General features: G+C 42.3%; 1 protein-coding gene across 1 annotated transcript; it reads right to left on the bottom strand.

The window, feature by feature from the left end:
- Positions 1–1,599: 1,599 nt before the first annotated feature.
- PDX1 (pancreatic and duodenal homeobox 1) lies at positions 1,600–44,339 on the bottom strand. The gene is made up of 2 exons (XM_083171311.1): positions 43,928–44,339; positions 1,600–2,494 (listed from the first exon to the last, which is right to left on the bottom strand). Exons 1-2 carry the CDS (start codon positions 44,337–44,339, stop codon positions 2,085–2,087), a joined length of 822 nt encoding a protein of 273 aa, XP_083027437.1. The 3' UTR covers positions 1,600–2,084.
- Positions 44,340–72,089: the final 27,750 nt, after the last annotated feature.

The raw sequence follows: 72,089 nt of genomic DNA on the forward strand, positions 1-72,089 counted from the left end.
ATTGGGACTGTTGTGTACCATTGCGTCCCACTTTGAGACAGCAGCAAGGCAAGAACTATATAGAAGTCTTGGAAACATGCCTGAATTGCCCCTTATTATATCTTAATCTATCACACATACAGTTCTGTATAGTAATCTTTATTTAAAATAAAATACCAACATATAGTTTAATGCATACACGGACAATGACTGACCTCAGGGGTTGCGCTCCCCAACCTATGAATCCACTTTTACCAGTTACCGAGAGTTGGATACAATTAAATGTCCTCATGTACTAATGTACTATTCTACAACTCCCAAAGTGGTACAGTATTTTAATATTCCAATGTATGATTACGAGGTACAGAAATACAGACATATAATTGCAATTATGTAGTTTGCTCAGCTTCATGTATGTTCAACAATTCATTTGTTTAAAAAGCCAACATAGAAGTAAGGGGCATCTGAGCGGCGTAGTCACAGAGGAATTGATGCAAGGCAGCCATAACTGTTCTCACAGGGGTTGGACAGAGGTGTGTGTATCTTGGTGAGCAGACCATAAGCTTGACTTAAAACCTGTGGGACTGGGTAAAAACAGGAACCGGACCAGTCCCAGACAGCCAGACCAGACAGACCCCATTCATCAAACTGCCATTCCGGAGTTTGTAGTGTCCTGTCCAGGGTGTGCGTGTCCATGGTGTGTTGTGCCCAGGGGATGCCTGTGACAGCTGTCAACAAGAGATGGGGAGGCAGAGATTACAGCCTCCCCATATGGTTCCGGACTGTTCCTGATAATACAGAGAGGCCTGGGACTATGTAAAAAGCGGCCCTGGACAAAACTCTGGACCGCCGGACCGGACATCAAAATCTGCAGTCCGGAGCTTGTAGTGTCCGGTCTGGGGGGGTGTCCCGTCCTGGGGGTGTCTTGTCCCGGGGGATGCCTGTAATAACTATCACCAGGGACATGGGGAAGATAAGATTACAGCCTCCCTGTGTGGTCCGGACCATTCCGGTTTTTGCTACATGCCCGGACCATACAGGGAGGCTTTATTTATTCTCTGCCTCCTCCATTCCCTGGTGACATCTGTCATGTGAAGCCCCCTGGGACAGGACACCCCCAGGATGAGACACCCCAAGGACCTCTGCAGACACTCCGGACTGCAGATTTTGATGTCCGTTACGGTGGTCCGTTGTCTTGTCTGAGTCTGGTTTTTCCCCATACCCAAGAGGACTTAGTCTCTCCATCCCCGTCTCTCTGGTGAAAGGTGTCACAGGCACCCTTACCAGACTGGAGATTCCCCAGGAAGGACATTTCAAGCTCCGGAATGGCAGAGTTTGATGAATTGGGCCTGTCCGGTCCAGCATTCCGGGTTAATGTCAGCTCCGGATTTTACCTATTTCCAAACCTGTCACCACTAACAGTGCACACTGTCCTAGGTCTTTCATTTGTGCATAAAAATACATCTAAAAGCAGGTGTATTTACCCCTCTGGCCAAAACTCTGTAGATAGGCTCTACAAACGTTGCCTATGTTAGATCACCCCATTACCACCCCTTTAGATGTAAGTGGAAACGTGTCTGAATTGCAGATGCCCTTGGATCTCCTGTACTTGCCTGAGAAGTCCAAAAACACACAAGTTGCACTCTGCAAACAGTCGCACATTCAACTGCGCGTCAGCAAGAGACCACTGCGTGGAAAGTCACCAGGCAGAATTGTGGTCCTCTCAGCTTTGGTGACATTAGCTGAGACTGCCCAAATGGGTAACACAATGCACCACTACAAACACAAACAAAATGTTACTAATAACAGGCAATCCTCACGTTACTGTATTCTCTGCCTTCACTGACAGTCACGCGTTTCGCTCTAGTAAGATAACTAAATGATGGGATACATGGGAGTCTCCTTATACGTAATGACAGTGGCAAAGTGCGGCAGGATTGTTGGTTGTTACATTTCGCTACTACATAAAGCTTAGTTCACATGTAGATTTAATAGACAGGTCCAGAGGGCTCATTCCATAACCTGCTTTGATTTATATGATTTAAGTCTTTTGAGTCCAATATACTCTAATACTTTAGTTACAACAAGAAGTAGTAATATTATCTCTATCGCTTTTCCAACTGTCTGAGAGATCCGGACGATGACATAGAGTTGACTTGACTTGAGGATGACGAAGTTGGCAGAGGAGGTGAAAGCACCAAGTCCCTATTGGGCTGAGTGTTCCCCATGCATTCCTCTTTTATGACATCTCCAGAAGATACCACAGAGTCTTGTTCCGGGTCGCTTCCTCTCCCTCTCTTCTTGTCTTCTTCCTTCTTCCACTTCATTCTGCGGTTCTGGAACCATATCTTTATGTGTCTTTCTGTCAGGTTCAGCATGACGGCCAGTTCCACTCTTCTGGGTCTCGAAATATATTTGTTAAAGAGGAATTCCTTCTCCAGCTCCAGGAGCTGAGCTCTTGTGTATGCTGTCCGTGTCCTCTTATTCTCTTCTTGTTCCATCATGTAGGAGCCACCTAGAACGACAACATGCAGAAGGTTTTAGATACATAGTTACATTTATGTTACATCTCTATTCATAATGCTATGGACAAGACTCTCCAACTTATCACAGTGCACTTGTGGCAAATGTGGTGCCTGAGCGGCGAAATGTGGTGCATTGGTGGGGAAATGTGGTGCACTGGCACCTAAACACAGTGCACTGCAGTGTATTGGAGTATGGGTCATTGGGTCCACATATATTAGGTCGACATACATTGGATCAACCATGGAAGGTCAACATGGCTTAGTTTAACACAAGAAATAGGTCAACATGCCTAGTTCGACAATGGCAAGGTCGACAGTCAAAAGGTCATCATGACGTTTTCACTTTTTTGCCCTGAATGTCTTCACAGTCCACTGTGAAGAATAGACCACAGTTCTGTCTACATGCACTTAACATGCCCTTACTAATCATACCGTACATGTGAGCAACATGTCAAGCCCTCATGTCATGAGACGTATCAAGCCCTCAAACTATTGGAGAAGTGGAAAATTGGTGACGTTTTCCATAGAAACCAATCAGCTTTCACCTATCATTTTAAAGAATGTACTCAATATAGGCTATGAAGAAGCTGATTGGGTGCTACGGATAATTAATACACTTGCCCAATGCACCACTATTTAGAAGGCTTGATACATCTCCCCCAGACTAGTATTCATATGACATATGAAGCTAAATATTACACATATTATTACTTCTGTATCAGTAGTAATGGTTGTGCATTATTCTCTCTATCCTTGACATTCCTTTTTTTTCTGCTCAGGTTTCTTTAAACACCAAACTATAACACCCACACTGTACATTTACAAGATTGCTAGTTCCTATCAGCAGCAGTGACATCACTGAATCATAAAACACGTGCCGTATTCCCTAGTGATGTCACTGTTTCCTAGTGGCTGTACTACTGAAGCTCATTCTTATGGAAATTGCTTCTAAGCAGTCAATAGTTGGACGTCATTGGAACTCTATAAAAGTGTCACAAGATCCTCTGGTGTAAAGGTTACTTTAGTCATTGTGCTTTGTGCACTACTCTATGTGATTAGAAAAAATAATAATAATAATAATAATAAAAGTAATAAAATAATAATAATAGTAGTAGTCCAGGTACTCTGGCTTCCTCCCACAATCCAAAAATATATTGGAAGGTTAATTGGCTCCCGAGAAAAATTAACCCTAGAATGTCTGTGTGTGCATGTACATGTGGTAGGGAATATAGTTTGTAAACTCCACTGGGGCAGGGACTGATGTGACTGTGTTCTCTGTAAAGCGCTGCAGAATATGTGTGCGCTATATAAGAAACTATGAATAAATAAATAAATAAAAGTAATTATCAGGTGTACCAATAATTCTGATCTGCAGTACTGCAAATGAGCTGTAGGTGGTGCAATATACCAATTCATAGGCAGTCAGCGCTGCATAACTAATGCACCATCTTTACATACATTTTGTTGTTGGTATTTAAAATTATATATAATTAGAAAATTAAGGGTTTGCTATATAACAGACAGTTACACTGCATAAAAATCTGGGTAGCTAAATACATTTTTATACTATAAAAAATGTTATGTTACAAAACTGCAAATCAGGATAAATTTGGCCAATTGAACTATATCCTCTTTTGTGATATCAATAAATTCCTGTCTTCTGTAATTACATATATACTGTGTATCTCTCTCTATACTGTTTGTTTATATATATATATATATATATATATATATATTATATATATATATATATATATATATATAGATATAGTATTTTATATAACTATTTTTAAATGAGTATACGAGTATTCGCAGCGCAAGCGCATACCATGAGAAAGATGGGCGAGGTGAGGCCAATCTAGGCATTTAGAACCCATACACTATAGGCCCCAATGTCTCCTATAAATACATAAAAGTACAAAGGGCCAGGTGCACTAAGCTTCAAAAGTGATAAAATAGAGAGTGATAAACAACCAACCAATCAGCTCCTGCCAGTCTGGTAACAGCCCTGAAAATTGGTCTTTTTATACACTGGATACTGTATGGAATACATAATTAATATTCAACATTACAGATGGGCTGTTTCAAACATTTAAATAAGATAAGTGGTTAGGAAAAGGCTAAACATATCATAATAAATACACAAACATAATAGAACCAGTACTGCACCAGCCCCCAAAAAACAGTACTGTTCTGCGAAAATCAGGATAGTTGGGAGGTATGAGTTGGCAACAATTTGCAGCTTGAAGATGCAATAAGGAAGTGTTGGGGGTAGGGGTGTCAGACCAGCTCAGTGATATATGTAGAGGGGTATCTTTAAAACAAAATGAATTACAAATACATTTTCTAAGCAATGTCCCCTATGGCACAATGGGGCAGATGTATTAAGCTTTAACAAGAGATAAATGCAAAAGTGATCAGGGGCCAGATTCTCTAAGCTTCAAAAGTGATACATTGGAGAGTGATAAACAGCCAGCCAATCAGCTCCTGCCTGGCATTTTTCAGGTAGGAGCTGATTGGCTGGCTGTTTAGCACTCTCCATTTTATCACTTTTGAAGATTAGAGAATCTGGCCCTAGGAGAGATAAACATCCAGCCAATCACCAGATAACTGCCATGTTACAGGCTGCATTTGAAAAAAGTCAGTAAGGAGCTGATTGGCTGGACGTTTATCTCTCTTTATCACCCTTGCATTTATCTCTTGTTAAGGCTTAATACATCTGCCCCATTATGCCCCATTATGCTAATGCACTGGATTTATATATTGGATTTGCAATGTCCTAACCTCATCATTATTCCTTGTCTATCTATGTTGCGTGTATAGAAGTAGATATGAATATGTTGTCTAACCTTTATGTTATCTGTGAACAAAGATATTGAGGTTTATATAATAAGCTGCAAGCTCATTATGTAAACCAGCCAATCAGCTCCTACCTGTCAGTTTTCAAACCCAGCCTGTAACATGACAGCTAGGAGCTGATTGGCTGGCTGTTTATCACTCTCCATTTTATCACTTTTTGAAGCTTGATACATCTGGCTCTAAGAGACCCCGTTACCCACTGGTACTGGTTTTCACTAGTGTGCTTCCCTGTGGTGACTGGCTTTCGGGGGCAAGCGCCCAGATTCAAACTTAGTATTAGCGACCCACTAGAACAGGCATGTACAAACTATGGCCCTCCAGCTGTTGTGAAACTACAAGTCCCATCATGACTTGCCAAAGTTTTGCTATTTGGGAATGCTAAAATTATGGCAAGGCATGCTGGGATGTGTAGTTTCACAACAACTGGAGGGCCATAGTTTGGACATGCCTGCCCTAAAATACAAGGTCACCTAGACGCTGGTTGATGGACCAATATTTCATGCCCAAAAAATATACTAAGAACCTTGATTATTGCTCAAAATGAGCTTGATATTGTGGATGGTGCAACAGCACTGTATTTCTTGTACAAGCATGATAGTTCCTCATGATACATGTGTGTAATTAGGGCAGAGTTGCCTACCCTCCTGCATTCTGCAGGAGACTCCCTGAAATAACAGCAATCTCCCTCTCTCCCTCATTAGTCTAGCAATCTCCCTCATTTTCCCTAGCCCACATTACACTGTTACATTTGTTGTGGAAAAATGGAATGAGAGACAGATACATTTACAATGAATCATCAGCGCCATTTCCCAGCACTTTACCAAGTGTAGACGCTCTTACAAACTGCTTTAGGTCTAATCTATATTTGTGTATAAGTCATTTTAAAAGATTCCTCTCAGATGCAGCAGTACACACCCACACTCAGGCCAGCCGAGAGGAATGCCGGGCCCCGGTAAAATTTTGGGGGCATGGCCTAAGTGTGGGAGGTGTGGGCACCTCCTGCACTTAGGCTACGCCCCCAAAATGTTTAGAGGAGGGTTAACGAAAACTCTAAAAACTGTAATCTAAGCAGCAGCAGCACACAACTACAGCATGTGCTGTGCTGACAGCAGGCTCAGCATGACCTCTTACGCTGTCAGTGAGACACTCATGCTGAGCCTGCTGTCAGCACGGCCCATGCTGTAGAAGTGTGTGCTACTGTTGCTCTTCTTGTTCCATCATGTAGGAGCCACCTAGAACGACAACATGCAGAAGGTTTTAGATACATAGTTACATTTATGTTACATCTCTATTCATAATGCTATGGACAAGACTCTCCAACTTATCACAGTGCACTTGTGGCAAATGTGGTGCCTGAGCGGCGAAATGTGGTGCATTGGTGGGGAAATGTGGTGCACTGGCACCTAAACACAGTGCACTGCAGTGTATTGGAGTATGGGTCATTGGGTCCACATATATTAGGTCGACATACATTGGATCAACCATGGAAGGTCAACATGGCTTAGTTTAACACAAGAAATAGGTCAACATGCCTAGTTCGACAATGGCAAGGTCGACAGTCAAAAGGTCATCATGACGTTTTCACTTTTTTGCCCTGAATGTCTTCACAGTCCACTGTGAAGAATAGACCACAGTTCTGTCTACATGCACTTAACATGCCCTTACTAATCATACCGTACATGTGAGCAACATGTCAAGCCCTCATGTCATGAGACGTATCAAGCCCTCAAACTATTGGAGAAGTGGAAAATTGGTGACGTTTTCCATAGAAACCAATCAGCTTTCACCTATCATTTTAAAGAATGTACTCAATATAGGCTATGAAGAAGCTGATTGGGTGCTACGGATAATTAATACACTTGCCCAATGCACCACTATTTAGAAGGCTTGATACATCTCCCCCAGACTAGTATTCATATGACATATGAAGCTAAATATTACACATATTATTACTTCTGTATCAGTAGTAATGGTTGTGCATTATTCTCTCTATCCTTGACATTCCTTTTTTTTCTGCTCAGGTTTCTTTAAACACCAAACTATAACACCCACACTGTACATTTACAAGATTGCTAGTTCCTATCAGCAGCAGTGACATCACTGAATCATAAAACACGTGCCGTATTCCCTAGTGATGTCACTGTTTCCTAGTGGCTGTACTACTGAAGCTCATTCTTATGGAAATTGCTTCTAAGCAGTCAATAGTTGGACGTCATTGGAACTCTATAAAAGTGTCACAAGATCCTCTGGTGTAAAGGTTACTTTAGTCATTGTGCTTTGTGCACTACTCTATGTGATTAGAAAAAATAATAATAATAATAATAATAAAAGTAATAAAATAATAATAATAGTAGTAGTCCAGGTACTCTGGCTTCCTCCCACAATCCAAAAATATATTGGAAGGTTAATTGGCTCCCGAGAAAAATTAACCCTAGAATGTCTGTGTGTGCATGTACATGTGGTAGGGAATATAGTTTGTAAACTCCACTGGGGCAGGGACTGATGTGACTGTGTTCTCTGTAAAGCGCTGCAGAATATGTGTGCGCTATATAAGAAACTATGAATAAATAAATAAATAAAAGTAATTATCAGGTGTACCAATAATTCTGATCTGCAGTACTGCAAATGAGCTGTAGGTGGTGCAATATACCAATTCATAGGCAGTCAGCGCTGCATAACTAATGCACCATCTTTACATACATTTTGTTGTTGGTATTTAAAATTATATATAATTAGAAAATTAAGGGTTTGCTATATAACAGACAGTTACACTGCATAAAAATCTGGGTAGCTAAATACATTTTTATACTATAAAAAATGTTATGTTACAAAACTGCAAATCAGGATAAATTTGGCCAATTGAACTATATCCTCTTTTGTGATATCAATAAATTCCTGTCTTCTGTAATTACATATATACTGTGTATCTCTCTCTATACTGTTTGTTTATATATATATATATATATATATATATATATATATATATATATATATATATATATATATAGATATAGTATTTTATATAACTATTTTTAAATGAGTATACGAGTATTCGCAGCGCAAGCGCATACCATGAGAAAGATGGGCGAGGTGAGGCCAATCTAGGCATTTAGAACCCATACACTATAGGCCCCAATGTCTCCTATAAATACATAAAAGTACAAAGGGCCAGGTGCACTAAGCTTCAAAAGTGATAAAATAGAGAGTGATAAACAACCAACCAATCAGCTCCTGCCAGTCTGGTAACAGCCCTGAAAATTGGTCTTTTTATACACTGGATACTGTATGGAATACATAATTAATATTCAACATTACAGATGGGCTGTTTCAAACATTTAAATAAGATAAGTGGTTAGGAAAAGGCTAAACATATCATAATAAATACACAAACATAATAGAACCAGTACTGCACTTTCTAAACTCACAATCTCCCACTTTATGGTAAGGCTCCTGTCTCTTCCTCCTGGCAGCTGCTCTCTGGTCTATTGAGGTCTCAGATCCACACATACAGTACATGTGGTAGAAGAAGCTGGTACACTAGATATGTGCAGCAGCTCTGCTCTGTCCCTTAAACTGCATGATGTGGTGGCAGCTCTACTGATCATTTTATATACCAGTGCTAGCTTTGTTATAATTGAAGGCATTTTTCAAGAGGAGGGTAGGCATTTGCCTATGGGGTATACTGTAGATCACTTGTATATTTTATTATCTTTTTTAGATATGTCTTTTATTCTTGATCATTTGCAAATCATTTTTGTTTATCGCCTCTAATCGTATTCAGTGGCATACCTAGGGTTGGTCTTTTCCATTGCGGACATGCATGTGAAAATGGACATTAAATCATCTATGCGATTCTCTCTGCCCTCTCCAAGGCATCCCCCTCTCCCCACTATATGAATATGGTGCTTCCTTGTGGGCACTGCCACTTTACCAGGAATATCACCCCCACCCAAGTCATTTTGCGCTGTATCCACCCTTGGGCCTCATTCATAGTTATTCTGCGTCATAGTTATTACACTATTCTGAAGTTTACGCAATTGAGCACTTAAAGTTCGTCCTCACATGCATCACTGCCGCTGCCGCAATGTGTACATGCGGCAATTACAGTCTCAGTGAGGATACATTCACAACTGATTAACAGGGAGTGGATGTTTTGTTGTAGATAATAAGGAGTGATGGCAAAAATGAGAGCTGGTTGGGACCGGTTTTGAAGGGTGTATCAGCCCCCGACTGAGATCTTAAACGCAGGAAAAACATCTCCGTCATCTCAGTTGTGGTGGCCATTCCGAGTGACCGTAGACTCACTCTGAGTTGATGCTGTGGATGTGTCCGTGGTGTCCACCATTATGTGATGATATTGGTGTGGAAATTGTACAACTTCAGAGGCCTTTTGGAGGCTTCCAAAATCAGTGCTGATGGCCTTCAGCCAACACCGATGGTTTGCTACAGATGGTTGATGTTCTGCCATCAATTGCAGATATCCAATGGTGTCACATAGATTATTTTTTCTCCTTAATCTATATCTATATTAGCCCTATTTTATGCCCATTAGCTCCACCTCCTTCTTGGTTGGCCTACTACTGTCACATGTCCCCGCTTGCGAAGCCCACCGATAGTTCAAACCATTGATGGAAAGTATCAAACACAAATGGAGACCATTGATGGTGAATCATTCATAGATCAATAACACCTCTAGTGACATCAGGGTGCAAGATTATGTATCTTGCCTCTACGATTCTGCTGTCAGTCACCATGCTTCTACAACACAGGTGACCATCCTGTAATTACTGAAAGCACCAAGTTCTCCTAGGAGGAAGCAAGTGAATTGATGTGTTAAATACTGATTCCATACTCAGTGGATGCCTTTACCTTGTCTACACATTTATATACTAGGAAAGGTTTAGTCTGTGGCACAAGAAGTTGCATCATAAATCTCATTTTTCCAATCAATAAGTCTTCTAGAACCTTGGACTTTTCCAATGAAATTGAAATTCATGAAAACTTGCATTATCTAATTCTCAGTTTTAATCAATAAATCCTGAAGGGTAATTACTGAACAACAAATATAATAAACACATTACTGTTGCAATAAATCTTTGCCTAGTTGATATATTTGATATACATACAAATTTAATTTAGAATTTTTTCAAAAAGATAAATAAATCTAAAGTTAGTAACTTGTTTGTATTGCCGGTCCGCCATACAGGAGCTTACACTTTACTGATGACTGTGTGACATGTTTCCAATTCCATAGTCTGAGAAATAATGAATCAATGCATACTTTATCTTATCTGCTGCCATGTGCTTCGCTCCCTCCAGATGGCATCATGGCGCCTCCGCTCGGCACTGTTGCTTGGCACCCTGATATAGAATTCTTTTGAAAGACAGACACACAGTCGCCAGAGGTTTTATTCCAGAGACACTTTGTTGCTCAGCCGCTGAATCACTGCAGGTAACATGCAAACACACTCTCAGCATAAATTTGGCGCTCTACAGTCCTCATCAGGGGGAAGAGAAATCTGTGACTATGTTGCAGCTAAATTGCAGGCCATGATGGAACCCTTCAGTGGCATGCCCGGAAATTTTATGGGCTGAGCTGCGCTGCTGGCATTGGCAAGCCTGGAAAATTTTTGTTGACTGATTCCTAGGTGTTTGCCAGTGGTGCTGAAGTGGTGCGCAATCTGGCAACACCAATTTTCACCGGACCATTCTATTTTCCTGGGACTATCCCGCTGTCCAACTTGCAGGCATAAGTGTCCCGTGATGGGGGTCAGTTGGGAATCCCCCTGTTACTCGCTGCTCTGCTTAGCACTGTGGGCATGCATATAGGGATGGCCATCGATGATTAGAAATAATCGATGGTTTATGGCCGATGTTGAATAGTTTTGCCATCGATGGGGGAGAACCAGATGGTTTCCCACCATTGATGTAAAGCTTAAACCAATTTTGGGGGCTGTCCCACCTGTAATTACTGAAAGCACCAAGTTCTCCTAGGAGGAAGCAAGTGAATTGATGTGTTAAATACTGATTCCATACTCAGTGGATGCCTTTACCTTGTCTACACATTTATATACTAGGAAAGGTTTAGTCTGTGGCACAAGAAGTTGCATCATAAATCTCATTTTTCCAATCAATAAGTCTTCTAGAACCTTGGACTTTTCCAATGAAATTGAAATTCATGAAAACTTGCATTATCTAATTCTCAGTTTTAATCAATAAATCCTGAAGGGTAATTACTGAACAACAAATATAATAAACACATTACTGTTGCAATAAATCTTTGCCTAGTTGATATATTTGATATACATACAAATTTAATTTAGAATTTTTTCAAAAAGATAAATAAATCTAAAGTTAGTAACTTGTTTGTATTGCCGGTCCGCCATACAGGAGCTTACACTTTACTGATGACTGTGTGACATGTTTCCAATTCCATAGTCTGAGAAATAATGAATCAATGCATACTTTATCTTATCTGCTGCCATGTGCTTCGCTCCCTCCAGATGGCATCATGGCGCCTCCGCTCGGCACTGTTGCTTGGCACCCTGATATAGAATTCTTTTGAAAGACAGACACACAGTCGCCAGAGGTTTTATTCCAGAGACACTTTGTTGCTCAGCCGCTGAATCACTGCAGGTAACATGCAAACACACTCTCAGCATAAATTTGGCGCTCTACAGTCCTCATCAGGGGGAAGAGAAATCTGTGACTATGTTGCAGCTAAATTGCAGGCCATGATGGAACCCTTCAGTGGCATGCCCGGAAATTTTATGGGCTGAGCTGCGCTGCTGGCATTGGCAAGCCTGGAAAATTTTTGTTGACTGATTCCTAGGTGTTTGCCAGTGGTGCTGAAGTGGTGCGCAATCTGGCAACACCAATTTTCACCGGACCATTCTATTTTCCTGGGACTATCCCGCTGTCCAACTTGCAGGCATAAGTGTCCCGTGATGGGGGTCAGTTGGGAATCCCCCTGTTACTCGCTGCTCTGCTTAGCACTGTGGGCATGCATATAGGGATGGCCATCGATGATTAGAAATAATCGATGGTTTATGGCCGATGTTGAATAGTTTTGCCATCGATGGGGGAGAACCAGATGGTTTCCCACCATTGATGTAAAGCTTAAACCAATAGTTTAGTTTTTGTTTTTTCCCTACAATGCCGGGACACGGAGCATAGCTCCGCCCCTGACACTCGTGAAGCCCCGCCCCCACATTTCTCAATCACTTTCTCAATTAGAGAAAGTGAATGACCATCGATATGCAAAAACATCAATGGTTATCCATAGAATGGTTATACACTATCGATGGGCTATTGCACTTTTGCCATCGATGGCAACCATCGATGGCAAAGGCAATGATGGCCATCCCTACATGCATATTCATGGGAGACGGAGGGGCTGGGGGCGTGCCAGCAGCTCATAGCGCACTGGCCATGGGCCCATAGTGACGATAATGGGAGGCGTGGCTCCCATGAGTGTAATTTCTGCCAGGACACACCCCCTTACTAACCCGGCTATGATGTTGTTTATATAAGTTATACAATGGTTTAGGACATTGGAGCTTGGCTAGGAAAAATATAACACAACCTCAGTTTCACTTGCTTTATTGGTTGCCCCAGTAAGAACTTTCAGGGCTGGTGCGAGGTGTCTAGAGCCCCAGGCAAAGCATCAATTACCGTCCATAATTCCCCAATATGGGTCATTCCATGAAATATAGGATATAATTGCATGAAAATTAAATTTCACATAACCATGATTCATATGTAACATGATTCACGCAACATGGGGAAATTGAGCCATGGAATTTTCTTGCCCAATCTATACATCTACACTGGTAAACAAGTCTACATTGATTAATTCACGTTGTGGGTCGTAGCGCTGTTAGGCAGCTAGCTTAAGCTGCAAAATGGAAGAGCTGGCACTACCAACTATAACAATGGGCTAATGTCAAATAGTTATATCTGTAACCCTTCAGTTAACTGACCTGTTTATTCCCAACAGATGATGATGTCAGAAGGTACATTACCAAAAGGGGATCTACCTGCTACCATTATGGAATGAGGATATGAAGGGCTGATTGAGGTAAACAAAGGCCTTCTAGACAGCCTGCCATCCAGTGGCGTAACTACTGTAAGGTATCCCCAGCGGCAGCAGGATCTGTGTGGGTGCCGGCACCCACTCGACACACTTACATGCTGCTGTCTGCTGGCTGAGCACTGGAGGAGAGTCAGCCATGACAGAAACGACAAATCCCCCCACTGATTCAATTGACTGAACACAGAGCCGGCTATTGGCTACTGTGTACAGGATGGGCGGCCTGGGATGCGTCGGAGCCAAGGGAAGCAGCAGTGTCTGCTGGTCTCTCTGCCTCTCTCCTGCTTCAGATTCTCCATTATGCGTGTGACCTCATCAAGTCATACACTGGGGAAACACGCTTGAGAGGAGCTTGGGGGGGGGGGGGGGGGTGCCACAAACTTTTTGGCAGGGGGAGCAAAATTTATAGTTACGCCACTGCTGCCAACAAGGGGGGTGGGGCCCAATTCAGTCATTACGTTGACTGTATATGGCCAACATGCATTACGGTGGCAGGGTCAAAAGGTTGACATTCAAAAAGGTAGACAGTGGGTAAGATCAACAGGTGCAGAAGGTTGAGATGGACAGTAGATCGATACAGCAATGGTCAACATAAAACATTTTGACCCAAGTGATTTTAGTTTTTTGGATGCCATTCTGTGTGTTCTATATATTCATATCTAAGCACAGTCAGTGGAGACGCGCACCCTCGCGGACTCGCTTCACTCACCACGCTTTGGGCATGGTGGCTGATTCTGCTACCGCTTTACTCACCACAGGTTTCTACTCCAACTCGTAGTACACATGTATAGTAAATCAGGCAACGGTTAGAGAAACCCAAAAAAAATGATTCCTATTACTGTATTATTATCTGTTATCTATAAAGCACCACAATGTGACTGTCTGCAGTGCTGTACAATGGATAAGCATTTAGACATATAGTAAGTAACCATAGCAAAAGTACATAGCAGTGGTTCTAATAACATCACTATATCATATAACATTACAAACCCCTAAATCACGCCTGAAAAGGGGGCATGGCCTATACATAAGGGGTGTGGCCTCACATAGGATGCTGTGGACGCAGGCCACTCCCCCATTTTCCATCACTTTGGGGGCATGGTCAGTGCTGTGTGAGCTGCTGGCCATGCCCTTAGCCGCTCTGTCTCAGTGAATAGATGCTGTGCGCATGTGCGTAGCATCTATTTCTTGCTACTCTGCTGAGCAGGGCAGCGGCAGGAAGGGGGGACACCCAACTGCCCCCACCGTGGGACACTGCCGGCCCCAGGTGGGACAGCCCCCAAAAAACAGTACTGTTCTGCGAAAATCAGGATAGTTGGGAGGTATGAGTTGGCAACAATTTGCAGCTTGAAGATGCAATAAGGAAGTGTTGGGGGTAGGGGTGTCAGACCAGCTCAGTGATATATGTAGAGGGGTATCTTTAAAACAAAATGAATTACAAATACATTTTCTAAGCAATGTCCCCTATGGCACAATGGGGCAGATGTATTAAGCTTTAACAAGAGATAAATGCAAAAGTGATCAGGGGCCAGATTCTCTAAGCTTCAAAAGTGATACATTGGAGAGTGATAAACAGCCAGCCAATCAGCTCCTGCCTGGCATTTTTCAGGTAGGAGCTGATTGGCTGGCTGTTTAGCACTCTCCATTTTATCACTTTTGAAGATTAGAGAATCTGGCCCTAGGAGAGATAAACATCCAGCCAATCACCAGATAACTGCCATGTTACAGGCTGCATTTGAAAAAAGTCAGTAAGGAGCTGATTGGCTGGACGTTTATCTCTCTTTATCACCCTTGCATTTATCTCTTGTTAAGGCTTAATACATCTGCCCCATTATGCCCCATTATGCTAATGCACTGGATTTATATATTGGATTTGCAATGTCCTAACCTCATCATTATTCCTTGTCTATCTATGTTGCGTGTATAGAAGTAGATATGAATATGTTGTCTAACCTTTATGTTATCTGTGAACAAAGATATTGAGGTTTATATAATAAGCTGCAAGCTCATTATGTAAACCAGCCAATCAGCTCCTACCTGTCAGTTTTCAAACCCAGCCTGTAACATGACAGCTAGGAGCTGATTGGCTGGCTGTTTATCACTCTCCATTTTATCACTTTTTGAAGCTTGATACATCTGGCTCTAAGAGACCCCGTTACCCACTGGTACTGGTTTTCACTAGTGTGCTTCCCTGTGGTGACTGGCTTTCGGGGGCAAGCGCCCAGATTCAAACTTAGTATTAGCGACCCACTAGAACAGGCATGTACAAACTATGGCCCTCCAGCTGTTGTGAAACTACAAGTCCCATCATGACTTGCCAAAGTTTTGCTATTTGGGAATGCTAAAATTATGGCAAGGCATGCTGGGATGTGTAGTTTCACAACAACTGGAGGGCCATAGTTTGGACATGCCTGCCCTAAAATACAAGGTCACCTAGACGCTGGTTGATGGACCAATATTTCATGCCCAAAAAATATACTAAGAACCTTGATTATTGCTCAAAATGAGCTTGATATTGTGGATGGTGCAACAGCACTGTATTTCTTGTACAAGCATGATAGTTCCTCATGATACATGTGTGTAATTAGGGCAGAGTTGCCTACCCTCCTGCATTCTGCAGGAGACTCCCTGAAATAACAGCAATCTCCCTCTCTCCCTCATTAGTCTAGCAATCTCCCTCATTTTCCCTAGCCCACATTACACTGTTACATTTGTTGTGGAAAAATGGAATGAGAGACAGATACATTTACAATGAATCATCAGCGCCATTTCCCAGCACTTTACCAAGTGTAGACGCTCTTACAAACTGCTTTAGGTCTAATCTATATTTGTGTATAAGTCATTTTAAAAGATTCCTCTCAGATGCAGCAGTACACACCCACACTCAGGCCAGCCGAGAGGAATGCCGGGCCCCGGTAAAATTTTGGGGGCATGGCCTAAGTGTGGGAGGTGTGGGCACCTCCTGCACTTAGGCTACGCCCCCAAAATGTTTAGAGGAGGGTTAACGAAAACTCTAAAAACTGTAATCTAAGCAGCAGCAGCACACAACTACAGCATGTGCTGTGCTGACAGCAGGCTCAGCATGACCTCTTACGCTGTCAGTGAGACACTCATGCTGAGCCTGCTGTCAGCACGGCCCATGCTGTAGAAGTGTGTGCTACTGTTGCTACCCGGGAGGGACGGAGGGGGAAGGGAGGGGCCCCTGCAGGCCCCTCCAGCATGCCTGGGCCCGGGTAATTAGTACTCGCCCCCCTCTCGGCTTCCCTGCCCACAACAAAGAAAATATTGAATTATCACCAAGCATAGTATTATATAAAAGATATTGGGCGAGATTTATTTTATTTATTTATTTACAGTTTCTTATATAGCGCAGCAGATTCCATTGCGCTTTACAATAGTAGACAGTGATAAGACAAACTGGGTAACAACAGACAGACTTGGAGGTAGCCGGGCCCTGCTGCAAGCTTACAATCTATAGGGATATAGGGGGGAAACACAAGGACAGGGAAAAAGTAATAGCATAGCAGTCCCACCAAGTTACAAGTCCAGAAGGGAAGCTATATAATACATAAGTGCCTCGGAGGGTTATGCATGTAGAACTTAAATATGATAGGTTTGCCTGAAGAGGTGAGTTTTCAGGGAACGCTTGAAAGTTTGGAGAGTGGCGGGGAGTCTTAGGGGAGTATTCAATGCAATGGCGAGCGCATGGCAGCGAATCCTGTTTTGACTTCGCAGTGCGCTCGCCATGATTTTTCGCTCCCCTTAAATTCGCCGCCAGCCCTGACTATTCAATGCGTCAGGGGCTCGCTGCCCCTGACGGCGAATAGTGTCATGAGTGACGAATCCCCCTGCGCAGATACTCCATGCCTGTCTGGAGTCTGCAGGGGGATGGGAGGGACTGGTGTCGCGGCGGGGGAGCGCGCTAATGCAGGCGGGAGCCTCCGCACAGCCTGGGGACAGGTCCAGCAGCAGCAGAGCCTCCGGCTCAAGCAGTCCCAGCGCTGACATCACCGTGCTGTGGCTGCCGGAGCCAGAGGTCTGCTACTGCTGGAGCCGTCCCTGTCAGCTTGTCCCCCGCATATCTCTCCCCCCTCCCGTCCCCTCACCTCCCTCCCTCCCTCCCCTCACCTCACCCCCAGCAGAAGGGCTTTCAGGGTGCTGCTGGGGTCGGAGCCGCTGCACTCACTGGTCCCGATCGTGCCTATGTAATGATCGGGATCAGTGTGCAGTGAATATATGAATGTTAATGAGCGGCTCCGGCTCCCGGCCCCCTGCTGGCGAATGTGTAAAAAAAATATATATATATTGTTTAAAAAATATATATATATATATATTAAAAATATATTCATGTGCTGCAAGTATATGAATAAAAATAGCATGCCCTTTCATAGGAAAAATATTCTGATTTTTTAACACCAAAAAAAAATATTAAAAACGCTTTAATTTAAAAGATCACATTACAGTTCACCTACAAAAGCTGCCGAATGCTAAACGGAGAATCATGGCGAAAATCAGTGGAGAAAGCAGTTCTCCATTTGAGCATTGAATACACTGTCGGCGAATTCCACTAAAAACCCCATTGAAAATCACAGGCGAATTGTGGAGAATCATTTACGGCGAATCAGCAGACATTTGCTGTTCATTTGTGGCGAATTGCCTCCATTGAATATGGCGAATTGTTTTTTCTAACAGAAAATTCGCCGTTAACCCAGCGAATTGCCAGATTCACTGAAAAAAACGGCGAATCTGAGGCATTGAATACTGGCCTTAATGTGCGTGGAAGGGTATTCCATAGGGTGGGGGCAGCCCGATAAAAGTCCTGTAATAATGAATGGGAGCTAGTGATCCGTGCAGAAGAGAGACGCAGATCTTGTGTAGAGCGTAGTGGTCGAGATGGGAGATATTTTGTGATAAGTGCAGAGATATATGCTGGTGCAGTATAGACATTGGGCGAGATGTAATAGGGTGCAATTTTTAGTCATGTTTTAATATCGCACTTAATCGCACATTTTTTGAAAAACTCGAAAATGTAATAGGGTGCAATTTTTTTAGACAGAGTCGAAATTCACATGCGAGTTAGTGGGAGTTTTAGTATGTATGAAAATAGTACAAGTTTTTTAGTAACGAAATGTGCGATTTTTTTAGACGTGTGCAATTTTTTTAGACATGAAAGTGTGCAGTATTCAGTACAAAAAAATGGTATGGGGTCCCCCCTCCTGAGCATATCCAGCACCAGGCTCATAGAGCTGAACCTGGTTCCAAAAAAATTCGGGGGACAAAAAAACTGGGGGTCCCCTGTATTTTTGAACCTGCACCGGGTTCCAACAGCCCTCGGTGTCATGCCACAGCCGGGGGACACTTTTTTCGTAAGGTCCCCTGGCCATACCATGTGCACCGTGGCTGGTCAACCCTGGCCGGGGTACCTAGGGGTGTGGGGACCCCCCTCAATAAAGGGCTCACGCAGGCTTCATCCATCCAGGGGTGAAGCCTGGGATGTCCTTGGCATCCATCGGAGGTGGACTCCAGGCTCATACATGTAAAATGGGGGCCCATGTCTAAGAAAATCGCATCCTATTAAATTTCGCCCTCTATGTCCTTTAGTTTTTGGTTCTTGACCAAATCATAAATACTCACTATTAGGGGGACATTTACAAAGCTTGGACATGATGGACAAGCACAGTGGTGTAACTACAGAGGGTGCAGGGGATGCAGCTGCTATGGGGCCGGGCAGTTTGGGGGGGCCGAGGACCTAGCAGGCTATCCCCTGCACCCTCTAAAAAATTTTGTACATTTTTTTTTAATTCTTCCTGCTATAGCGCCAATTTCTGCAGTGCAGGGAGGCGCTGCACTGGGGAGATGCTCTCCCTGCAATGTTAATACTGTGATCTAGAGCTTCCGCTGAGGCTGCTTGTGCCTGTTACACAATGACAGGCAGCGCCAGCCTTACCAAGTGCAGGCCCTGCAATCTAAAGGCCCGCGTCTGCATGCTGCTCCTCCAAGCTTTATGCAGTGCAGTAACCAGCCGGTAACAACCGACACCCTGGATCCCTGTACTATGGTAAGTTAGCACCCCTTCCCCATAGTGTGCTCCCCTATAGCTAGCCCCATCCCCCCTCCCCATAGTGTGCTCCCTTATGGCTAGCCCCATCCCACCTGTCCATAGTGTTCTCCCCTTATAGCTAGCCCCATCCCTGCTCCCCATAGTGTGCTCCCTTACAGCTAGCCCCATCCCCCCTGTCCATAGTGATCTCCCCTTATAACCAACCCCATACCCCCACCCCATAGTGTGCTCCCTTATAACCAGCCCCATACCCCCACCCCATAGTGTGCTCCCCTATAGCTAGCCCCATTCCCCCTCCCCATAGTGTGCTCCCTTATAGCTAGCCCCATCGCCCCTGTCCATAGTGTTCTCCCCTTATAACCAGCCCCATACCCCCCACCCCATAGTGTGCTCCCCTATAGCTAGCCCCATCCCCCCCCCCCCCCCATAGTGTGCTCCCCTATGGCCCTTGAAAATATTTATAATTGAGATATTTTTTATAAAACAGTATTAAATCACAATATACACATATAGATAACAATTACTAAAGCATATATACATAAAAGATTCTTAAATGGATACAGTGAAGGGACTCAATACCGCTACTATTTATCTAATAATGTCACACTCACAAAACATATCTTCATTTAGATACAATCACAATTTATATCAGTGGCTTTATTCAGCTGTATTCCTACAATTATATACGTGTGCTCCAAACAAAGAAGCTGCGTAGTGTTGAATAATGGAATACTACGCAGCACCTGCACCTTTGATTTGCGTACATGTTTATATACAATTGTGGGAACCCAATTGAATAAAGCAGCTAATATAAGTTGTGATTGTATCTAAACTGAGATACTTTTTGTGATTGTGACATCGGTATCTTCATCAATGTCAGAGGTAAGGGGGGGGGGGCTTTTTAAGATTTTGCTATGGGGCCCACAAAGTTCTAGTTACGCTCCTGGACGAGCACAAATATGAATATAGTTAAAAGAAATACACATGTTGATCCCAGTCAGTGTGGTTCAGGACAGAGTTTTATTTATTTTTTTAACCGGTGAATGCTACTTGGAACGAAGAGGATGCTATCTACACTAGATCTAGGCAAGTATAATTTTTTTCCCCACAGCTCCCTAACAGATTCTACTGGAGAAGAGGGCAGATCTATGGGGGCACATAGGTAAGTATATGTATGTATGTATGTATGTATGTATGTATGTATGTATGTATGTGTGTATGTATGTATGTATGTGTGTGTGTGAATCTATGTAAATAAACTTTTACTTGCTGTGGTTTGTAGGTATTTATTTTAGAATTGTTTTTGCTTTGTAACTACAAGTCCCAGTGGGCCCTTTAATGCTCCCAATGCAGGTACTTATAGTTCTTCAAGTACCCGCATGCGGGGGGAGCCTTGCTGGGACTTATTGTTCCACAGCAAAACGCAATATTATTTTTTACACTTATTTTTACACTTTTAATGCTAACAACCTGGGACCCAGTAGCGCACGCAGGGGGGGTTTCCGAGTACCCAGAAACCCCCCAGGAGTCTAAGGGCCAAGCTGAGGGTCCCCTCTTTCCACGAGTACAAGAATTTTTAAAATCGGACCTTGGGAACCGGAGATATCTGACTTCAAAGCAGTGGCCCCCATCCAAGCCTGTTAATTGCTGGTCCCAGTCAGATATTTCAGGTTCTGTCTGATGTAGAGTTTTTCTGAGGATATATTCCAAAAGCTAGGACTCTCCCCCTTTGAATGACACTAGAAACTTGTCTCTACTGTTCCCAGAACCAGAGATACCAGCATTCGAGCAGCTGGTTACTGCTCCAGCTCCACACACCTGGTATGTAGTTTGATATACTCGTTGGCAGATTGCTCTGCCTCCTGAAATGTGATCCCCTAGTCCCCAATATAATTTGGTAGGTGGGATTCTCTAGTTTTTAATTCCATTAAAATCTAAGAAATCTATTTCCGGGAACGGGAGATATCTGCAGTCAAGCAAGCTGTCCTCCCACCAGAAAAATTATGAATAATAAACCCACTCCACTATACACCCCTCCTCTGCGTATTAAACATCCTCTACCACCCTGGAAGTTATGTATCAGGGCCCCTTCTTTCAGCCCAATGCCCCGTTCTCCCACCATCTGTGCAGTAAAGGGGTAATTAGTGGAAATTACTGATCCAGGCCCTACATGCTGAGCGGTTGATATAATACCCCCTACCACCCGCGGGACATCAAAACATATACTGGGTCACCTAAGTGTCCATCTCCGTACTTTGCTCCGCCCCTCTGGAAACCCCCTTCTGAAAATCCTGCGTTTGCCCCTGCTGGGACCCAATGACCAGGGGTGCTGGGGATAGTTCCAGGCTTCAGCCCTGGCCTTGGGTGGCTTAACAAACATGGGGTTAATGCTATGACCACAGGACCTTACATAATTAGTGCCCCCGGCAGTGGCATTACCCTGTTGACTGTTGGAGCGCGGTGCTGGTTTAAAAAATATGGGGAACCCCTATTTCTTTTGTCCCCCATATTTTTGGAACCAGGACCGGTCCAAAAACCTGGTGCTGGTTTTTGAAATACAGGGGGACCCCACAGAATGTCTCCCCTGTATTTCTGAAATCAAGGGCGGTTGGGGCAAATATAACATTTGCAGAGAGAGTTAGATTTGGGTGGGGTGTGTTGAAACTGAAATCTAAATTGCAGAGTAAAAATAAAGCAGCCAGTATTTACCTTTCACAAAATAACTCACCCAAATCTAATGGCCCGTACATACGGGGCAACGGCAGCAGTGTGCTGAGTGATCTATTTAAGCATGGTTTGCTCCACACATATCGCTCAACACTGCACCAGCGATGTGTGCTGAGCGATCTTTTACGGCCATTATTCCCAATTGGGAGAACACTGGCGATGACTAGATCTACACAGCATGGAATATAAATCTAGTCAGGAGATAGCACCGTGCGGTACCGCGCATCGCTGTAGCCAGGAACCATACACAAGGAGCGATCTGTGCTTCATTTCTAAGCAATCTAGACATTATCTTAGAAATGGGGCTGTAATCATCCCATGCATATGGTCCATTACTCTCTGCACATGTTACATCTGCCCCACCTGCAATCCACATGGTTTTGCCCATATTGAGAACAAATTTGTCCTGCGCTCAGGTCTAAGTTAAGCACCGTATAGGCTCAAAGAGCTTGTGATTCTTTCTTTTTACACATAAGAAGCATCGCACGGATCTGACTGAATCATGTGATGCTTCGGGATCGTCCTTGTTTGGCCAAATATGAATGTCGAAAAACAGAATGTCGGAAAATACGAATCCTGAGTAAATATGACGAGTTCTCAGGCTGAAATCACGGCCATTCGCGGCCAAAACCCATTCGTAACCATTCGTATTTGCGCTCCGCCATCATGGCCAAGCTTACTACATTTGTCCCATCCAGTGAAAAAAAAATGTGCATTATATATTTCGTACAATTTTTTATACAATTAAAATTGTGTTTAGACTCAAAGGAAATAATAATCAGTTTAGTCGGCGATCATGGAATTATTTCTCTCCCCTTCGGCTGTATGCGAGGGGATGTGTTCGTGTACATCACTTCCCATGGTGCCGAGGGGACTTGGCGTGTGTATGTGTGTGTGTGTGTGGGGGGGGGGGGGGGGGGATTCGGTCAGGTGCCGTTTCAGGGCTCATTAACCAGTCAGTGATCCAAGGAGTTTGCAAAATCAGTTGAATTATCTGTTATTTTAGACTCCTCCCATCATTTTATGCCCCCACAGTGCTGCCATGTATGTGCTGTCTGCTGACTACACATGTGTGGTATCGTTCTGTGGTAACTTGCTGGGGCCCTTGATAGTTTTTATTGTTTGGTCCCAGAGCAAAATAGTTTGAGAAACCCTGTTCTAACCTATTTACTTTTGAGTTAGATTCTCTATCAACAAATAGCAACTTCCAAAATATACACAAGGGGTCCTCCTTGACCCCGGACTCCGTCTGGCCCTCCAAGAATCTCAAGCCTGGGTAATTAGTACTTGTTTCACCCATAAATCAGATCAGATTTAAGCCAAATGCCACCATCAGAAAAAGGTTCCGTTATGCAGCTCCCTTTCCAGCAACTACACAAAGAGGGAAATTTACTAAGATGTGTATTCTACTTCACATGTGATGTTGCTATATGCAACCAATCAGATCCTGTCTACTATCTTCTAGAGGGTGCTAAATAAATAAGAAGTAGATTCTAATTGGTTGCCCATAGCAACATCACATGTGAAGTAGAATTTACATCTAATACCCCTTTTAGACATACTACCCGGGATTTTGGCCAGGTTTACCTGGGATTTTCAACCCAGGTCACTCAAGGGATTTTAGTAACAGACCGCCTTTCACACTACACCTCAGGTCCGGGAAAAACCGGGGTATACCTCTTTCACACATAAGCAAGGCTTTTCAAGCATTTCAGTGTTTCATCATTAAAATGGGACACTTTGCTGGCTCACAAGAATGACATCATCCAAAGGTGGGGGCTGACTACAAAAGGGCCTGTGGGGAGTTCCCACAATACATTGCTGTTACGGCGGCTGAGAACATGTGGAGGATGAAGAGTTTGTAAGCTTTTGTGGATTTGCTGTGTTATGCAGGCTGTGATGCTTGGATTAAGCTACACATGAGTCTGCGCTCTGTTGCTGGAAAGGGAGCAAAGGAGCAACATGCAGCCACTGCCTCTGCAAGCACCTCCGCACATGTGCCTGAGGCGTCTTCCTTGGCTGCAACTGATGACCTCATCAGAAGACGCCCCGGCAGCAATAAAAAAGTAACATCACATGTTTAAAACTGAAAAACCCGGGTAAAACCATTCAGACATAAGCCGGGTATTATACCCGGGAGTAAAATACCTGGAAAACCCTGGTCAATTGCAGGTGCTCAGTATCAGGGAGTGAAATCCCAGGTATACCCTTTCAGACATACGCTAGTCCCGGGTGTGGGCACGTTCATGTGAAAAAAACCGGGATTTTCGCGTATGTCTGAAAGGGGTATAAGTGAATTTCCCCCAATAACAGCCGGGCACATTGAACAAATGTATGTAATGATGATTAATGTAACACTTAATTAAGTGGTCCAAACCATTGCTAAATATATTTATAAGGAAAAAAAATTGAATGAATTTATTATTGGGTTTAATTTAATCATACATAAAATATTGGACATTTTACTTACACATACAATATAATTTTTATAACAAATGAAGGGACCAATATTTATTATACATCCAATAACTGGGACAAAAATAGTATCATATTTATTGGGGCCATATTAATCAATGGTGGATGCACGTGATGCTGGCACTTGTAGTGCCTCTAATGTTTATAATAATCAGTGACTTCGGTACTTGTTTCCTAGCACGGCCACAATCGCGGGCATCGTGTGCCTTAACTTTAAGGGACACGATGCCCGCGATTTCCCCATAGGCTTCAATGTTAAAATATTTTAACATTGAAGCCTATACGCGTCCAACGCGATGCCCCCGATTTCTCCATAGGCTTCAATGTTAAAATATTTTAACATTGAAGCCTATGCGATGGACCCGATTTGTCCATAGGCTTCAATGTTAAAATATTTTAACATTGAAAATGAGTGCATTTAACATAGGTAAAAATGGGAAATGTCCCAATATGGGCCATTTCTCATTGGGTATGGCCCCGTCATATGTGTGTAAAAAATAATTGCCCCCCATTGTGACCACCACCCCCACGATTGACGCAAACCTGAAGCGTGGCGAGCGCAGCGAGCCCTCGAGGGGCGGCGGTGCGCGTCCTACGACCTTTTCATTCCCCTACTATCCACGTCAGCGTGGAGTTGAGAATATATAGTGTGGCGAGCGTAGCGAGCCCCGCGAGGGGACACGGATACCTGTCAAGCCCACGAGGGGCATTACTCGCGGGCTTCACAGGTATCCGCGTCCCCTCGCGGGGCTCACTGCGCTCGCCACGCTTCGGGCTCGGTGGCTCGCTACGCTCGCCACACTATATATTCTCAACTCCGCGCTGACGTGGATAGTAGGGGAATGAAAAGGTCGGAGGACGCGCACCGCCGCCCCTCGCGGGCTCGCTGCGCTCGCCACGCTTCGGGTTCGCGTCAATCGTGGGGGTGGCGGCCACAATGGGGGGCCATTATTTTTTACACACATGCCGGGGCCATAGCCAATGAGAAATGGCCCATATTGGGCCATTTACCTTTTTTTTCTATGTTAAATGTACTCAGTTTAAATGTTAAAATAATTTAACATTGAAGCCTATGGAGACGCGATGGACCCGATTTCTCCATAGGCTTCAATGTTAAATTATTTTAACATTGAAGCCTATGGAGAAATCGGGTACATCGCGTCGGTCGCGTCGTGTGCGTTTTGGTATGCACCGACACAATTTTTTCCGACACGACCACCACGATAGAAATCGTGGTGGCCGTGCTAGGAAACAAGTACCGTGACTTCATCATTAATTAATTCATTTATATTGCCGGCACAAGGAAAAACTCAAACACTCAAAGCAAAGTAGTCCCACTCCAGCACACATATAGATTGTTTCCTGCAATCATCCTGGAGCCCCACAAACACCTGACCTGATGCGTGTATTTGGCGGACGCTGAGGTCATGTGACATCTGGCTTCCTGCATTGGCATTGGGGACGCCCAGCTTTTTTCTGGGCACACCCACCATTTTTTTGGACAGGCCCAGGAAACACTGGAAGTCCCCATGCCCCAATGATGGTGAATAGCTCGGCAACTATGTCTCAAAAGCGGTTCGCAAGGGGGGATGCATATGTACATACACAGTCCCCAAAACATCAGAATGGGGCCAAACTCACCAAAACATGAGTCAACATGAATCGGGCCCAGACTGACCTGAATAAATAAACTAGGTTACTTTGTATAAGGTTAAATAGAAACATTTATTTTGTTTCTACTTTTTCTTTTATTTATTTTATTTAAATGTCTGGTATATATGTCAAGTTTCATAAAAATGATGAACATATAGCCAACATTTACATGACGGAGGTCCTTTTATTTATGCAATTGTACTTTGCTGGATGATTTTTGTTTTTATATTTTAAGTTTTTTTAAGCAGATGACAGAAAAAAGAAAAATAATTCCTACAAGGGGCACTCAGAGCTGATAGTTTTGGCTTATTTAGCAATCAATTGTTTGGTGTCCCAAGAAAAAGTGTTATTAAAATTTAACTTTTATTATGCAAGTTTAAAAAGCTGCGAAATCTATTAAAAACATTGTGAACATTGGTGAAAAAAGTGCATGACATGTGACAATAAGTTTAAAATAGAGCTAACCGTAGTGTGTGTATTCTTATTGTAGTACAATGACTATCATATGTCTGTGTGTTATTATCAATACAGTATGTGTTCTGTTTAGCTGTTGTCCACCACACTAATATAATATTGTAGTATCTAACTGAGAAAATTCCCAGTGTATTGTAGCTCTGCTATTAATTTGCAGTTATGTGTCAAATTCACCTGAAACTATGTTGCTTGAGTTGGCTATAATATAATGCCTAAAGGCCCATACACACTGGGCGACTTTGAGCTGAAAGTTGCTCAAAACACCCAGTTTGAGCGGCTTTCAGCTCAAAGCCACCCAGAGTGTATGCCCCGGCGATAAGTGTGAGCGCTTCTGCGCACTCCCGCATAATCGCCCGGAAAGCCACTCATCTGCTGGTATTATCAGCAGATAAGCGGCTTTCAGGACGGCTTTGCATAGTGCTGCGCTATGCAACGCCGTCCTCCACCCTCTGTCGGCGCCGGCCAGGGGGAAAGCCGCTCAGTGTGTATGCTTTCCCCGTAGCGATGATTGACGCTGTATGTGTGTATACTCTACATGGCAAGGGTTATTTAACCCTTGCCATGTAGAGTATACATGCAAAATAATTGCACCATAAATCAACCTGACTCTCACCGAGTGTATACATTTTCACAATCACCACTTTCAACCAACTGTTTGTGTGACCACACATTTATTTAACAGTCTTAGGCATTATATTGTAGCCAACTCAAGCAACTTAGTTGCAGGTGAATTTGACACATAACTGCAAATTAATTGCAGAGCTACAATACACTGGGAATTTTCTCAGTTATACCCCTTTCACACTGCACTTGTTAAACGGTATATTGCTGTTTTTTCCCCATTTCTAAACGTTTAAGGCTGCAGTGGGAAAGTGCCAGAGTTCATTTACCGGTTAAAGATAACCGGTATTTCAACACGTTTAAAAAGCAGAGTCCTACACGATTCAGAGCCGTTTTTTATGCAGTGAGAATGGCTCTGAAATGGTATTTAGTAAAAACAACAGACTACAGACCTGTGATAGGCTGTCCCCTGCATTCTGCCTTGAAACGTGTTCAGGGGATTAAACGGGTTGACTGATGTGAATGGTACTTAAACGGTATTTAAAACGGTAATCTGCTGCAATGTGAAGGCTCATACCCATTTTAAATACCGTTTAAAAATACTGGTTCTTTAAACGTTTTAGCAGTGTCGAAAGCGGTATTAGATACTGCCATATTATATTAGTGTGGTGGACAACAGCTAAACAGAACACATACTGTATTGATAATAACACACAGACATATGATAGTCATTGTACAACAATAAGAATACACACACTACGGTCAGCTCTATTTTAACCTTATTGTCACATGTCATGCACTTTTTTCACCAATGTTCACAATGTTTTTAATATATTTCGCAGCTTTTTAAACTTGCATAATAAAAGTTAAATTTTAATAACACTTTTCTTGGGACACCAAACAAATGTATTGATAGCTGAATAAGCCAAAACTATCAGCTCTGAGTGCCCCTTGTAGGAATTATTATTCTTTTTTCTGTCATATGATTATACCAATTCCTGGGTAGCACCTCCCTACATACACCTTGCCTCGAGGAGGCCATATACTATTTATAGGGAATAGCTGTTAATATATCATTGCATACCAATAGACTGTGCAGATTATTTCTTCCTGTCCAAGTTTTTTTAAGCAGTTAAATCTCAGGTCATAAGAAGTGGTGGATATTTTTGATGCCCATAAAATGTTACAGATGCATTATCGCATTCAACACCAAATTATTCTCTCATTTTTATTAATAATATTGCTATTTATGTTATAGTCCTTGTTTTATTTTAAAAGTTACTTATGGATTTGTTTTCTGTACCTTGCTTTCTCTCTCTCATTTCATTTATAAAATGCTTTCACCAGTAATAGTTGTAATATTATATACCTTGTCAGTGGTTTCTTGGTTTGCCAGCTTGTTTCTGTACTCTGTAACTGGGCACTGCAGATCCATTGTGGTGCCATATACATAAAGGTAAAGTATAATAATAATAATAATAATAATAATAATAATAATACTTTAAAGGAATATTCTTATGTGTGTCTCTTTAAGCTATCTATCTATCTATCTATCTATCTATCTATCTATCTATCTATCTATCTATCTGTCTGTCTGTCTGTCTGTCTGTCTGTCTGTCTGTCTGTTTGTCTGTCTGTTTGTCTGTCTGTCTGTCTATATACAGAAAGAAGAAGAACAGATTTCTTTGAGGACTTATTACTGTGACAGTAAATCCAGGTGAAGACCACTTATGTCAGGGGTGGCCAAACCGGTCCTCGAGATCTACCAACGGTCCACATTTTCAAAATCACCTGGCTGGTGCACAGCTGTAGTCATTACTAACCAGTGGCAGCTCCTGCTATAGGGCTGCAGGACTGCAGCCCCTCCAGTTAAAATCACAACACCAGAGACACAGACAGACAGCACCACGGCTCCCCCCTACCTCCGGAGCTCTAGTGCTGGCTGTCTGTGTCTCTGACACGCTGATAACCTCCTCTCACCAGGCTCCAACAGCCCAACCCTGTGGGGAGGAATTCAGCATGTAGTAGATGCATATTGGAAGCTGCTACTGCTCATCATACACAGAGCTGGAAACTCCTCCCCCTCTTGGGCTGCCAGTACATGGAGAGATGACAGCAATAGCTTTCAACAGGAAGTCATTCTGTGCACCAGAGCTACAGTGCTACAGTGCTTCTATGGGCTGCTTTTCTGTGCAGCCCGGAATAAATTATCTGCAGTGAGCATGTCCAGACTTCAGTGAGTCACCAGTGTGATGCAGCTGAAAGAAGATATGCATTGCACCAGAGAGGTCCATGGAAGTTTATTTTATTTTAATAATATTTGTGTATAGATCTTTATTAAGAGTAACATTTTGTGTACTTTAATTAATATTAAAGTGTGTATTTTGCTCGGTACCTGTGTTTGGATGCATATAAGTACATCATTTATTTACAGTACATGCATACAAACACTAGTACAGCGCAAATCAAACTAATAACCTGCAAATAATTAATGACTGTTTGCAATGAGCAGTACCCAGGAAATTGCAGTCCCCCTTAAGTCTAAAGGCAGGAGCCGCCACTGTTACTGAAGCCCCTTTCACATTGCAGTTTTAACACAGTATATTGCAGATTTTTAACTGCTTTAAAACGGTACCAGCTGCAATATGAAAGCTCCACAATCAATTTACAGGTTACAAAATACCGGTATTTTGAAACGTGTTAAAAGCAGGATCCTACACGTTTCTGAGCCGTTTTTCCTGCAGTCTGAACAGCTCAGAAACGGTATTTGCTACAAATGATAACCAAACTTGATCCCCACCCACAAGCAGGAAAAAAACGGTACTTGTGAGTTATCCGGGCGTCCGATTTTTAAATCGGGTCGGATCGGGACATCGCATCGCATCGCATGCGACCATCGGATGCGATGCGATGCGATGCGATGACCCGATTTTTCCATAGGAATCAATGTTAAAATGGACTGAGTCCATTTTAACATGGAATTCAATGGGAAAAAGGGTCCTTTTCATACCCCTACTATCCAAGTGGGCATGGATTTGGATATAAACCTGTGGCGAGCGTAGCGAGCCACCGAGCCCGAAGCGTGGCGAGCGTAGCGAGCCCCGCGAGGGGACACGGAATACCGTCCCCTCGCGGGGCTCGCTTCGCTCGCCACGCTTCGGGCTCGGTGTCTCGCTACGCTCGCCACAGGTTTATATCCAACTCCATGCCCACTTGGATAGTAGGGGTATGAAAAGGACCCCTTTTTCCATAGGAATCATTTTAACATTGATTCCTATGGAAAAATCGGGTCATCGCATCCGATGGTCGCATGCGATGCGATGCGATGCGATATCGCATCGCATCGCATCGCATCTGATTGTATGCCTTAACTTAAGACATACAATCAAAAAATCGGACGCCCGGATAACTCACAAGTACCAAAAAAACATTTAAAATGACATTGTATGGCTTTCTATGGGTGAAACGGGTTGAATCTGAAGGTACAAAAACTGTATTGAAACTGCAATATACCTTTACAACATGCAACATGAAAGGGGTTTAACTGGCTTTTGACCAGTTTTAAGACACGTTTGCAAAAACGGGTTGAAAGCAGGTTTTTGCAATGTGAAACCAGCTTAACTGTCACATTTGCAAACATGCTGCATTCATTCCTACTATAGATCCACAGGTGTCCTGAGAATCATGATAGAGTTGGTAGATCTTGAGGACAGGTTTGGAAACCCCTGGCTTATGTGTTTGTGAACATTTCAGTTTTATTTAAACTTTTACATCGTTATACACACACACACACATATGCAGGGGTGGATTGGCCCGCCGGGAAACCGGGTCATTTCCCGGTGGGTTGGTCCAGATTTCCACCTGGCTGGGCCGCTGACCGTGCTACCAGGGCCGGTGCTATCAGGGTCAGTGCTTGTGCCGTCCTATACGGAGGCCGCAGCCATATTAGTTTTGGGCTATGCTGCCCTTCTATGTGACCAGGCTGTGGCCGCTGGTCGCTGGTGGGTGACGCCTGAACCTGAAGCCTGGTCAGTAACACCCCCCCCCCCCGGGCAGTAGTGCATCGCCCAGCCCCCCACCTCCCCAGCCCCCCCCCCCTCCTGTGCAGTAGCGCGCACCCCACCCCCACCGCCACCCCCCCCCCCCCCACCCCACGGCCTGCACATATGTATATTCTAATAAAAGATACTGGTATTGTGCTAATTAATAGAATTCCCAATAATATGTGGTGAATTTACGCTAGTAAAATACGTATCAATTACATAAGCACAGTATATATATACGAGCAGTTGAATGTTTCTTATTGCTTAGCAGAACTAATACGTACAAAGGGTAAAAAGTGTCTGTTTATTTCTGTGTTGCTTCTCTCCCTGATGTCATATTGAGATAATACATACCTCAGTGTCTTTCTATGTAACTAAACAATATAATAGTGAAATCAGCATCCAAATTCCTCCAGTAGTATCTTCGTGATGCCAGGATAAACAGACAGAAATTGGGATATTTTTTTTATCTCTATAGTTGATAAACAGATAAACAGAGTATATTACTTGGACACAACTGCTGCCGAACCTTTGTGGCACCATATAAATATATATATATATATATATATGGGGTTGTTGTGCCGGCACTCGACTCCTAGTCAAGCTTTGATGTGCCCGGTGCCTCCAAAGCTGGAGCCGCCGCGGCGGGTCCAGATGATATAGAGCAAAGAAGCGTGGCACTCGGGTCTGGGATAAATGAATACGCGTAGCCGATTTAACGGTTGACGTTTCAGCCCTTTAATCGGGCTTTTCTCATGTAAGCTGTTTTGAGAAAAGCCCGATTAAAGGGCTGAAACGTCAACCGTTAAATCGGCTACGCGTATTCATTTATCCCAGACCCGAGTGCCACGCTTCTTTGCTCTATATATATATAGTATATACACATACACATATACATAAACACACACAATGCCTCTTTGTCGTGCTTTATTATAAGATCTGAATATGGGGGCTGTCTGACCTACACAATTGTATATGGGGAGTACTACAAAACGTACACAACAATGGTAGGATGGTGCCATGTAAGCGGGTCTATAAATTGGACACTGAGAAGCCTGAAAAGTCCATGAAGATCTCTTAATCAAGAATGCAGGTACGAAATCATGTAATGAAATGTATTTTTTTTTAAAATAAAATCCGTTGATATACATTTCATTGTTGTGTGTGTGTATTTTCTCTGTCCTGATGCTAGATATATTTTAGCATGTTTCTCTTTTGCTGCATGTATAATTGTATATATCTGTATTACGAGTATTTGTGCACTATTATTTTTCTAGATTCATTCACATATTCACGAGCAGGAGGTGACCTCTCACGATAATATGATGTCACTATTTGCACACACCTTAGTGGGAGTGTATTCCCAGTAAGTGTGTGGTGCCATACACCTGGTTTGTTTAAGTCAGTTTGTTTCTCAGTTTGCTGTGAGCCTGAAAACAATGCGGTTGCATTGTAACATTGTTGCTTGGGAAATAAATCATTTTGATTATACTGATTTCACTGTTGGATTTCTGCATACTTTCTCGCAGGAGTATAAATTAATAAAGTGGAGTTGCCGGACCTTTTGGTATATATTTATACCAAAGGAAGAAGTGGCACTTGGAGACAATAGATGAGTGAAAAAAAGTGATTCAATGCTAAAGGGCAATTTGGATTACAGAGTCCTTACATTCTTCTCTCATCTATTGTCTCCGAGATAGAGTGCGTGTGTGTGTGTGTGTGTGTGTGTGCGTGTGTGAGCTCAATAGACTTTGCATTTGACATTTTTTTACATGTGATAAATTGAATGCGATTTAGCGCATGTAAGCCCGGGAAGCAGCATGCGGCGGTACCCAGAAATGAAAAATGCTATTAAAAAGAGAGCTCTCTCAGCCAATCAGCAGCCATCTGTTCTTTTGAATAGGATTTTTCAATTATCCTGATGCACCCCCTGCCCTCCCATCGCACTCCGGCCCATGTTCGCTGCATCGGATGCGATACAAGTTGGGTGCTTAGCACCCATGATGTGCCGCTGATGGATGCACATAAGATTTATGTTATGATTTACGTTCGACCTCCGACTCTGATGCGCACCGGACCACACATCGGATCAGATTGGATGTCATGCGCTTGCAATTTCCTCTTTAGTTCCAGAGGTTCCGCACTCTCCAGAGGCATCGTCAGCAGGGTGCACTACAAATGAAGGTCTTGAACAACCGAAACGTTGCAATGGAATATTGATAAATACATATGTCTTTGTATACAGCAATTAAATAAGATGCATGTGTGAACCTTTGGTGAGGTCCTAGTTCCTGGTTCTTATATAAGCTGAGATATGTATTCCATTACAAGCCACACAACTATAAATTGGCAGGGGGGGGGGGGGCAGTGAGAGTATTTTAAACATTTGGCTGCAGCTGGCAAGACTCATAAACCAACTAAGATTACTGTATATCAGTTATTTATTATTTATAATTTATTAACAGTTTCTTATATAGCGCACACATATTCCACAGGGCTTTACTGAGGAAATATTTGAACATTCACATCAGTTAGGTGAGGCTTATTGGTATTGTAAGCAACAGTGCATCCAGAAAGTATTCACAGCGCTTCACTTTTTTCACATTTTGTCATAGTACAGCCTCATTCCAAAATGGAATAAATTCATTTTTCCCAAACAAAATTCTCTAGGAAGAGTCCTGGTGGTTCTAAACTTCTTCCATTTACAGATGATGGAGGCCACTGTGCTCATGGGATTCTGTTGCTAGGTCGATGGTATGAATTAGGTATATATTAGGTAGACCAGTAAAGGTGTTGTAGTATGTTGTACAGTATATCGACCTTCATTCTCTGACCCTGAGACCCATACCCGTGCTCATTGGGACCTACGAAGCAGCAGATATTTTTCTGTACCCTTCCCCATATTTGAGGCTGTGAATACTTACTTACATGTGATTTCTTAGTTGTTGTTTTTTTTTTTTTAATAAAAACTTTTTCACCTTGTCATTATGGGGTATTGTATGTAGAATTTTGAGGGGGGAAATGGATTTATTCCATTTTGGAATAAGGCTGTATCATGACAAAATGAGAAAAAAGTGAAGAGCTGTTAATATTTTCCGAATGTATTCTGATTCTGGTTCACTCGCAAAAGCAAATTCTCTCTCTCAAGCTGCTTTCACATCGCATAAACGGCATTGACCTGGTAATTTTAAACATTTTAAAGAACGGGTCAGACAGCCTTAACCCCTTTCACACCGCATAGCTTAAACGGTATATTACCCGTTTAAGTGCAGTCTGAAAGGGGTATTACCGTTTCAATGCCGTTTTGTCCCTTCACTTTTTTAAACGTGTAGGATCCTACTTTTAACACAATTTTAATGGTATTCTGTAACCGGTAAATTGACAATGGAGCTTTCACATTGCAGCTGTCATGGTTATAAAATGGTAAAAACAAGGCAATATACCGTGTTTAGTGAACAAAACCATGTGCATTGCAGGGGGGGGGGGGGGAATTTAACATGTGCAGAGAGAGTTACATTTGGGTGCGTTATTTTGTTTCTGTGCAGGGTAAATACTGGCTGCTTTAATTTTACACTGCTATATATATTTATATCTCAGTATATAAATATATATATATATATATAGATATATATATATATATATATCTATATATATATATATAGAGGACAGGGGTTTGGCACTCCTTGTAACAGCAAAAACAGCAGCGCCGGTGCCTACACAGAGGATTGGTAGGAGATTTGCGGTGAGGTTACCTGACGAAAATTTGAAGTAATAAATTGAAACGTTGCTGCTATCTCCTGTTGGCTAGCTTTGTTCTGGATTATAATTGCCACGAGTGCCTCACCGCAAATCTCCTATATATATATATATATATATATATATATATATATATATATATATATAGATAGATAGATAGATAGATAGATAGATATATATATATCAGTGTGTGTATATATATATATATATATCAGTTTGAAGTACAAACCCCACCCAAATCTGACTCTCTCTGCACGTTACATACATCTGCCCCACCTGCAATGCACATGGTTATGTCCATGAGAGAGAGAATTTGCTTTTATGAGTGAACCAGAATCAGGCCCCTTTATGTTTGATTATATACTCTTAATTATAAAATATAGAGTCCTTCATTTAAGTCTAGAATATTGCAATTGGTCCTAGCTGGTAACTCTACACAACGTTCTGCTCTGTTCTGACTGGTGAGTGCGGCAGCAGACTCTGCGATTACTGACCATAAGCTGCCGGGTACAATGTAACGCTCTTGTTATAAATAGTAATTAGTGTTTGTCTATTCTGAGCATACATTTTTATAGAAATAATGGGTGGACTAGATGTCCTATTGAGGTTCACCTGTCATTACCACCCTGTCTATTATTTTGTTCCGATTGGAGATGTGAGTATATATATGTATATATTATATGTACAGCAATAGTCTGCACTCTAATTTTCTGGTGAGAGTAATAACTGCAGTTACACCGGAATGTATTGTATGTAATGTATGACTATTGCTGTACTTATTATTACTTATTATAATTATACCAAGACAGTTGAGTTCTGTTTTTCCATACATACAGGTGCATGCAGAGATTACTCTGTGTGTGTGTGTGTGTGTGTGTGTGTATATGTGTGTGTGTGTGTGTGTGTGTGTGTGTGTGTGTGTGTGTGTATCATCAGTAACCTAATGCTATACTGCTACTATAACACTAACATACTATATTTGCCTTCCTGCAGCTACAAACCAAGTCCAGCGTATTCCTAATACATATGGGGGGAAAGGGATGAGCGATAATGTAACCAACCCAACTCATTTAACAAAATCCCTAATAGGATTGCTATTAAATAGTAAATTGCTATTCTATAATACAGCAGATACGTTTAGGAAATAATTTCCCTATAATACAAGCAGAGCCCCATGTACAACATCACATTCCCCATGTATAGCATCGTATTTCCCATGTACAGCATCGCATTCCCCATGTACAGCATCTCTTTCCTCATGTACAGCATCACAATCCCATGTACCATCACATTCCCCATGTATAGCATCGTATTCCCCATGTACAGCATCGCATTCCCCATGTACAGCATCTCTTTCCTCATGTACAGCATCACAATCCCATGTACCATCACATTCCCCATGTATAGCATCGTATTCCCCATGTACAGCATCGCATTCCCCATGTACAGCATCTCTTTCCTCATGTACAGCATCACAATCCCATGTACCATCACATTCCCCATGTATAGCATCGTATTTCCCATGTACATCATCGCATTCCCCATGTATAGCATCTCTTTCCTCATGTACAGCATCACAATCCCATGTACCATCACATTCCCCATGTATAGCATCGTATTCCCCATGTACAGCATCGCATTCCCCATGTACAGCATCTCTTTCCTCATGTACAGCATCACAATCCCATGTACCATCACATTCCCCATGTATAGCATCGTATTTCCCATGTACAGCATCGCATTCCCCATGTATAGCATCGCATTCCCCATGTATAGCATCGCATTCCCCATGTACAGCATCACAATCCCATGTACCATCACATTCCCCATGTATAGCATCGTATTCCCCATGTACAGCATCGTATTTCCCATGTATAGCATCGCATTCCCCATGTATAGCATCGCATTCCCCATGTACAGCATCACAATCCCATGTACCATCACATTCCCCATGTATAGCATCGTATTCCCCATGTATAGCATCGTATTCCCCATGTACAGCATCGTATTTCCCATGTATAGCATCGCATTCCCCATGTATAGCATCGCATTCCCCATGTACAGCATCACAATCCCATGTACCATCACATTCCCCATGTATAGCATCGTATTTCCCATGTACAGCATCGTATTTCCCATGTATAGCATCGCATTCCCCATGTACAGCATCACAATCCCATTTACCACCACATTCCCCATGTACAGCATCACATTCCACATGTACCACTACTTTCCCCATGTACAGCATCACATTCCCCATGTACCACTACTTTCCCCATGTACAGCATCACATTCCCCATGCCCCACCATATTTCCCATGTACAGCATCCCATTCCCCATGTACAGCATCACTTTCCCCATGTACCACCACTTTCCCTATGTACAGCATCACATTCCCCATGTACAGCATCACATTCCCCATGTACCACCACAATCCCCATGTACAGCATCACATTCCCCATGTACCACCACAATCCCCATGTACAGCATCACATTCCCCATGTACCACCACAATCCCCATGTACAGCATCACTTTCCCTATGTACCACCACAATCCCCATGTACAGCATCACATTCCCCATGTACCACCACTTTCCCCATGTACAGCATAACATTCCCCATGTACCACCACAATCCCCATGTACCACCACTTTCCCCATGTACAGCATCACATTCCCCATGTACAGTATACCGTCACACAGTATTGCCGGGGATATACTGTAGCGTGTGCCCTGGCTAATGAGGTTTCTCTCCCCACTGGAATGAACGTACTGTACAAGGCAGAGGTCAGCGTGGAGCACCCATGTATTGAACGTTTTATGTTTTAGAGAATCCCCTCTACTACTGTACGGAAAACATCTGTTTGTGCTGTAAAATCACTTCACAAAGTGTCCGCGGGAAATGAATGGATCTGCAGCTCTGGGACTATGCCCACCCGAGGTCTTATCTGGGCTTATGTTATGGAGATGGAGAGCAGGACTTAATTCTCATCATAGAAATACTGACATATACGGTATTATTTACAGCACATGTATGCTAAAAATACCTCTCGTCTGTCAAATGCTGTAGCATTTTCGGTTTGTGATATATATATATATATATATATATATATATATATATATATATATGTGTGTGTGTCTGTGGTGGGATTTAATCTGTGCGGTGATGCTACATTTCAATTAAAAATTAAATGTAATTAAAAATTAAAATACTGACTTCTGACAACATTACCACCGTTTAGATATATTTTTTTGTCAGAATAGAAGCTAATATTGCCTGTAGTATATTACAGTAAATACAGGGGTCCATCAAGGAAAATCCAGAAAAAGCAGCAACAAAACGCAGAGTATTGAATGAAGGCAGCTATCTATCTATCTATCTATCTATTTAACATTCTATTTTATCTTCTCATCTATTGATCTATTTATTGCAATGTTTTTAATAAACAATTCCACATGACTCATATGATTTCATTCTGGAAATATTTAAATGAACTAAGCTTAACAATTTATAAGTAAACATTAGTAAGGATATGAATGTTTATTACGTAATTTACGCAATCTAGTTTTAATTTTATTATTTACAGAATACAGCCTAGTGATCTATTGTGAGCAATCATACAATGCACCAATTAAGTATTGTAAGGGACGACGACGATGGCGACGACAATAATTAGGAGGTAATGCTGAATCAAAATATTCACATGAGGTGTTACAATAAATTAAACTGTACGTTTCCGGTCATTGCTACAGTGTAAGCGTGGATACTTTCATTGTCCTAATTACTATGATACTTCCTATGTAACAAAAGCATGGTTATCATTAATTAAAGGAAGTCATTGTATGTCTAATATATTTTGTTTCTGTATCTGTCATTTATCTGTTACTGTTTTGTCTGTTGTTTGTTATTTTTGTCTTTTATTTATGTGTTATTATTTTGGCTGTTATTTATGTGTTACTATTTAAGTTATTTGTTATTTGTCTATTATTTATTTGTTATTATTTGACTGCCCTTTATTTGTTACTATATTGGTCTGTTATTTATTTTTTACTATTTTGGTCTGTTATTAATGTTACTATTTTGGTCTGTTATTAATTTGTTAATATGTTGGTCTGTTATTTATTTGTTACTATTTTTGTCTGTTATGTATTTATTATTTTGTCTATTCATTTTTTTTATAATAACTTATTTATTAGATTTTCACAATTGAACAGAAACAATAATACAATACATACAAGTGATATTAACAATAGATAAATAGGGAGAAAAGGGAAATTAATACATCACCAGATATAGATTTTGGAAAAATTATTATGATTATTTTTTGTCTATTATTTATTTGTTACTATTGGTGTCTGTCATTTGTTACTATTCTTGTCTGCAATTTATTTGTTACTATTTTGGTCTGTTATTTATTTGTTATTGCTTTTTGAATCGTGCGGTTTGTGTCTGCATTTCCTTCGTGCCTAAATAAATCAATAACCGAGAAGGCCCCGGAAGTCGCTGATTATTTTCCAGTATCAATGTAATAACAGTACGAAAGTGATCTTCTATCATTCTCATAAAAGTACATTACACGGGAAAACATTTCTGTTCATAGTAATTGCAACAGAAACAGCTAGAAGGATAGAACAATGTAAATCGCTGCATCCCCAACAATGGGCAAATCTTTCTATCAATGTGCATGTTTTATTCTTTATTAAATATTGTTACTAACAGTACGGAAGTGATCTTACATCATACTCATAAAAGTACATTTCATGGGAAAACATTTCTGCTGCTAGTAATTGCAACAGATATAGCCAGAAGGATAGAACAATGTCAATCGCTGCATTCCCTACAATGGGCACATTTTATTATCAATCTGCATGTTTTATTATTTATTAAATATTGTTACTAAGTGCAAAGAAAGATGGAAATGAATGATTATTATCATTGGTTTGCTTGCCTGGGTGTTACAGCATGAGCAAGTTTTGTCATGCAGATACGGCATAGTTATACGACCAGGTAATAATAATATTTAGGCTCACGGATTGCTTTTTATGATGTGTTATTTTAGGTTTGAACTCTTCTAGAAATATCTAAGTATCTGGGCCAGGCAGACACAATACCGACCAGTTACTGTAATCCATACACAGTGTATAGACACTACATAATGTGGGATCTGATATTACCGTACATGCCCATATACAGTGGTAAGGGGTACAGTAACAGGAAATCATCGTGTGGCAATATACAGGACACAAAGTATCTCATCATTTTGTAGATGTTCATAAAATAAAACTGTAAAATTAACACAAATACCCTCCCTCCAAAATAAAACACAATCACTAATACTTAAACCCTTAATCCAATCTCCTAAACTAACCTAGTACCCTAACCTACACCTCCTAATTAACCCTACGACTCTACCCTAATTCCCTAACCCTAATTGGTAGACTGGATAGGCCATGCGGCTCTTGTTTACAGTCAAATTCTTTATGTGTATGCTTTCTATTCAATATATGACATGCCAATATACATTTCTATACAATATATGGCAATGCATACAAGATATAGCACTATAAGCATATGCATGATAGGACAATATTTCCATTTATACAATATATGACAATAACTCTACAGTATATATAATATATGGCACTATACCCCTACATACATGATATGACAATATCTCTACAGTATATATAATATATGGCACTATATATACATACATACATACATACATACATACATGCTATGACAATACCTCTACAGTATATATAATATATGGCACTATACCTACATACATGATATGACAATATCTCTACAGTATATATAATAAATGGCACTATATATACATACATACATACATACATACATGCTATGACAATACCTCTACAGTATATATAATATATGGCACTATACCTACATACATGATATGACAATATCTCTACAGTATATATAATATATGGCACTATATATACATACATACATACATACATACATACATGCTATGACAATACCTCTACAGTATATATAATATATGGCACTATATATACATACATACATACATACATACATACATGCTATGACAATACCTCTACAGTATATATAATATATGGCACTATACCTACATACATGATATGACAATACCTCACAGTACATAAAATATATGGCACTATACATACATACATACATACATACATACATACATACATACATACATGCTATGACAATACCTCTACAGTATATATAATATATGGCACTATACCTACCTACATACATACATACATACATACATACAAGATATGACAATACCTCGCAGTACATAAAATATATGGCACTATACATACATACATACATACATACATACATACATACATGCATGCTATGACAATACCTCTACAGTATATATATTATATGACACTATACCTACATACATGATATGACAATACCTCACAGTACATAAAATATATTGCACTATACATATATACATACATGCATACATACATACATACATACATACATACATACATACATACTATGATAATACCTCTACAGTATATATAATATATGGCACTATACCTACATACATGATTTGACAATATGTCCATATACAGGATATGACACCAGACAGACCGGGATGCAGTGCAGGGGATATGTCAGATATGTGCCAGGAATATTGCTAGAATATACATTTTAACAGTGTGCTTGAACAATTAGATTAAAAAATATTTGCTTTGCAGGTGTGACAAGAAGTGTATAATGAGCCCAGCGATAACATTGTACAACCAGATAGAGGAATATTGTTCTGTAACTGAACCCTGTGTGTAGAAAGAGTCTGTTCCAATAGCTGCCAATCACCCGAACATTTCCTGAAAGTGTAATACACAGAGGCTTACCTACAGGGAAATGACTAATGGCTTTTTGTATATATATGCGTGTGTGTGTCTGCGTGTGTGAGTACTACAGCTCCAGTGCAGTCACATGACGGCTTAATGTAATAATGCATACATATACCATGTGTCCAGTCTGATAGGAGGTACCATTCTCACTAAGGAGACACTATGGGCCCCTGCTAAATACATGCATTACCAGCTATGCCTACCTCACTATTCTGTACATAGCTGCACTGTATACAGGATGCCTCACTGGTCACAACATACAAGGGGGACCTGTCACTATAGAGGAGATGCAGCATGCCTTGCTGAACTGTGCATGCAGCATGTAGTAGGATACCAGTCTCAGCAGCCTCGTGGTTAAGTAAAAAGTAGAAATTATAATATATACAGCATTCTGTCCTACAGTCCTGTATTGTATGCCAGGAGAACATGCCACTCACCTGTATGTTACCCTGGGGAACATGCCACTCACCTGTATGTTACCCTGGGGAACATGCCACTCACCTGTATGTTACCTAGGGGAACATGCCACTCACCTGTATGTTACCTATGGGGACATGCCACTCACCTGTATGTTACCTAGGGGAACATGCCACTCACCTGTATGTTACCCTGGGGAACATGCCACTCACCTGTATGTTACCCTGGGGAACATGCCACTCACCTGTATGTTACCCTGGGGAACATTCTACTAACCTGTATGTTACCTAGGAGAACATGCCACTCACCTGTATGTTACCTAGGGGAAATGCCACTCACCTGTATGTTACACTGGGGACATGCCACTCACCTATTTGTTACCTAAGGGACATGACACTCACCTAGGGGAACATGCCACTCACCTGTGTGTTACCCTGGGCAACATGCAACTCACCTGTATGTTACCCTGGGGAACATTCTACTAACCTGTATGTTACCTAGGAGAACATGCCACTCATATGTATGTTACCTAGGGGAACATGCCACTCACCTGTATGTTAACTAGGGGTACATACCACTCACATGTATGTTGCCCTGGGGAACATGCTACTAACCTGTATGTTACCTAGGGGGACATGCCACTCACCTGTAAGTTACCTAGGGGAACATGCCACTCACCTGTATGTTACCCTGGGGAACATGCCACTCACCTGTATGTTACCCTGGGGAACATTCTACTAACCTGTATGTTACCTAGGAGAACATGCCACTCACCTGTATGTTACACTGGGGACATGCCACTCACCTGTATGTTACACTGGGGACATGCCACTCACCTATTTGTTACCTAAGGGACATGACACTCACCTAGGGGAACATGCCACTCACCTGTGTGTTACCCTGGGCAACATGCAACTCACCTGTATGTTACCCTGGGGAACATTCTACTAACCTGTATGTTACCTAGGAGAACATGCCACTCATATGTATGTTACCTAGGGGAACATGCCACTCACCTGTATGTTACCTAGGGGTACATACCACTCACATGTATGTTGCCCTGGGGAACATGCTACTTACCTGTATGTTACCTAGGGGGACATGCCACTAACCTGTATGTTACCTAGGGGAACATGCCACTCACCTGTATGTTACCCTGGGAAACATGCCACTCACCTGTATGTTACACTGGGGACATGCCACTCACCTATTTGTTACCTAAGGGACATGACACTCACCTAGGGGAACATGCCACTCACCTGTGTGTTACCCTGGGCAACATGCCACTCACCTGTATGTTACCATGGGGAACATACCACTCACATATATGTTACCTAGGGGACGTGCCACTCATCTATATGTTACCTATGGAAGCATTGCCCTTACATATTTGTTACATAGGTGCCGGTACCACTCACCTGCCCACTGCCCCTTCCAGGTGTGTGATTTGGTTGATTTCATCCATGGGAAAGGTAAAATGGTCCGGTTCCGCTCCTCTAAGAGTCCAGGCTCTCTGTCCTCTGGGAAAGGGATTGTTTGCTGCTGTGGGTGAGTGAGTCCTGGGTGATGGTGATGGTGGTGATGATGATGGTGGTGCAGATGGGGTACACCTGGGTCTTCTGATATGGGTGGTACCTCGTAGGGTGAAATATCTGGGGGGCTTCCTGGGTCTAGACCGAGCATGGAGTTGGAGTAGGGGGCCGGCTGCTGTCTCCCCACATAGAGGCATGCTGGAGGGCTGGGGCTGTAATCCTGCCCTTGTCCCCTCTGGAAGGCGCAGGAGTCCTTGTAGATCTGGGCTGAGGAGTAATACTGCTCCTCCGTGTTCATGGCTGTCAGTGAATCAGGAAACCATAAGGTGCTGTGTGAGGTGTGCAGCACTGCTGGCTGACAGGTAAGCCGTACCTGCAGGGAATGACCTGCTTCCCCCAGCCCTACAGTCACATTGGCTGCAGTATGGCCCATGTGATCTGGCAATGGGCACCTGCTGGGTGTGGCTTAGCCTAGATAAGTGCAGCTGTTTGCCCCTTTCACAGAGACAATGTCCCTATATCTATCCCTCACTGTGTCTATCACACAGGTGAGTGGTGCATAGGGGTTCCAAGCTAAATACTTTGCATTGCTTTATAAAAGTGTATGATTAGGGATAAGGAACAGTAGCTAGTAGCTCCCTTCTGTATACTGTATTACTTGATAACCATATCACCATATGGAGGGCTATCAAGGGAGAGATAACACAGAGAAGCCTTATCACTGGGACCACCCCTAATGGTGTCCTTCACCTTATTGAGATGCCTGCAGATTGCATTCCAGTGTAGACAAGTGATAGCTTCTTGCAACTGTTGCTTTAATTAAAACTCATGGCTTTTGTCACTTTTCCTTTCTGGAGTCGTGTTGTGATTGTGTTTTTAGGGAACTAGAACAGCTGTGTCCCCAGTGCCCAGCCAGGGGCAGCACAGTGACCTTCCCAGGGCTGCTCAGGAGATAATGACAGAGCTGTGTGATATTAGCTGGCAGGGATCACAATGCTATCCATATCGGGCACGATAGCAGCCTATTGATTATTGGAGGGGTATTTTGTGGAGGTTTGCCTGAATGTGTTGACCCTTATAGATAATTTGCTGCTCAGTTGACTTGGTGACAGGGATATGAGGAGGAGGAGGCGGAGAGCTCCCAAACAGGACAAAGATCAGTGCAGAGGCTGCTCCAGCCTGTCATACTCACACTGTGCACACACACTCCGTATTTACACTGCACTCCTGCACTAATTGCACATTTCTCTGAATCGGGATCCATTTTAATGCTTCATTTACCCCTATTTAGCAGGGCAAGTGCAGAGCTGGTATCTTCAAGTCTCCTGATGTAGAAAACATATCTAATGTGTTGTAGCAAAGGTAATATTTGTATTGTTAACAAATGTCACTTGAGATGTGTGTATTACTTGGAGCAAACAGGTGCGTGTATACTGTTGTGCGGCACTGCCTAGGAACACTTCTAGACAGGTGTGCCATATACAGGATCAGACATGTGCGCCAATGCCTAGGAGCACTTCCAGACAGGTGTGTCATATACAGCATCAGACGTGTGCCCCAATGCCTAGGAACACTTCCAGTCATGTCTGTCATATACAGGATCAGACATGTGCCCCAATGCCTAGGAGCACTTCCAGCCATGTGTGTCATATTGCAGCATCAGAAATATGCCCCAATGCATAGGAACACTTCCAGGCAGGTGTGTCATATACAGCATCAGACATGTGCCCCAATGCATAGGAACACTCCCAGCCATGTGTATCATATTGCAGCATCAGACATATGCCCAATGCATAGAAACACTTACAGCTATGTGTGACATGTTGCAGCATCAGACATGTGCCCCAATGCCTAGGAACACTTCCAGTCATGTCTGTCATATACAACATCAGAAATGTGCCCCAATGCCTAGGAACACTTCCAGCCATGTGTATCATATTGCAGCATGAGATATAGGCCCCAATGCTTAGGAACACTTCCAGCTATGTGTGTCATATACAGCATCAGACATGTGCCCCAATGCCCCAGCCATGTTTGTCATATACAGCTTTAGAAATATGCCCCAATGCATAGAACCACTTCAAACCATATCTGTCAAATTGCAGCATCAGACATGTGCCAGAATGCATAGGAACACTTCCAGCCATGTCTACCACATTGGAGCTAATATGACTGCATTTCATCTGAAAGTGTTCAGTAACTAGAATTCTCTCTCCAGCACATTTTAAGTAACACAAACAGTAAATCTAGATTTTGTATCCAGTGGAAAGATTTAATTTATAAACAAGTTAACAAATATTAAATATAGTATATACTTAATACTTTAGTAACACTGTTTTATTACATCCTTTCACAATGATAGGTATATAATCTATTATCTGAAATTATTTGGACTGTTTATTTTTTCTGTATTTTGCAGTGTGATGCCTGAAATATACTGACTTACATTAAAATTGCCCCGAGATTTCCCATTCTACACCCCACATTCTCTTCTGCATTGAGTTATGTAACAGGGCTCATCGCAGTGCATATAGAAGGATGTTCTCATGTTATCATTAAAATATATAGTACTGGTTTTCTGATTATTGGTTTATTTTTAATAGCCATTTCGTAGGCCTATTATAAAGGGAAGGAATTTCCATTTCCAAACTCAGTGTATGGAGCAGCGGTGAGGAGTAAGATCTTGCCAGTCACTTGCAAGGAACCGCCATCATTCTCCACTGTTGCCTACAGACCCTCATTATTGTACCGCTCTCCAGCCTTCAGTGAACAAACTTCTTGTTACAGCCAAATATTTCTCATTTTGAATCATCAGTCCAGAGCATCTGCTGCCATTTTTCTGCAGCCCAGTTCCTATGGTTTTTTGTGCATAGTTGAGGTTTAGGACCTTGTCAAAGGTATGGTGTTTTGGCCACAATTCTTCCATGAAGATAATTTCTACCACTCTTCTCAGATCAGTGGATGGGTGTACCTGAGGCACTAAGGGGGTGATTCTGATCTGTTTTTTCCCGGCGTATTCACACCAGGGACCAATGTATGCAGGGCCGCCACTAGGAATCTTGGGGCTCGGGATTGATCTTCAGTCCGGACCGAGTACCATTACTTACCTAGCTGCGGTGGCGTGGCACTGCCCTTGTTCCTGCACGCCTCCACTCTCTGCGTGCATCTCCTCGGGAGCACACACTGCACAGTGCAGCCTGCAGAGCGCCTGTGTCCTAGGCTCCGCGCTCTGCAGGTTGCACTGTGTATTGCGCGTGCCTGGCTGGGGGGCCGCCGGGTGAGGGGGGTGGTGGTGTTTGGCTGCGGGGGTGGGGGGTGGCACTGTGCCTCGGTTACTGCGGGCAGCTGCCCGGGCCCCTCCAGAGGCCGGGGCTCAGGACAGCTGTACCCACAGCACCCCCTGTCGGCAGCCCTGAATGTATGTTTATTTATTTATTTATTTATTTACAGTTTCTTATATAGCGCAGCAGATCCTGTTGCGCTTTACAATGGTTGCCTGTGCATACGCATATTTGCATATGTGAATGTGTAGGTCTGATGTGCGGACACCTTCTGTGACTTGCATAGTCGCTATGGCATTCGCACAGAGGGAGCGGGATGGAGGCAGGCAGGGGTCATTTACATGCAAACGCCCTGCATTTCCTGTACATATCCACTAAATGGTGCCCCCGGGAAATTTCTGGGCGCCCCCATACAAATGCAGATGGACACCTGCCTTCCGGGGGTGGGCGGCTGTTCCAACAGGATGCCAGCCGCCTGCCTCGTTCTCAGATCTGGACGCCGCAAGTATAGGTCAGTCGAGACTTATATTTGCGAACAGGGTAAAAACTATTCGATGGTCAGCGACCATCAAATGATTTTGCCCCTGTACGCACCCTTGCGAATAAATGCTTATGCAAGACATCCATTTGCAATGCGCTGGAAATGTACATGTGGCGGGGGGGGGGGGGGCATTCACTCACCCGGTGGGTGGCATTAGTTGGTTTGCTAAGCAGCGAGTTTTGATGCTTCGAAGTCAACCAGAATCCCCCCCCCCCCCCCCCCAAAGTTTTCTTGGCCAACCACTGCCTCTATGGTTATGAGAATTGCCTATTTCTTTGTGATTCTTCAAAATAGCTTGAATAGCACATCATGATGCCTCAGTCTGCTTTGAAATCTTTTCCATGGAGAGACCTTGCTGATGCAGTATAACTACCTTGTGTCTTGTCGCTGTGCTCAGTCTTGCCAGGGTTTTAGAAACTGTGACATGAAACTAACTTCCACAACTTTATCTTTGAGGCAAAAGTGTGGTCACCCCAAATATTGTTTTGATGTAGGTTTCCCCTCTGTCCATTTGTTTGACACGTTATATATATAAAACACACACACATATTTTTCCTGGTGTCATAAAATCTGTGCATCCATTAGCGATACAGCTTGTTTATGATAGAACCATGTTTTTTCTGTTACAAATGATGTTTAGTGTGTGTTTCAGAGTAGTGCCTGCCATTAAGCAATTGCTCTCCCGAGCCATTTAACAGCAGCTCTTATGGATAGATAAACAGAAAGGGGCTGTAAACTAATTACTGGATGGATAGAGAAAAAGTATTTTATTAGTGGGAATTACTGTGTGTGCTCACTGATCTGCCAATCCTAAGGCCCTTCTAAACCTGTATGCTGCTGGAGATCCAAAATGTACATGTATTATCTAACGTACATGGTTATGTTTTATGCTGCCCATACATATGTGTGATCAGATGCGATGAGACATCGCAATGCGATGTCCCATCGCATCTGATCGCATCAAGTGGTGCCCAGTGCAGCACCCGATGTCGCATGCCATCCTGCGATGAACATCGGGTGCTGGAAGAGGGGTGGTGTGGGGCTGTGTAGGCGGGACCGGAGCTGGGGACCATAACAATATAAGCAGAGACAGTACAGTTATCACACAGGGAACACCTACCTGCCGAGCTGCAGAGTGCCTAGGCAGCCAACAACGGTGCCACTGGTCATTGCAAACAGCCAGGTAGGTAACAGTTAAGCATGGACAGTACAGTTTTAGGTTGCTATGCGGTGTGCTCAAAGGCAGCAGTAAATATAATAATTTTATTTATATAGCACTTTTCTTCCATAGCTGGCACATACAGTTTACCAGCGATTTTCAACCTTTTCAAAACGCGGCACATCAAACTAAATTTTAAAATTGCCAAGGCACATCATCAGACCCCCACAGGGAAAACACATTGGCCCCCACAGGAAAAAAAAAACCATTTGCACCCATATGAAATAACTATAAAATCAGTCTCAACATGTAACAATACATTGGATAAAATACATTGGCCCTCACATGAAAACATGAGACCAGTGAATAATAGTGGAACTGGTGGTGGTGGCTTTAAACTGGTGTGGATAGCTCTAGCTCTGAGGGCATACTTACAGTGGTTAAAAAAAAATGCTGCCATATACAGATGGAGCAGTTTTCAGCCAGGCTGCCCCATTGCCAGATCTCCTGTGCTGGTGCAGGCTGGTGGACAGCAGCGCCATCTGACAGGGATCGGGCTTCTCAGTCGCTTGCGTATCCACGTCCGCTAGGTGGCGGGGATCGGGGGGAGCTGGGGGGAGAGCGAGTGGAGGGGCAGAGCAGGGTTGCTACAGCCTCCGACAGAACAGGGTGCGCAAGCATCTTGTGGATGCACGCCCCCTTCTGTCGGCTGGCGGTGGCTGGCGAATGGTGATAGAATCGCCAGGAGCAGCTCAAATGACATCTACTCCATCTGTACACTATGGTTCATCTTATTTTCTTTATCAGAATCCAATTAATCTAACAGCAAGTTTTTGAATTGTTAGAGGAAACCGGAGCACCCTGTGGAAAGAAGGGATGTGCCCAAAATCTCATGGTTTTTGTTCTAATTTCATTGACATTGTATAATGTGTTGTGGTTCAGAAATCGGATTTAAAATCCAAATCTTGAGTTTTGGATTTCATGAAAATGGTTAAAAACAGCTGAAATCATGTAATTTTTTTGCAATCAGAAATTCAGATGTAAAATCCAAATTCGGAACTGTGGGAAGTTCCAAACTAGCGATTGGTTTTTTATGGATCCTCTCAGGAGATCCAAACAGGGATTTATACGGCCTACACACATGCCGATATTAAGGCATTTTCTAAGCGATTTTGTTTAGTTTGGCAAAATCGCTTAGCAAATGCCCTCACATCGGTGTATGTGTGGGGGCTATATCGGCAGCAATGCGCGTCCCCGCGCATCTTTATCGCTGGCCGAGATTGATGGACAGTGTCCATCAATCTCGGCATCGGCAGGGTTCTCCCACCGGAGAACACTGGCGCATCTCTGCTCGCTTAGCACACAGAGCTGACAGCTCGCTCTGTGTGTGGGCTGTCAGCTCTGTGTGCTATGCGATAGCGGCGCAGCACAGCCCGACCTAGCATAGCTAGGTCGCCCTGCACACATCGCTATGTGTGTAGGGCCCATTAGTTTGGCGTCACATAATATGGGTGGATTTGGATTTCTAAAAAATGTAAATGCATGTCTCTAGTTGATAACCACACAAGCAAGGTAGAACATACCCCACCAGACAATAACAATTATTAGAGAACAACAGCAAGTTACTGCAGATTGGCCACCACGTGTGGTCAGCACTAACCACAAATGTTATGGGCAGGCAGTGGGTAATGGGGGATGGAGGAGGGTGATGAGGGTGGCAGAGGGAGGCAGTGGTTGTTTACTTAATGAGTTTTCCACTGTCCCCCCATCCACAGACATCCTGTATACCATAAGGTCCCCACCTTCCTTCCTTCCTTCCTTCCTTCCTTCTCATGTCCCATTGTTGCTGCTTTCCGGAACCACCCCTCCTGGTGCCCGCAGATGACACTCTCCCAGTGCTGGACTTACTTACAAGAGTTTCTTCACAGATTCAGTCCTGCTTATACAAAGATGGCTCCTTAGTCTGACTGCAGTCTTATGGTTTTATCTGTAAGTTTCCACCAGGACAGTAACCCCAGAACCTGGGAGTGCCCTTGTTGCAAGTCATGTGCCCCTGTGGATATCTATGTGTAGATGAAGGATACAAGCAGGGGTGCTTTAACCACTTCGGTGGTATGCCCAGAAATTTCTCAGGCTGAGCTGCGCTGCAGGAATGGGCTTTCCCGAGAAATTTCCGGGCATGCCACTGATTAATAGGTGTGTGCCAGTGGTGCCTTCAGCTGTGCACCACCATCTGTGAGAACACCCCCCCCTGCCCCCTCTCGCTCACCTCGCCATCCCTGCCTCTCCACCATGGAATATGTACTATGGATCACCCCCACCATTCACATTCAAAGTTGCCTGGTGACTCCTCAGATCTGTAAGCCGGTGACCCAAAGGGTGAAATTTAAAATTTATTTATTTACAGTTTCTTATGTAGCGCAGCAGATTCCGTTGCACTTTACAATAATAGACAGTGATAAAACAAACCGGGTATCAACAGACAGACTTGGAGGTAGGAGGGCCCTGCTGCAAGCTTACAATCTATAGGGACATAGGAGGGAAACACAAGGACAGGCACCAGTAATGGCATAGCAGTCCCACCAAGTTACAAGTCCAGAAGGGAAACTATAAGATACATAAGTGCCTCAGAAGGTTATGTGTGTGGTACTTAAATATGATAGGCTTGCCTGAAGAGGTGAGTTTTCAGGGAACACTTGAAAGCTTGGAGGCTAGTGGAGAGTCTTATTGTGCGTGGAAGGGCATTCCATAGGGTGGGAGCAGCCCGATGAAAATCCTGTAATAGTGAATGGGAGCTAGTGATCCGCTCAGATGAGAGACGCAGATCTTGTGCAGAGCGTAGTGGTCGAGATGGGAGATATTTTGAGATAAGTGAAGAGATATATGCTGGTGCAGAATGGTTAATAGCTTTATATGTGATTAGAAGTGATTTATATTGAATACGGTTAAAATACAGGCAACCAATGGAGGGACTGGCAGAGCGGATCAGCAGACGATGAGCGTCTTGCAAGGAAGATCAGCCTAGCAGCAGCATTTAGACTGGATTGCAGTGGTGAGATTCTCTTCTTGAGAAGACCAGTTAGGAGACTATTGCAATAATCAATGCGGGATATAATGAGTGCATGGATAAGAGATTTAGTAGTGTCGTGCGTGAGATAGGGTCGTATTTTGGATGGGGGGGCTTACTGTTGTTTGCTAGATAAAACCATACTATTGGCGGAACTGTTAAGGGATGGAGGGGTCTCCTTGTGGGTGATGTACAGTATTTGAATCTCTACTGTCTCCAGTTTATGTGTTGATTATTAATCTATAGCATTAATTGGTATGGATACTGTTTTCTCTGTTATTATCAAGGCTGACTACCATTAGGCAGGTTTAGGGGGCTGCGGAAACTGGGGGGGGGGGGGGCTTTTACTAAATTAAAAATAACTTTGACACCCTCTCCACACTTTTACCTAAGGTTCTGAAAAGTCAGTATTGGTCTGTGGGTGATGAGAGAGCAGTCAGTTGGTTTTCCCCATAACCCACAGAGCAGGGGTGTCAAGCTCAAATTCATCGGGGGCTGCATCAGCAGTTTGGTCACCCTCAAAGGGCCGGTTGTATCTGTAGGTCCCCCTGTATAATTATAATGCCATGACACCACAGGCTTCTCCCCCTGTATAATATAAAATGAATGCCATGACACCACAGGCTGCTCCCCCTGTATAATAATAATGCCATGACACCACAGACTGCTCCCCCTGTATAATATAATAAAAGTAATGCCATGACACATAAATGATTATACAGGAGGAGCAGCCTGTGGTGTCATGGCATTATTATTATTATACACGGGGACACCTCAGGAAACAGCAGATATATATATATTTTTTATTGTGAGTGTGATCCTCATCCTCACTTACTGTTTCTCCGTCTGTCCTGCAGCTGCTGCGGCTTCCAGCTTTTCTTCACTGCTTGCTGCCACACTGTCCCCGACTCCCGGTCCAGCTTCCCTGCCTGCTCCTACTTCTCTACAGACGCATGGGCAGGCGGCGTCATCGTCATGACGTCCCCACCCAGTGTCTGTCACTACCGGGCATCAGAGGGAACAGGCGGCCGGGCCCTCCTCCACGTAGCCGTGGAGGCCGGCGGCCATGTTTCTGTAGCCGCATACATATGTGCCTACAGGAACATGGCCGCCGACAGTGGAGGAACAGGTAAGGCGGCCGCGGTGGGGTGGGTGAGAGGAGGTGGCCTAGGCAGGAGCTGGGACACACTGCCCTGCGTGCTATCTCCTCGCGTGGGCCACATGACGAGGTCTAGCGGGCCGGATTTGGCCCGCGGGCCTTGTGTTTGACACCCGTGCCATAGAGTGATTGGGTACTATGCTGCTATATAAAGGCTGCCTTTATAGGAGGTCTGACCTCTGGGCAGACAAAGGGCACATATTAACAAAAAGTGTTTATTTATTTAAGGTGTAGTGGCCCTTTTAAAAAGTAAAGGGGTGATAGTATGATAGAAAAATAGAGAGGGAGAGGTGAAGAGAAAAATGGACTGATTGCTGTCTTTGTTTGCTGAAATATCCTTATAAAGATGGTCTAGAGTTCCTGGTGTCAGACATATTATCCCCCCCCCACCCTCTTCCTTCCTCATATCAGCCAGCCTGCATGTCAGCCGCCACACCTGTCTTCTCATTCATTATATCACCTCTCAAGTATGTTTAGCATGAAATATTACCTATATTGTGTGTATGGGTGTGCTATGGAAAGTCTACATTCACAATGTCAACACAGACATTGGGTGAGATTAAATAGGATGAGATTTAATAGGATGAGATTCAGAAAGTGAGAGATTTGGTAAGAATTCGCCAGTTTTTTTTAAAGCTGCAATCATTTACACTGCAAAATTAAACTGGTATTGCAGTGTAAATGATTGTGCTTTAAAAAAACTGGAGATATCTTACCAAATCTCTCACTCTCTGACTGTCTCATCCTAATAAATTTCCCACGTAATGTTGACATTGATAAATTGTAAAATTCATGGCATCCTAGAGTATCAGACTTTCTTCCCAGCACCCCTATGCCAAAAGTTTTTTTTCGAAAAATTTTAAGAAGACATAAAATTAACTAAATTTTATTCATATGTCATCCTTAGATTCAGCTATGTGGTGAGGGACAAGATTGGCAGCCCCATTTCTGGATTTGCCTATTAAATGTGCCATAAACAATTAGAATTGGCCCAATCCAAGGCACCCCTGCAAGTGCCCCGAGGCATCCAGGGTGCGGCGGTACACAGTTTCGAACCACTGCCCTAAATGTAGCCTATCCCTAACCGCAGCCTATAACTTATTTCAGAGTTCAGATTAACACTAACCCTAACTGTTGTCTCAAGGCCCATACACACTGGGCGACAGCAAGTTTGAGCGGCTTTCAGCTCAAAGGCACCCAGAGTGTATGGCCCGGTGATGAGTGGTGATCGGTGATGCGCGCTCCCGCATCATCACTGGGAAAACCATGCTATGCAAAGCCATCCGCCCCCCGCTGACTGCACTGGACAGGGGGAAAGCCGCTCAGTGTGTATGCACTGAGTGGCCTTCCTCCCAGTGATGACAGCGGTCATCGCTGTCCATACACGCTGGGCATAATCGCCCAGTGTGTATGGACCTTAACACTAACTACAGACCAACACTAACACTAACTGCACATTTTATAGAAAAGTACACCTCTTAGATCTTAGCCTATCTAGTATATTTCATTCATATAATAACACTCACTTATAATTGCTATGAAAGGTGAGGATTTATCATAATAATATTTGCACCTTTACTCAACCTATGTATATTCTAGTAGCACAGTTCAAAGGAATTGCATCACTGCAGTCTGTTTGCAAATTCTCCTTACATTACTTGTAATCTCTGTAAATTCTTTCATTTTCCAATGCCTCAATATGCTGTGCCGGTTATCTCGTCCTGTCAGGAGCTGACGAGCGTGTAAAGGTGAGAGTGGGTGGAGCGGTGGCAGTGTGGTACGCAGAGTCTGGGAGTCAGATGTGTGAGTTTTCTCAGCTAAAACACTGGCATATAAATAGAACTTTATCTCAGTGAAAATGCCATAGCTACAGACTGCTGTTTGTTCTTGATGGAGTTCAACCCAAGTTCTCCAAGCAATCAATATTACAACTGGAAATGAATGTCTGTTCATCTGTGTGTCCTTAATAAGAATGGTCGTTTTAAAGGTGTCCCTAGGTCCTGACACCAGGTGCATTTTCCCCACACCACAGGCACAGGGGACTTGAATGTCCTCATTTACTACAGTCACGTGTAGCCAGGGCAGATATTGGATAAAAAGGACAGAAATCAAATGTGTGCCGCACAGTGGCGTACGTACGTTCCAGTTGCCCAGAGGCAAGATATATATTGGTCCCCCCACACACACACATACAACCCTATATAACCTTATATAAAATATATATTTCTGTTTAGATAGATAGATAGATAGATAGATAGATAGATAGATAGATAGATAGATAGAGACATAGAGAAAACATATATTTCAAAACTCAGCCACAGAAGCAATATCGTTGGCTTTTAAATAACTGATTTAAACTTCCAGGGGGTGGAGAGGTGCCCCTTTGGGAGCAGGAGCCCGGCGGCAGATGACTCCATTGCCTCCCAGAGTTCTGCCTCTGGTGCCGCAGATACTTGCCAAATGAATATCCTTCGTATGAAAATGAAAAAGCTGACATTATAAAAACTAAAATTAATTGAAAAAAGAAAGAAACCACCAAGGATCTGATTAGTCAGATATTAGATATAGATTATACCAATATGACATTTACATAATACACGCCTATTTAACTCAACTCACAAATGTGGGACAGGTCTCCTAGGCTCGCAAGTGGGCGGACAACTCTACAGGATCCTTCCTCATTAAAAGTTGGCTACGCGGTCATTAGAACGACTATTATAAAAAAGGTTGACATGCATTAGGCCGATATGGTCAAAAGGTTGATGCAAGAAAAAGGTTGCGGTGTAAATGGTCGACATGGAAAAAGGTTGACATGATTTTTTTCAGGACGAATGAGAATATAAAAGTGCTTGAAGCCGACATAGACACCAGAGAAAAACACATTTTTGACCTTTCCCTGTGTTGACCTTTTTCCTGCCAACCATCTGCCTGTGTTGACCTTTTTAAAAGGTCGACCTAATATTTGTTGACATATTTGCTGTGTCGACCAATAGTGTTCGATCTATTGACTGACAACCTAGACACTGTTCACTTAATGATCCAAACCCAAATGTTGTACAAGGGTGATCCAGAATGTAAAGATGGTTTGCGCATTCCCCACCGTGCAGGTCATTGACCCTCCCCAGTTCGGGTGCCGGACGCGGAATCCCGACTGTCAAAACACTGACAGCCGGGTTCCCGATGGCCACCCACTATTTTCCCTTGTCGGGGTCCACGACCCCCATAGAGGGAGAATAGAAGAGAATAGCCCCCGCAAAGGGATTTGCTGCGCTCACCATGCTGTCTGAGTCCGGGCAGTCGGGATCCCGCCGTTGGGCTAATGACTGTCGGGATCCCGACTGTCGGAACCCTATACCACACCCCCCCAGTTCATGGTTGAGCTGCCTCCCTAACCAGTTTTCTAAGTGCTATGTTAGTGTTGTGCTGCAGTAGCGGATCGTGTGGGTGGTGAGCCCCGGTGCAAAAATAACATTTGCCCCCCCCCCCCCCTCAACTCCAACCCAAGTTCACAATATGCAAAGCAGCAGTTGGTGACAGGGAGAGACAGAGGATGACAGGAAGAGGCAGGGGGAGGCAGAGTGTGACAGGAAGAGGCGGGGGAGGCAGAGTGTGACAGGAAGAGCGTGCTAGTTCCACCTCTGCTGTGCGGTTATGGTTGTTACTGGTGATGTGTGTTATTAAAATGAACCAAACGATCCAGACTACCTCTGAATGAAGCAAGTAGCATTATTATATGCAGAAAGTGAGAGCTGCTAAATTTAATGTCAATTAAAGCAGGCGTATGGCGATGTCAGAAAGGGGCGTGAAATGTTCTATAATGGACAGACAACAGTACATGATATTTCCCAATTTTGGATGAGAAGGTTTCGATCACCCACCTTATGGTCCTGACCTTGCTCCAAGCGATTTCTTCACTAATCTCAAAAGGTTCCTGGGTGAAAAAACTGTTTGCAAGTGATGATGTTTTGTAGCTTGCAATCAACTGGTTCAATGGACTGAAGGCAGCTGAGTACAGCCAGGGGATTCTAACGCTCATGGACCGATACAGTATATGTTGTTGTTGCAGCCCAAAAGTCTTTATTTCCCAGATGAACCTCTGATACCCTTTTCACATTGCAAAAACCTGCTTTCAACCCGTTTTTCTAAACGTGTCTTAAAACTGGTCAAAAGCCAGTTAAACCCCTTTCATATTGCATGATGTAAAGGTATATTGCAGTTTAAATACCGTTTTGTACCTTTCAGATTCAACCCGTTTCACCCATAGAAAGCCATACAATGTCTTTTTAAATGTTTTTTTTCCTGCTTGTGGGCGGGGATCAAGTGTGGTTGTCATTTATAGCAAATACCGTTTCTGAGCTGTTCACACTGCAGGTGAAACGGCTCCGAACCGTGTAGGATCCTCCTTTTAACACGTGTCAAAATGCCGGTTTTCTGTAACCGGTAAATTGACAATGTAGCTTTCACATTGCTGCTGGAAACGTTTTAAAGCACTAAAAAAACGGCAATATGCCGTGTTACAGCTGCAATGTGAAAGGGGTATGATAATGCTGTATAATGTCCACTTGCTCAGCCTGTTGTGTCACTCAATATTTCAAGTCTACAATAAGCAGAGGATTGACAGGAGCAATAAGATGACAGTTCTATTGAAGATGTAATGTTGCCCTTAGCAACCATCTAAATTGTATCTATTATCTTCTAGACGGTGCTAAATAAATTTTATAAGTAGAATATTATTGGTTGCTATGGCAACATCCCATCTTCAATATAACTCCCATTTTAGTCAATTTACTACCACAGTAGCGCCATGGTGTGTCAATAGAGGAACGAGGGGCTGTCCCTGTATTTGTGTTTTAACAAATCTGCAAATTCCTAATTGCTGCAAATAGAACCCAATAATTAATAAATACGCTGCTATAGCTTACACATTTCCCAAATGGCTCCATACTTCTTCTACCAGCAGAATCTGATGGTGCAGTGCTTAATGTGAGTATATCAGGTACTGTATCCACTATTGTGTATCTCATTTCAATAAAAGTGTTGAAAATTGTTTTAGATTTTTGTTGTTCTAATAATATAAATAATCAGTAAACGCTGAAATGTTAAATCCTAATGATAAATCTTTTAAATCATTGTTTCTAGATGTCATTGTACATAAAGTAAATAGCTATAATAATATCTCAGCCATAGACATCACTGCAAATGATTCCATGGCCTCTGTACCAAGTGTTGTATAATGATACATTTGATACATGACATAGAAAGAATCACCACACACCACAATGAACCTTTCTTGTTACCATTGTTGCATTAGTTAGTTGTCAAAGAAATTCTTAAAAATATTATCTGCACAAATACATAAATATAAATTTGTGTGCATGTGCATATATCTATATCTATATATATCTATATCTATATCTATATCTATTTTTTTTGTTACCTGTGGGGACCAGTGTGATTGTTTTTTAATTAGGGGGCCAATAGGTTTGTTTTTTTCCCTATGGGGGCCAATGTATTTTGCCCTGTGGGGATCTCATGGTGTGCCTTGGCAATTTTAAAACTGAGATAGATAAACATATTTTTCAATCTTAAACTAATGTACTTTCACTTTTATGTTGAACCCTGAAGCCATATGTCTCCACGGATGCTGAGACTTGTAGTTCCACAACACCTAAGCCTATGTAATGTAGATATGAGGCAATACATAAAAGCCTGCATATAGGTAAACACCATTATGATAATTGTCCCATGTAAACATTAATGCATTTACAGTGCACTTAGACCGTTTTATAAGGTATACAGCTGTAGGGACAGAGGCACCTTACAGCCACACGATGCCATACACATTGCACATAGTGTAGGCTGTGTCATTATACGACAGTTCTTTCCCCTATTTATTCAGCAGCAATTCGCCTGCTAATTCTTGTGTTAATAGGGAATCAGGGTTCTGGACTTGCAATTTAAAACCAGATTTACAACCCGGACATGCGGTGCTCTAAAACGTAAAACAAACTCTGCAGCAATAAATCTATGTAATAAAGCCAGAGTGCATGCATCCATCACCAGGGAGCCCTCGCAGCTAGCGCCCGGACCCCATCCAGGTGTCTGCGGCGCAGCAAACACCTGACACACAGGTAAATGCGTTTTATAGAATTGTGCCGGAGTAATGTGCTTTATTTCTGGGGCGATGGGCAGGAGATAAGGAGCGAGGTAAGGCGATCCTTCCATTATACCCTACCATCTAATATATTGTTTTTCCTATAAAAGGTGCATTTGTTCTGGATAATATGACGTGGAATATAGCATCTTCTATTGTATAAGGATATGGAATAGAATGTATTTGGGAACAGTATACAGCCTTTTTAATATTTAATAGACAAATGTAATACAACGATGTGTTGATATAATTGATTATAATATTATAATGTTCTTCAGTTGTCAATTATTTGGAATTTGTCCTAATATTAAATGGCGGATATATTATCATACGGGTTATGCTACTGTAATATGCTAATATACCGTATAATTATATGTGCTCGTTATGGCTGCATTACTGTAATATATATTGGTGAAATAATAAATCTGCCATATTATTATATGACGGCATATACTGTGATATACTGATAAACCTAACTTAAAGGTGACTGTAGTATAAGGAGGTATTTGCCTATCCGTTCTCCATGATTAGGGTAAATAATGGAGGAATACGATTTATTGCATGAGCCGAGTACACTACAATGCGGGATATACAAATGTATCAAATACTATAATAACGCATGAGGGGGATATTGTAATGATGGGAATGCTTTAATATTAAATATTATATTGAAGCGTTCTAGGCGTAGTTGTCTTTATTAAATGAGGCGAATAGATTGTAGCTTATAAAACTAACGTGAGATAAGATCACATATGTAAAGTATAGAGATAATATCACATATGTAAAGTATAGAGATGATATTATATATGTACAGTATAGAGATGATATTATATATGTACAGTATAGAGATGATATTACATATGTACAGTATAGAGATAATATTACATATGTACAGTATAGAGATAATATCACATACAGTATGTATAGTATAGAGATAATATAACATATGTACAGTATAGAGATAATATCACATACAGTATGTATAGTATAGAGATAATATAACATATGTACAGTATAGAGATGATATTACATATGTACAGTATAGAGATAATATTACACATGTACAGTATAGAGGTAATATTACATATGTAAATATAGAGATGATATTATATATGTACAGTATAGAGATAATATTACATATGTACAGTATAGAGATACTATCACATACAGTATGTATAGTATAGAGATAATATTACATATGTACAGTATAGAGATAATATTACATATGTACAGTATAGAGATGATATTACATATGTACAGTATAGAGATAATATCACATACAGTATGTATAGTATAGAGATAATATAACTTATGTACAGTATAGAGATAATATCACATATGTACAGTATAGAGATGATATTATATATGTACAGTATAGAGATAATATTACATATGTACAGTATAGAGATAATATCACATATGTACAGTATAGAGATAATATTACATATGTACAGTATAGAGATGATATTATATATGTACAGTATAGAGATAATATTACATATGTAAAGTATAGAGATAATATCACATACAGTATGTATAGTATAGAGATAATATAACTTATGTACAGTATAGAGGTAATATTACATATGTACAGTATAGAGATAATATCACATATGTACAGTATAGAGATAATATTACATATGTACAGTATAGAGATGATATTATATATGTACAGTATAGAGATAATATTACATATGTACAGTATAGAGATAATATCACATACAGTATGTATAGTATAGAGATAATATAACTTATGTACAGTATAGAGATAATATTACATATGTACAGTATAAAGATAATATAACATATGTACAGTATAGAGATAATATTACATATGTAAAGTATAGAGATAATATTACATATGTACAGTATAGAGATAATATTACATGTGTACAGTATAGAGATAATATTACATATGTACAGTATAGAGATAATATTACATGTGTACAGTATAGAGATAATATTACATATGTACAGTATAGAGATAATATCACATATGTACAGTATAGAGATAAAATTACATGTGTACAGTATAGAGATAATATCACATATGTACAGTATTGAGATAATATTACATGTGTACAGTATAGAGATAATATCACATATGTACAGTATAGAGATCATATTACATTTGTACAGTATAGAGATAATATTACATATGTACAGTATAGAGATGATATTACATATGTACAGTATAGAGATCATATTACATATGTAAATATAGAGATCATATTACATATGTACAGTATAGAGATCATATTACATATGTACAGTATAGAGATCATATTACATATGTACAGTATAGAGATATTATTCCATATATAAATTAGAGTCCAAGAAAACGTGGTAACTGGTTTTCCTTATTGAAAAGTGTTGGAATATATGCTGGGTATTATGTGTAAACTACTGAATGTATATGATTAGAATGTCATTGGAACACGCTAGATTCAATTTATGATCAATATAAATAATAATAATAATAATAATAATAATAATAATAATAATAATTATTATTAATAATAATGATAATAATAATAATATTCAAGTATATTAAAGATAGATTTTGCAGATTACTGAAAAGTGTTAATTAAAAGTATTATTTTAAACCTGTTTTGAGGATCTTAAGCAATATATATATTAATTTATGATATGGGTGTGTACTATTTTTATTAATTTACTATTACCAATTAACTTATTATTTTTGTTATTCTTCTTCTTCTTCTTCTTCTTCTTCTTCTTCTTCTTCTTCTTCTTCTTCTTCTTCTTCTTCTTCTTCTTCTTCTTATTAGTAGTAGTAGTAGTATTTATAAGGCAGTATTGCTACCGCTATTGTTACCCAGAATACAGAGTGCTTGGGACCTGCATTAACCAGTCACTAGTTTCACCTCCTAAGATCCATAATAAACCGATGACTTTCTCTGTAGTTCCGGTGTATAGGAGCTGGGCAGTGTTCCCCCCTCTGCTAACAGAAACTAGCACAGGCCAGAGGTAAAGTATACAATAGATGATCCTTCTACACTTCTCTATATGATATTATACTGGAGCCATAGTTATCTCAGACACACACACACAAAGCTCAGATTCTATTGATGTAAATGTCCATACCTGCGATCTGTAGGTTGGCCAGATACACTACTAATTGTGTGCATGGTACAATACTAATTGCAGAGTTCATTCTGCTTTGGCCCTACAAGTTGCAGCATGCCTTGCTATCCATTCACGTAAAGGAGTAGCTTGGCTCGTCCATAGCAGACCCTGCAGGGTGTATAAGGCCAGTCCATTCTCAGTCCTTTACTACGTACTGTACCTAGGAAATATGGCAATCAGTGACCATGCTGACCTATAAACCCACAAGAGACCACACACACAGCGAGGAGTGTGAGCCCACACCTGTACCAGCCATATGTCCAGCCAATGAGTCCCAGCATCCCCCCACTCGCCCCTTATCTGTTACTGCAATGCTCCCGGCATATGGGTAACGCAGGGATAGTCATAATGCAGACCTACTATTAGGAAGGGGCGAAATATTATTATTATTATTATTATTATTAATAATAATAATAATAATAATAATAATAATAATAATAATAATGATTATCATTATTATTATTATCATTCTTTTTATTATTATTATTATTATTATTATTATTATTATTATTATCCTCATTCTTTTTATTGTTATTATTATTATTGATATAATTATTGTAATTATTATTTACAAACGAGAACTATACGGAGACTCCGTAAATTGGTAATATTGATGAGGTAATGAAAATACAGAGCAAAGTTATATATATATATATATATATATATATATATATATATATATATATATATATATATATTATGGTGCAAAGCAGCTGGGTCTTAAATCAAGTGCATTGATCAGTGCGATGACAACCAACGTTTTGGTCTGACCAATATACAGTACCTGAGTATGGGTGAGTCCCCGAGTGCAGCCGCTGCTTTGAGCTATGAGTGCACAGTGAGTTATGAAGCCACCGGACCCATGGGGTAATAAAGGAGAGCTGGTCCACAAAAGAATATATTTATATATACATATATATATATATATATATATATATATATATATATATATATATATATATATATATATATATATATATATATATATATATATAAATAGATAGTTTTGCTGCTAGGAACACAGGTGCAATTGCAATGCGCGCACGCTAAGTAGTTATTGCTATCTGTCTTTTATCTTATTTTGTATTTATAATATTTTTTTGCGAAAATTGTGTTTTTATTTGTCTTTTTTAATTATTTACATGCTTCTACATCATTAACTAATAATAAACATAATAATATTAATAATGCTAATGATTATAATTATTATTATTATTATTAGCATCCCATATAGTTACATTATCTATGTTGTTACACATGTTCTAGTTCTAGTTAACTGGTGAAATTAATACAATCTATGCCCAGATGGCACAAATAATTTACCAGTCACTCGGGAATCGGGCATGTATGTACAATACACACCGGAATGCTTATATGAGTGACAATAAACCTGGATATCCTTGCAAATAAAATGTGTGTTTTTTGAGTTTTTCCTACACCCCACCACGACATATGATACATACTGCAGTGTATATATTAAAATGATATCTATGAAGCCATTTACTTTGTGCTATGATTTTTCGAAGGAAGTGATATAAAATCCTGGAGAATGAGGAAAAAACATATAGTATAACCACATATAACATACACACACACACATACACACACACACACACACACACACACACACTCAAACTATCTATCTATCTATCTATCTATCTATCTATCTATCTATCTATCTATCTGAGGTGTAGGTGTCGCTAGAGAAGTTACACCATCATTTCGCTTTCTATGGCCTGCCAGTGTTGCATGCACTTGTAGTTCCACGACATCTGGAGATGTTCAGGCTGCATAATCGTGCTGATCCCAATGTTTTACCAACAACACAGAACCTGTTTCCATGTATTACAGCAATGCCAGTCCTGTCTGTGTATTCTACAGGAATATGGGACTGTTTGGTTTTTCTCTCATTCTTACGTTTTTCCCTTTTCCATACAAAGAATTCCATCTCACATCATGTTATAAAAGGGGCATATTGATATCATTAATTGTACATCATGAATACCACTATATATTCTATTAATGACTCGTATAATTATATATTACCAACAGTATTCAAATAAAATAAATATATTATTATTTCTATAATAATAATAATAATAATAATAATAATAATAATAATAATCTGCAGTTCATCCAATTGTTTTTTTTTTTCACATTTCCCCTTTAGCATTACCCTGGTGTCTGTATGTTCACTAGTTACTCCCAGTGTACCCTGTCTGAGCCATTGGGGTACTGTAGGTACTCCCAGTGTACCCTGTCCGAGCCATTGAGGTACTGTAGGTACTCCCAGTGTACTCTATTAGAGCCATTGGGGTACTGTAGGTACTCCCAGTGTACCCTGTCCGAGCCATTGAGGTACTGTAGGTACTCCCAGTGTACCCTGTCTGAGCCATTGGGGTACTGTAGGTACTCCCAGTGCACCCTATCAGAGCCATTGGGGTACTGTAGGTACTCCCAGTGTACTCTATTAGAGCCATTGAGGTACTGTAGGTACTCCCAGTGTACCCTGTCCGAGCCATTGAGGTACTGTAGGTACTCACAGTGTACCCTATTAGAGCCAATGAGGTACTGTAGGTACTCCCAGTGAACCCTATTAGAGCCATTGAGGTACTGTAGGTACTCCCAGTGCACCCTATTAGAGCCATTGAGGTATTGTAGGAACTCCCAGTGTACCTTATTAGAGCCATTGAGGTACTGTAGGAACTCCCAGTGTACCTTGATTAGAGCCATTGAGGTACTGTAGGAACTCCCAGTGTACCTTATTAGAGCCATTGAGGTACTGTAGGTACTCCCAGTGCACCCTATTAGAGCCATTGAGGTATTGTAGGAACTCCCAGTGTACCTTATTAGAGCCATTGAGGTACTGTAGGAACTCCCAGTGTAAATTGATTAGAGCCATTGAGGTACTGTAGGAACTCCCAGTGTACCTTATTAGAGCCATTGAGGTACTGTAGGTACTCCCAGTGCACCCTATTAGAGCCATTGAGGTACTGTTGGTACTCCCAGTGTACCCTAATAGAGCCATTGAGGTATTGTAGGAACTCCCAGTGTACCATATCAGAGCCATTGAGGCAGGTACTCCCAGTGTACCCTATCAGAGCCATTTGTGTAGGTACTCCCAGTTTACCCTATCAGAGCCATTGGGGAATGTACTCCCAGTGTACCCTATCAGAGAAATTGAGGTACTGTAGGTCCTCCCAGTGTACCCTATCAGAGCCATTGAAGTATGTACTCCCAGTGTACCCTATCAGAGCCATTGGGGAATGTACTCCCAGTGTACCCTATCAGAGAAATTGAGGTACTGTAGGTCCTCCCAGTGTACCCTATCAGAGACATTGAAGTATGTACTCCCAGTGTACCCTATCAAAGCCATTTGGGCAGGTACTCCCAGTGTACCCTATCACAGCCATATGGGTAGGGACTCCCAGTGTACCCTATCACAGCCATATGGGTAGGGACTCCCAGTGTACCCTATCAGAGCCATTTGGGTAGGTACTCCCAGTGTACCCTATCAGAGCCATTTGGGTATGTACACCCAGTGTACCCTATCAGAGCCATTTGGGTAGGTACTCCCAGTGTACCCTATCAGAGCCATTTGGGTATGTACTCCCAGTGTACCCTATCAGAGCCATTGAGGCAAGTACTCCCAGTGTACCCTATCAGAGCCATTTGGGTATGTACTCCCAGTGTACCCTATCAGAGCCATTTGGGTATGTACTCCCAGTGTACCCTATCAGAGCCATTGATTAGGTACTCCCAGTGTATATCAGGGTATCAGATACAAGGCTACAATAATACTAGCTGCAGTATTTAACTTAAAACCTGACAACCAGCTAAGCAAGTAAGCGCTCGGAAAATGGAGCCTCTTAAAAACGGATTATTTCACCTATTGATTTTTATAGACAGCTCAGTTTACCAGCCAGAACTGCACACATTAATAAGTAACCACGAGAGAACCACGGGATACCCAATTTGCCAAGGGGACTTGCAATCTCAGCGTTAATCCGCAGACACTAATGTAGCTGATTTGTACAAAGGGCTGATTGTCTGTGGGTTGATGCAGCACAGGGAGAGGGGATGATAATAATATTCCATAAATAAGACGTTTCTGCTGGGGCAGCATGAGTGGCTTTGGCAGGTATCACTACTGTGTTATACAGAGCTGATTGGGGACAGGGCTCCTGCTCAGTAAAGGCCACTTGCAGTTATCTTGTTTAACTACAGCCCAATCCTTGCCATCGATTTTTGACAAGAGCTAACAGTAGTTGCTTGTGCTTGACGTGGGCCCATGTGGGGAGGCAGACAAGCTATCTGTATACCAAGTAACTCAGTAACAATGCACAGCCCAGAAACAGGAGCCCCTCTTATCAGTGTGGGTTGACCTCTCTGTTCCTGCAGCCCTCATAAATGCCACAATATTGCAGGTATAGTATTGTTCCCATATTTCAACTAATGATAACCCTACAACTGCAGTGTTAGCTTGACTCCTCGGAATACAATCCCCTGTGTGTTCACACATTCCTGGGACGATTGCCCTATTTAACTCAATATGTGACTAAACAATTTTGACTATAGAAAGTCAAACAAGGTAGTATGCACCTTCACCATTATTATATATATAGGATAATGGATCTTCCTACTATAATTTGTATGGATACATTGGAGTTTAGAACAAGGCAACAAGGTGAGTTCTGCAGGTCACAGGAATCAGAGGGGGCTTATGTCAGTATTAATCTGGCTGCAGTATAGATTGCATTATTCCCTGTCATACACAAGCTTTGCAAATGAACATTGGTGATGGCAGCGACACTCACTTATAGCAGTAATGACATCAGTGTAATGAAGTCACTATACAGGTAATATACAGGTAATATACAGGTAATGTGCATACCTCAAATACCGGTTCTTGCTCATGAATGGCTTCCATGTCTTTATAGCATACAGATGGAGCAGGTCTCATTAGAGCTGCTTATGGCGATAGAATCCCCAATCGCGGGTGTGCGCCATCCGCCAGAAGGGGGCGCGCGCATGAGATGCTTGCACGCCCCGTTCTGACGGAGCCCGCTGCCACCCTCCACCGGCTCCCCGCTGAGCAAGCACCCGTAGCCCTCACTAACCCTGCCCGTCGCCCTGAAGAGGAGACGGGCAATGAATCTGCTCCCCACCCCCGTGCTGATGGGACACGCGAGCGTGTGGGACGCTCACTCATCCCCGTCAGATGGAGCGCCTCCATCTGTACAGCAGTACACAAGTGTTCCACCAAGTACAGTAATGGGCTCACTTTAGTGCAACAGGGTGTAATACGATATGTCAACATACATAATGTCAACACGATAATGTCAACATGGGTCATAATGTCAACACTGACCATGTCAAAATTATCTGGGCCTAATTCAGACCCGTTTGCTAGGCTGCGTTAACTCACAGCCTAGCAAACAGGCCAACGCTGCCCACAGCCCAGATGAACTATCACATGATTTCTCTCCCCTTTGGTAGTAAAAGTCAGTCAGAATTGACTTATGTCTGTCAGAGATCGTCGAAAATGGGGCAGGTGCGCTAATGTCGTACGCCACCCGGGCCAGTGCGATTTTAGCAACCGGCGGCCAGCTGTGTGTACTTGCAACGGCCGGGACTAGGGAGGCATACCCTTCCCTGGGCTCTCATTCATGTGGTGAGATGATGTGACAGCCTCCAGGACCAGCAGCAGCGGGTGTGGAGGCTGCAGAGCCGGCCCTAGCCTAAATGACGCCCTAGGCAAGATTTTGGCTGGTGCCCCCTAGCACCGGTGGGAAGGGGCATGGCCACACAATTTTACCCCCAATTCAAATTATGCCACACAGTAGTGCCACTTTATTCACATTATATCATGCAATGGTGTCCCTTATTCACGTTACATCACACAGTAGTACCACTTTACCTTATGTACATTACTTCTCACATTATTCACATTATACCCGTAGAAAAAAATACTGAGAAAATATTGTATTTTAACCACCTCCATGGCCACACTGCAACCCAGCACAAAGCAGTGTGTGCTGGGCAGAGGAGAAGAGCTGCAGCTGCTGTCACTTAAGGGGAGGGGGCCCAGGGCCCCCACTGGGCCCTCCCATCAGACTTTGACCTGGGTAATTTGTACCCCCTACCCCTTTCTCTCGGCACCCCTGATAATACCACACAGTAATGCCCCTTACACATGACACACATTATTAATGTCCTTATAACCATAATGCCCCTTTTACACATTATGCCAACCTTTATTAATGCCCTTCATACACATAATGACACACATAATGCCCCTTACATATATGTTGCACATTATTAATGCCCTTATACACATGACACACATAATGCCTGTTATACATATGTTGCACATTATTAATGCATTTATACATGACACACATAATGCCCCTTACACATATGCCGAACACTATTGCACAACCAACCCACCCGCAGACAGGACTCGCACAGCCGCTAACACTGTGACATATTAAAATGATATGCAGCATGCCTATATTCTCTGTGCAACTGTGGCTGTACCTGCATACAGAATGCTATGTTACAGTGATTTCCATGAATACACTATTTCATATGCAGATACAGCCTCACTTACACACAGAATATAGGCATGCTGCATATCATTTTATTCAGCAGAAGCTGCTGATGCCCCTAGGCATTCCAAATGCCCTAGGCAATTGCCTAGTTTGCCTATGCCTAAGGCCGGCCCTGGGAGGCTGTCATGTACCCCTGGGGAGAGCGGAGCCGGGTTTCTCGGTGGCCTTGACTTGGCAGCAGTGGTAGGCTGCCTCATAGTATTCTGTGCCCGGACTCATCTGCCCTCTTAACCACAGCACAGGAGCTGGGAACTCGGGGAAGCGTTATCTCAATATACAGGTCAAGTAATCCCCGCACCCCACAGCCTAAACCTATATCCAGCATCCCGGAAGAGAGAATCTGGACAACCCTCCCTCCCCACAGCCTAACCCTTCCCACTAATAAAGAGATGTAAAAATATCTACTCAAGGCGCTTGGGTGTGAGTGTGCTTTGCTAGAGCAGCAATCTGGAAAAGGGGGAGTCAGCCCCAATACAATATAAAATACAAAGATTGCGCTATGGTTTTGATTAATTGGATTAAACTGAATGAATTAAGAAAAAAAGGTAGGGGTGGTCAGGTGTGTACAGAAAAAAGGGTTTTTATCATACAATAATGTACATTACAATACAAGACATGAATCGCTAAAATACATAAAAAAATTAAATAAAATAGTAACATTCAGATCAATAGTCACCCATGTATCATCCAGAAAGCCAGTAGTGGAGTTTTTCGAGGTGGGTAGTATAGAGCCACACTTTAGAAGGTGAATTTGTAATCCAGGTGTTATTGGAAAACTCAAGGTCGAAAATGCTGCTGAGGGCAGCGAAACGCGTAGGTGCATTTCCAGTGACCTCAGATCCAGATTACACCCACTGCCAGCTACACCCACCACTCTTGGTAAAAGTGGAAACAAACCAAAATTTACAGAGGGACTTTATCCACCCCACTTTGGGACTGTCAAGCTCGCAGGCTCTAACAACTGACACACCCATCGACTCCGTGGCAACAAAGAATATTTGGGGGTAAGCCACCTCCTAAAGGCCCGGCTACAAATTTGGGGTTGAGGATTCAGAGCTACTTGAGCATCAGTTTTCAAATAACACCTGGATTACAAATTGTCCTTCTAAAGTGTGGCTCCATACTATCCACCTCGAAAAAACTCCACTAATGGCTTTCTGGATGATACATCGGTGACTATTATTTATTTATTTATTAACAGTTTCTTATATAGTGCACACATATTACGCAGCGCTTCACAGAGAATATTTGAACATTCACATCAGTCCCTGCCCCAGTGGAGCTTACAATCTATATTCCCTACCACATGTACACTCACACACAGACATTCTAGGGTTACTTTTGTTGGAAGCCAATTAACCTATCTGTATATTTTTGGATTGTGGGAGGAAACTGGAGTACCCAGAGGAAACCCATGCAAGCACGGGGAGAATATACAAACTCCGCACAAGATTTCTGTTGCCGGCCCTGAGTGTGATACTTGCCAAAGGCTATCACACAGCCTTGGAAAAGGCTATCACACAGGGGGTCTGCAAATATGCACATGTGCAGACCCCCCACCATTGGAATGGGGCCACATTTGGCTCCTTCTAATTGGCCCTGAATTAGGCCCATTATGTAGATACCAATGAAATTTCGACAAGAACATATAGTATAGTCCCTGGTTGACCAGCAGTCACTTGCCTGCTCCTCACAGCTGCATTGGCTCTAGTGTGGCTTTCAGGTTCTGGCGGTCTTGTTTCTTTTACTTTCTGGCAGAGACCTCCAGTGTTCTTACTGTCCTTCTAGTGCCTAACCATGACCTCATTTCCACAATCGGCTCTCTGTGCGTGGAATGCAGCAACCATCTCAAGCAGCTTGTGATGCTTGCCGCCACTCTCCGCACGCATCCCGGTGTCTTGTAACGCCACGTGCATGAAAAATTTGGCAAAGGACAGCTCTTGCGGTAAGAGCCGTGCTTTGCAATGATATGGTGTTTGGGTTTAGGACCTGAAGCCCTATCTGCCCATGCATCCAGTGACGTGCACGCTGCCGGGGATGCTGGGAGGGATCTGGTTGGACCCCTTACTGCAGGAATTAGCGATAGATGCCCATAGGCTTCTATTGGGCAATGTCAATCTGAAGATGGCATTGCCCACTACGTCCAAGGCCTGAATCGCTTTCTGGGCTTGGTGCATATGTGGACCGCGCCCAAACCTCATGTATCTCCCCCTGTATCATTTAAGAACCGCACTACTACAAATAATATATTATCTTTTATTTGCTTATTTGATATGGCTTCTTATATATATATATAAGTGCTCGAAGTGTGGCGGTATACAACGATATGTCATACCGCCACTTCTTTCAAGCACTGTCATTTTTTTTTATTGTTTGAGAAGCAGTCAGCCTCCTGACCTGAGCCTGCTCTCTTCAGCCCTTCTCTTGCAGCTGCAGCCTCCGCCCCGCCCCCCCAGGAACCCGGCGGTTGTAGACCTCCAGCACCCGGTGGCTGAAGTGCCCTGCATCCCCCCACCGCTAAGGTACACAGCAGGTCAGTTTGCCAGCGTGCACCCTGCCTTCCCGCACCCGGAGACCGTGTTCCTTCTCTTCCACACACACTATGCAGGCACCCGACGGCAGTGTCGGAGACAGCCTCAGGGACCCAGCATGTCTGCTGCATTTCTCTCAGGCACCCGCTGGTGCGCACGGCCGGCCACCATCACCCCCTGAGGCACCCGGACAGCTAGTGGCCTATTGGGAAGAAGTCCCCCCCCCTGTCCCTCAGACACCCGGCGGCTAGTTTCTACACCCCCCCCCCCCCGTCCCGTCCCTCAGAGACCCGGCGGCTGGGCAGGTGTGTGACTGTGCCCAGCTCCAGCATTCCGGCTAGCAGGCACTTCTGGGAACATAATTGAATGCTGCAGACTGGCCAGCAGTCAGTGGA

This window comes from Crinia signifera, chromosome 2 (assembly GCF_055691185.1).
Source record: "Crinia signifera chromosome 2, ASM5569118v1, whole genome shotgun sequence".
Classification (NCBI taxonomy): domain Eukaryota; kingdom Metazoa; phylum Chordata; class Amphibia; order Anura; family Myobatrachidae; genus Crinia; species Crinia signifera.

Bases quoted from the DNA above. Each gene is read 5' to 3' on its own strand.
- PDX1 (XM_083171311.1), bottom strand. From the start codon at position 44,339: ATGAACACGGAGGAGCAGTATTACTCCTCAGCCCAGATCTACAAGGAC. The intron at 2,495-43,927 runs GTGAGTGGTACC...TTGTCGTTCTAG, and splicing joins CTGGAAGGGGCAGTGGGCAG to GTGGCTCCTACATGATGGAA.